General features: G+C 34.0%; 2 protein-coding genes and 2 long non-coding RNA genes across 12 annotated transcripts; 3 read left to right on the plus strand and 1 right to left on the minus strand.

Annotated features, from left to right (window-relative positions):
* Window positions 1-28,797: 28,797 nt before the first annotated feature.
* LOC147410637 (ABC transporter C family member 8-like) lies at window positions 28,798-36,443 on the plus strand. The gene is made up of 12 exons (XM_086437749.1): window positions 28,798-28,956; window positions 29,590-31,547; window positions 31,641-31,961; window positions 32,465-32,551; window positions 32,654-33,271; window positions 33,451-33,615; window positions 33,716-34,010; window positions 34,092-34,306; window positions 34,459-34,764; window positions 34,905-34,968; window positions 35,068-35,307; window positions 36,191-36,443. The coding sequence occupies exons 1-12, from the start codon at window positions 28,932-28,934 to the stop codon at window positions 36,316-36,318; spliced, it is 4,422 nt and encodes a 1,473-aa protein (XP_086293875.1). The 5' UTR covers window positions 28,798-28,931; the 3' UTR covers window positions 36,319-36,443.
* Window positions 34,628-51,116, minus strand: LOC147410638 (uncharacterized). Its single transcript, XR_015177228.1, has 3 exons — window positions 50,909-51,116; window positions 50,047-50,153; window positions 34,628-35,588 (listed from the first exon to the last, which is right to left on the minus strand). It is a non-coding gene; the product is annotated as an uncharacterized LOC147410638 (long non-coding RNA).
* LOC147410639 (putative galactinol--sucrose galactosyltransferase 2) lies at window positions 42,390-46,027 on the plus strand. 9 transcript variants are annotated; one of them, XM_086437723.1, is made up of 8 exons: window positions 42,392-42,479; window positions 43,162-43,282; window positions 43,374-43,432; window positions 43,775-44,286; window positions 44,382-44,473; window positions 44,712-44,831; window positions 44,988-45,110; window positions 45,592-46,027. In XM_086437723.1, the coding sequence occupies exons 4-8, from the start codon at window positions 44,254-44,256 to the stop codon at window positions 45,905-45,907; spliced, it is 684 nt and encodes a 227-aa protein (XP_086293849.1). In that variant the 5' UTR covers window positions 42,392-42,479; window positions 43,162-43,282; window positions 43,374-43,432; window positions 43,775-44,253; the 3' UTR covers window positions 45,908-46,027. The 9 variants fall into 9 exon arrangements, with proteins under 9 accessions (XP_086293842.1, XP_086293834.1, XP_086293857.1 ...); XM_086437716.1 differs by lacking the exon at window positions 43,162-43,282 and having other exon boundaries at window positions 42,390-42,479; window positions 43,331-43,432; window positions 43,766-44,286; XM_086437708.1 differs by lacking the exon at window positions 43,162-43,282 and having other exon boundaries at window positions 42,390-42,479; window positions 43,331-43,432.
* LOC147410640 (uncharacterized) lies at window positions 46,135-46,871 on the plus strand. The gene is made up of 2 exons (XR_015178947.1): window positions 46,135-46,280; window positions 46,397-46,871. It is a non-coding gene; the product is annotated as an uncharacterized LOC147410640 (long non-coding RNA).
* Window positions 51,117-72,089: the final 20,973 nt, after the last annotated feature.

Consider the following 72,089-nt stretch of genomic DNA (forward strand, 5'->3'; position numbering starts at 1 on the left):
TTATATGGGATGTGCAAGCGTGCAAAATAGTAAACGTGCATGTGGTGTGTGCAAAATAGGGTAGGTTGTGCCCGGGGCTTTTTCAAAACACATGGGTCCATGGGTCCAATTAAATCATCATAAAATTAATACCACGTGAATATTAATCAAGGTATACAAAACACATTATATCGCAATTAAGATTAAAACAGTCATGTCAAACACATCTATCAATCAATATTATGACACGTTAGACAAGCAATCATGAAAACTGGTAATCGGGTTCGTTTATTGAATCAAACATGCAATTAAATTCGGATATATTTTTTTATACAGTCCAATCAAGGGTTATTTTGGGTGACCCTAACCAAATTGATATTTCTGAGGATATTGGATTAAGAAGGAAGTGACAATCGTTGGGATGAGAGGTTATGATGATCTTTAAACAAATTGAAAGAGAGAAAAAGAAAATAAAATAACTATAAAAAAAATGAAACATTTTAGAAAACAAATCGACTTTTATCAAGCAATAAAAATCGGTTTTTTTTTTATTATTATAAAAAACTTAAAAGAACACATTTTTTTTTTTAACTATTAAAAAAAAATTAAAACAAAACCACCAATATTTGCCACACCAAACCGTTGGCCATTAAAGGAAAAATTTAGAATCTCGATGGTATATTGGTGTGACAACATAAAAAAACTAAAACACCCAAACTAGACAGAGACTTGCATGGAATCTCCTCAATCAGAATGATTCTCGAATTAGATTTTGGCCACATAGATTTTTTTTATTATTCTGATTTTTTTTATTTTTTTCGAACTTGTCCTCTATCCAGCACCAAGAACAGAGAACTCATATTCTTGATAACATTCATAATTCACACATCAAAAATTCAATTAATTCTGCTATTGCATCCTGATTGGATGATTCAAGTTTCTAAAATTGTTTTAAGGTTCAGAACCGTTCAACCAATGAAATACAAAAAAAAATATTTAAAAAAATGTATATAACAAAAAAAATCCAGCAAACTCAGTTTAAGGGAGAAAAATTCATCGAAAGCTCAAACTGAAACATCGATCACCGATTAAAATCGACGATCTTATGACTCGGTCGAACGAACCAGACATAAATGAACACAGTGGTTGGATCAATGTTCAAACTCCTCAATGGTACGAAAAGGGATCAATCTAGAACAACTTTTATATTCGATTTTCATTCTCTCTTCCTCTCTAACATAGAAATCGACGTTATTATTCTTAAAAACTAGGTTTAAACAAACCCAAATAGAAAATTTCAGTCAAAGATTCAAACTATTTCAAAAGAAATCAATAGGGATTTAATTTAAAAAAACAAATTCGACTCCGAACGAGATCTATTATTTCACTTTGAATCGAATGTTTCCTGTTGATCTGAACCAACAACTCTAAATTTATCTTTTACAGAAGGAAGAGAGATCGATCTTCTTACTAAATTTGAGCCAGTTTCGAAAGGAACTATTGGTTTTAAACTTTGAATCACGAGAAAACAGCGATTCCGATTAAGAATTATCACCAATTGGGCTGAGATTTTAGCCGATTGAATAGAGAGACGAATTCGACCTCTTGGTTAGGGACGATGGATAGGAGGGTAATGTGTTTTAAGAAGATGATGTGATAATAGAAAAAAATGCAATTTTGTTTATTACACACCAACTAAATGTTGCTGTAAACAGAACCTTTAAATTTTTTTTTTTTAAATCAAATAAAAAATGTTGTCGCACACCAGCCATCAAAAATAAAACGTTGCTGTTCCTAACAACAATTATTTTATGAAATTTTTTTTTAACAAAAACAAATTAAAAATGTTGTCACACACCCGCCATCAAGTAAAAAAATGTAGTTGTTCCTAAAAAAAAATTATTTTATGAATTTTTATTTTTTTTTAAGGAAAATTATCAAATGCCAGATCAAGCGCACACCTAAATTTTTAATCAAAATATACTTACAGGTATAAAAAAAATCATGGTCCAATAATAATTATCCCACCCTCAATAAGACTATTTTTTTGAAATCTCATATTATTTAGGGTCATTCCGAATGACTTTTGATTGAACCATAAAAAAGAAATTTGATAATATGCAAAAACAGAATATCCATAATCCAAATACACATGATCAATAATTGAACTAAAAAAAAATATAAAAATAAATGGATAAACAAATAACTAAAACTAAAAACATTCAAGGTCATTTTAGCAATACTCCCATACTTGGGATTTTTCAAGTTTGATCCTCAAAGTCCCCAGTAGAGTTGTCACTGAAAGTGCCCTCGATCCGCGGGGTGCGCGGATCCGCTTTTGACCTTTGAAATTTGGGAGTCACCACCTAGTTATTACGATCTAGGAATATAATATAGATTCGAAACAGATAAAAATGACTAATCTACTAAAAAATTACTGAGTCCGGGGATCACATTACGGAGTTGGAAGGTGTTATGCACCAACCCCGCCCGGCAAACGCCGGTCTCTACTAATTTCCAAGTAAACTACTTTGCGAAAAGACATAATAAAATAAAAAATAAGAAATTTATACCTTTCTAAAGACAACGGTCTTGTTCCATCAGATCTGATAGAGCAGCTCCTTGTACAGTATTCCTCGCTTCGTTTTGTCTCAAGATCTGATTTCTGATCTCCGAGGCAAAGTATCTCTTTCTTAAATCTGGATTTTTCGAATTTTTTTAATAAATTTCTATGTGTTTTTTAAAGATTTCTAGGTGTTTTTCGAGCTAAAATCGAAGCATGGGTATTAGGTAAGGAGTTGGGACTTCAAAATTAAGGTTTATGGGAGGCTAGGGAAGTTTTTTGACCTACTTCTCTTAGGGTTTATTTCTGGATACGAAAATAGGGTGTATTTATAGATTTTTTAAGTGTTTGTTTAGATAGAATTAGTGTTTAATTATAATTTTTTTAGTTAGAGTTATATTTTAATTAGAATTATTTTAAGTAGAGTTATATTTTAATTAGAATTCTATTAAATAGAGTTATTATTTATTTAGGATTGTTAAATAAAATTATTTTTTAATTAGAACTCTATTAGGGTTTTGACTTTTGGTCTTATTTGATTAACTTTAAGATTTTGACTTTAGTCTTACTTGATTGATTTTAATATCTTGACTTTAGTCTTACTTGAGTGACTTTAATTTTGACTTTAGTCTTACTTGATTGACTTTAATTTTTTGGAGAACCCCCCTCTATTATATCTTTAATTCTTTGGACCCCCAAAGGGAGGGTCCTTGAATAAATATCTTGACAACCATCAATAATTTTGCCTAAGAGCCTGATTGATCGATTTTTTTATTTAAAATTTAAAATTAATTTTATTAATATTTCACTTTAATTATTTAATATTTTATTTATTAATTTTAAAATTTTTAATTATAAAAATTGTAAAATTATCGTTTTGCCCTCGGAGAGGACTTTTTGCGTTTTAAATCAATTTTTGATGTTCTAAGATGTTTTGAAATCTATTTTTCGTAAGGAATTCAATAAGAATATTGGTTTGTATCTTTTATGAAATTTTTTGTGCGAAATGGTCGTGAACTTTATAAGGGGCATTTTCGTAATTTTGTTGAATTTTGTGAAAATTGACAAAATGATTTATTAGGTTTCGATTTGTTGTTTTATGTGTTTGAAAGAGTTTTCCTAAGTGTAATGTAGGCTCTAGGGATGTTTTGAGGTTAGGGGTAATTTGATAATTTGGTTATTTTTTGATGTAAAGCTTCTTTTTGTCTGCAAGATGATGATTTCTATGTTTCTGGGATCATATTTTTCTAGCGTAGTGTGGTTTCTACAGTTTTGTCAGTTCGAGATACCTCATCTGAATTTCTGAAACATATCTAGTAACAAAATAAAATATTAGAATAATCATCCATCATTGGGAACCGTTGCAGTTGACAAGTTGATTAATGAGGCGAGTGCAAAAATGGGGTGTCTACCCAAATGCACCTTAATGTATACAAACGGACCAGCAAAATTCAAAGAGTCAGTTGTTAGAGCCAAGAGAATCAAACCTGATAGTTCTAGCAATCCTGATGATCATTAAGATAAGGCCAAGCGTCCATGTAAAAAATAGTTTAAGTAAAAAAGATGTTACTTTGTCAACAATTTTCAATATGTCCAATAAAGCTATTTTTCTTTTGAATAAACATTTATTTTGAATGAACGTTGCATGAATGGACTATTTGATGGATTGGTGCACAACTTCAATAAAAAAGACTCATTAAAATGTTATTAGCAATAGAAGCCGGCATTGATAACAAAGATGAATAATGGATTGGATGGTTGGAAAGAATAATCTTTATCAAGGTCAGCTTACCCTCTTTAGATTTTTTAATATTCCACGAAGCAAAACATCTCTCAAATCTTTCAATGACTAGATTCCATATCTCTTTTCTTCTACATGAAGCTCTTAGCAGCAGTCCCAAGTAGAACGTAGGCATGCAACCAACAATATTATAGCCCAAATACTTGACAATAATAGATTTATTCTCTACTGCCCCCTACTCTAAACATCTCACTCTTGGTTAGGTTGATACAAAGATCATATACTATTTCGATGCATTTTTAATACACCCTAAGATGTCTACTTTGCATCACCAATGTCTTGAGGAAAAAAAAGAGTATCATCAATGAATTGAAGGTGTGACAGGAGAAGACTGCTTCTCACGAATGAAAAGCTTTCTATGATCCATCGTCTCAAAAGCCTCAAGGTAATCATATTGAATGCTTGTGCTATCAATAAGACTAAAGACAATGGGTCATTCTATCTAAGACCCTAGGGATCATGAAAAAACCCGTTAATTTTTCATTAACTAGAATAAATTATAAATAAGTGAAACTACATGTTAATCCATAAACATTTCTTGGCAGACCACATTCTTTTAATTATATACAAAAAAAAAAACACCAATTAACATTGTCATGGGCTTTCTTTGTCCACTTCTTAGTGCAGTGGCTCCCCCTGACCAACAAATTATCCTACATTCATTAGCAACCAACGCACTATCTAAAATTTGGCGTCCCTACACAAAGGCCCTCTAAAAAGGAGAGATGAACTCATTACTCTTTTAACCTATTCACTAAGACCTTTGGTTTAATTTAATAAGATTTCCCACTAGTTAGATAGATTTTAAATCAAGTGATATCACAAATTTTTTTTTTTTTGTTTTTTGGAATTTAAGTAATAAATATGCAATTCAAATCACATTCCTACGATCTCTCCTCCTGAAACTCCTTGACCATTTTCATGAATTAGCTTTTTATTGAATTTTTCCCTACACATCTGTCCATTCAATTTTTGACTTCCTTGGTAATGAATTGCTCAGGCATATCTTTTTGAGCCACACTGATACTATTGACATCCAACCCATTTAGCATTATTCTTGAATTGTTGGAGTCTTCGTATTTAAAACATAATATTATTGAACCACTTCATTTCAAATATTATCCTCTTTCTTAACTGTCAAAACTCCCACATGAAGCCTAGAAATGTTCTTACACCTCCTTTTGAAATGAGAAGTACGGTGAAAACTCATGTTCATATCCTCACAATTGAGTTAGGTAACCCTGGATTTTTATTTCTGACTGATCAACTCTATACAATTGAGCTGATTGTGCAAAGAATCATGCTTAGTTGATTTAGGGACCTCCAACTATTGGTTCTCTCTACTTTCCCTTATTAACCTTCCCCTCACATCCCTTTGCACTTTCCCATGGTTTTTTTTATGTATTCTCACGAAGTTTTCTAAGTTAATCTTCATGACATCCCAAAGATGTCCTCAAAAGTACTCAACTTACCTCTTATCTATGCATTGACTACTTACCTCTTATCCATGCATTGACTTCTTCAGGTTTGATTCTAGTACCTCAAACTATATTTTTGTATCTTAGCTCTCTAATTCGTTGTGTGTATCATTTTTTTAGCACGCTTCTTGGACTGACGCTAAAGATGCACTAGTTTGGAACTAATAGTTTTCGTCATTGTTCATGTTATAGGATGATCGCGATCACTAATCTGCGCAGTTTTAAAGCTGGAGGAAAGGATTTTCTTACCTTTTTCAACAACAGTATATGCGATAGCGTTGACGTTACAAGATGCCATTAATGTTTTTTTGTAGTTAATTGAAAAATGAGAGGTTGATATGGTCCCACTGGACGTGCCAAAAATTTGTTGACAATAAATTTTAAAGATCTACCTCGAGATTGGTAAAATAAGATCGCAAATGATTTTAGTTTTGGATAAAAATGAGATTACAAATCTTAGTGTTTTCCTTTAATTAACAGTCAAGTACAAAAAGATGATGTATGTAATTTTTCTTCTCTCCGGACTTCGTATTTTATTAACTAAGAAGATTACTTTGACAGTAGCTTTATTTGTTTTTGATCTTCTGTAGAGGTTTTTGTAGATTTCTTATCTCTGGACTTTGCGCTTTATCAGCTGAGAATAATTTCTTAACTTCTGGAGAAGGGTTTATACTTGATCTTCTCTTTAATCAGAGTTCGAATCTCTAAAAAACTTTTCTTTGTCTCTAGAGGAGGGCTTGATAACTTTTTTTTCTCTAGAGGGAGAGCTTCTGTCTTCTAAGAGAAAATGATCTAGATCCCCTCTCAATGAGGGAGACTTTGATATTTATAGGCTTAAAGATACTTTAACTTTTCAATTATGCCCCAACTTAAAGAGCTTTAATTGGTTAATCTAATTCTAAATTCGTTCAAATTCAATTTTATGAATTTTATGTATTGTTGATGGGCCATACTCATTTATTTGGGTGTAGGGCCCGATACTTAGGCGGATCACTTGGATTTATTAAATCATGGGTTTTATCTGAAATACCTAAAACCTAAATTATAAAAAAACTCATTCCTAATAAATCAATGAGCTTAATTTAGATGTGTGGCACATTTATAACTTCCAGGATCTTTCTTGTGATTTGTGAAAGATGTAGGGACCTTGTCAAAATTTCGATGCCTGCAACTCTTATTTTTTTTAATTCTACAACAAAACTCTTCCAGTCCACAATACAATGTTACATAGAAGAGGTCTTGAGTTCATATTGTCCCTTAGGCACTACCCTTAGGGATTAATCCTAGAAATTACCTAGTGCGAGTAAGGAGAGGGGACTGCACATGCCCAAGGATTAGTTGGTGCTCTAAGAGGCTCGGACATATCTGTCACAAAAACAAAAATATTGCATACATTAGATACATCACATAAAAAGACATTGGATTTTGTTTTTATGCATCGCATACACACTAAAATATGGTTTTGTGTCCTCGACAATTTGATGGTACTTGTAACTTATCTCACAATGCCAAACCAAGGCATTATGAAGTGACGCTTGTATGGCTTTCTACTCTCACTCTTCTCATCCAATCTCTATCTTTCTCCCTTGTAGTTATTGTGAGAAGTTAACCAAAACCAAGAGATTATTTTTGGAATCCGAGTCCACAACAGAACAGAGTCTAAAAGCTCAAACCATCGCCCAATTTCATCTTGGTCAGAAAAGAGAGACCGGTTAAGACTAATAGAATGGAGCATTGTAGAAAGGTCTACTATGATACACCGAGTCATATTTTATGATTAGAACAAATAATTATAGATTATCATGGTAGAGCCTTTGTTGATATCAATGATAGAGCCTAAGTTGAAGCCACATTGTGATCATCAAAGACCCAAAGAGGCAATGGCCAATGATTAAGCCCACAATAGAGCCTATGTTGACTCTCTTTTAAGGCCCAAATGATGTTATTCAATCATATCCGTTCCATTCTATTTGAGTTGATTTGTAGTTTTATTATTCTCTTCAAGTAACATTGTTGGGATGTCTTTTTCAGTAACATGCATTTGGCGATGAATGTTTCTTCATGATATATTACGTTCATAGAGGAGGTTATTTATTTTATCAAACTTGAATTAATCTTCAATTGCCTTGAGTTTGAGTATCAGAATGAGAGCATTGTGAAAAGATGTACTATGATACATCAATCACATTTTAGCATTAAATCAAATAATAATGAATTAGGATTAGATATGACTGTGCATATGAGAAGATTCTTTTATTTTCTATATAAATCCTATTGAAATTCTCTAGGAGAATCAATCTAATCTCAACATTTAAGATCCACTTGGACCAAATTTAATTAAGTGAGACTAATCTCACAATCAACTATTGGTCTAAAGATGTTCAACTCTAACTTGTTTTAGAGAGCCATTGATTCCTCCATGATCAAGATTTATAATTTTACAAAGACTCAAGGCTATCTTGGATGGGGTCGTTTTGGGTTCTTGTGAACACTTGGACATGCATATGGCCAGCATTGGTTTAGGCTATCTAAAATCTTAGTGATCAAATTCTGTACCTTTGAGATCAAGTTTTAATTAAAATAATTAAAACGGCCCATGTCTCTTTTAATGACCTATATTTTTTAGCTGAACACATTTTTTTGATTTGAATATTTTTCATCCCCTTTTTTTTATTTCTAAACTTCACTACTTTCTCAAATTTAGTTATACACCCCCTCTATTTTAGAATTCTAGGCAATGGGCCCATTTTTCATGTGTTTCTTCAAGGACAATTTTTATTTATTTATAGGCAGTCTTTGTAAATCAAAATGATTACATTAAGTGGGTTGACTAGAGAACTCATACTCGTGATCTGAGATGTGCCCCTATCGATGGAATGGGAGATTCGTTATTTTGATAAATCATTTCTTCTGTCGGAAGAGGATTATGAAAATACTTCATGTTCAATATTCGATCCATATACACAGGCTTGTTGTAGAGATATTGACACATCCAAGATATCGAAAATATCCTCCGAGTTGATAAAAGTTGACCAAGTCAACTAGGTTTTTTATTTTTTTATTATAAAATAATTAATTTTTTTAATAATTTAAATATTTATTGTCTCAATAGAAATATGATCTTGTGACTAGTCATTGTCTTATAAGACAGAATACCAGGCTTTAAAAATAAGGTCCAAATGGGCTCAATTGGTTCACACAAAGTGCTTGTACTGGTGGGCCCAAACTCATGATTGGGCCCCTATCCTATCAGTCTTATCTATGGGCCCAAACAACATAATAATTTGTGAGTGTGGTTCTGATATGTCTAAGGTACTGTGGACCCTATCCCATATGTCTAAATAAATAAAAATCAAGCAAGGAAGGTCTGGCCCATGCACATGATTGAATCTGCAAGACAATAATGGATGAATCCAATGGTTCCTATATGTGCATGGATTAAATCCGAACTAACCTCCCAAACATTGACTTGGGTTCAGTTTACGTCTGATCGAAATGCAATCCATTGGGTACGGTCCAAGTGGACCAAATCCGAAATAAATAAATAAATGACAAAATAAATTTATTCAGGACACCTACTGATATCCACTAGGTAAAATCGAATCAATTCGATTCCTTTAGACCTGACTCTAATTTCAGATCTTATCAAAATGGATTCGGAACCAGGATTTTCAGTTTCAGTTTCACTTAAATGGGTTCCCATAAGGGTATACCCTTATTGTCTCCACTACTAGGATAAGTTCAGGGTGACTATAAATTGATGTATGTCAACCATAACATATCTTTGTATTTTTATATGATGCAACACATAATAAATGAAAAGGCAAGACACTTCATTATTTAGATAAAGCCATAATAGATGAGAGGAATTTCTTTGTCCATATTTATTTATTTTGTTATCTTAGTCTTAAATTCTGAAAACGAACCATCGTCAATGTCAGGGAGATAAACGTAAGTGTAAACTCGAACCCATAAGCTTGCGTCCATTATTGTATATGATGAACGTGTCAGACAATTGAAAAGACCATAATTCCCTTATGTATTTCATTAAGGTCTTGTTCGTTTGAGCTTCAGGAGCCAGTTTTTTTTTTTTTTTTTTGCTTTTAAGTAAAAAAGCTAGATAATTAATGTTTGTTTGGATTTTTTTGGCTTCCACATATTGCAATTTAAGCCCAAAAATGGTTTCTAAAAGAAATCTTCCAAGAGTGGCTTCTTCAAATGATTTTTGCTGGAAGTAAAAAACGTAAAACAATTTTAAGCGTAGTTATCAAAATACCCATCATCTTTAATCAAAATATCTTTCATCTTCCAAAATACCCTTCATTTTTACTATAAAGATTAAAAGCAATTCATCATCATTACTTTATTATCAAAACACCCTTCATCTTTATGTGGATGTTGGATTGTATATTATACAAGTATTTTTTATTTATCATATATTCATTTTAAGAGGAGATGCTGCCAAAATTTTGGTAGAATTATAAAATTTCTAAATTATTTAAATTATAAAATTATTTTTATAATTTTATAATATATATATATATATATATATATATATATATATATATATATATATATTCTGTTGATTTTTTTATACATTATAGGTACATTATCAACATTAAGGGTATTCTAATCATTTTACTAGAATCCAGCAGCAAAAAATTGTCAAATGAACATCAATTTCTAGCTTATGTGCTTTTGTAATAATTAAGTTTCTAGTGGATGTAACTTTTCAAGCTCTGGGCTTCTGCTTCTTCTAGAAGCTAGCTTCTGGAGGTAGAGTTAGCTTTTGTAAATAACAGACCCTAAGCTTCTGAAATTAATTATTTAAGTTACTTTAAATAAATGTGAGAGATTTATTGGGCAGACCTATGTGTTATGATATTATTATTAAAAACTCTCTTACTTTATTAAGTTTGTTACCAAACAAACTGTACTTTTATGAATTAGGCTAGTATGACTACCTTAGTAAAATATTAAATCTTACTAAGGATCTTCAGACCCACATTGATCACCCCAGTGGCAATCCAACACCATAGAAAGAAAAACTAAGATTTAAAAGAAAAAAAAATTAAATCATTTTTAGAGCTTTTTCAAAGATGTTAAAAGCTCTCAAATTTAAAACTAAAATTCAACGATGAAAATTATTATTTTTTAAAATTATATTTTAAAAGTTCTTATAATTTTGTTTTTTATAAACCTATGGCATCAAATCATATTTTTGAATGCCACAAATTGATGTGGTTAGATCCACTCCAAGGTATGTTAAGTAACAAATTAACAGTAGCATTTCGAAGTTTATGACGTGGATCCCCACTCCAAGGTTTGCTGGGTAACAAACTTCATAAAATCACGTTTGAGGATAAAAAACTTCATAAGAGTCATGATTTTCTAGAGAATTTTATGATGTGGATCCCCACTCCAAGGTTAGATGGTATCTTTTTTTTTTTTTTCCGCTTAATTATTGATGGGTTTTTATTTCTAGTTTACCCATAAATTTTATTCGCTATATCTTGAAAAAAAATGTGTTTATGTATTTGCATGGGTGTATGTATTTTTAATTTACCTATGTCAAAGGTCTGTTTTCTTTATGCCTTTAAACAAGTCCTCAATATGGGACCTATAATATTATCTCCTTCAAGCAAGTATGATTCCTTAAAACTAATTTTCTTGGTGTTTTTGTTATGCTTCTTAGGTCCTCAGAATACTAAAAGGAAGAGATGCAATAGTTTTTCTCATTCTCGACTCAGACCCAGTTGGTAGAAGAAGTGGTTTGAGCTCAAACTCACAAATACAATCGAGGGAAGCCATTGTAGTAGCTTTTCCTATTAATTTGTTGCGATTTTGTTGGGTCTTTTATTGGATCTCACACATTACTTTTTTGATAAAAAAAAAATATTACATTGAAATGGAAAATAGAAAAGATGATACAACAAAAAAGTATAGTGAAAATTTATCTTCAGAAAGTTCAGATTATCTGAATTGGTCCCATTTTATTGAAAATCAATAATGTTTTTCTTTTTTCCAGATTAGAATATCAAACCTGATCATCATCATTTTCTTGAAGAATGGTGACATTGGATTCGTGAAGATGGTTCCAACCAAGCCCATTTTCTAAATCATCTCCTAGTATTACACACATGTGTTGCTTCAATTTGCACTTTTTACCTATTGAAAATATTTTTCTTTTTATATTTATAAATAATAAAAAAAGACAGTCATTGAGTGTCGTATATGGTGTGTACTTGTAAATAAACAGCTGTCAAAGACAGTCGTTTTTTTTTTTTTTCGATTGTCTTGTTCTATCGCAATTAAAAAATCACTCTTTTGAAAACGATTGCTTTTACAATGGTAAGAGCAATCTTTTTTGAAAAAAACAATTGAGAAGTTTTTCATAGAACCGACTTGGTTTTACATTCACATAAGTGACATCATATTAAGAGTACCCTATTGTAACTGACTTGTAAAAACAAAATATATGAATTATTAAAAACATAGTTTATCATAAACACTCGTTGCAGGCAACACTTAATGCATCATAGAAATGGGTACAAGAAAAATCTTCTAAGTGTTATCGATTAAATCTCTTACAACCAATTTTCTTATTGAATCTAGTCTATGGGATCTCCAGTCGTTAGATTAGGTTTTCATTGAAGTGACTCATAAATATAGGCTTTAATCTCATTTTCCTCGTTCAAGTGTGAATTGCTTAACATATTAATTTAAATAAGCTCAGGCTCGGCCTTATTACGGGGAATAATTTTTTTGAGGATACGTGTCACAATCTTAAGTAGGGACAAAAAATGATTACCACAATTTCCCATTTTGTTACCTCGGAATTTTTGAGGTAGCAAAAATAACTCCAATTCCCAATTTAAATGAGTAGCTATATGTATTTTGTCTAAGGCATAGTGAAAAAGTCATTTGAGGTTAGTAAGATCTGAGGTGTTTCAAAACGACCCTTATTTTAACATTTATGAAAAGTATGAGGTGTTTGTTAAAGTCTAAGATGTTTGAAACGACCATTATTTTGAAATCTATAAACATTCAAGGTGATTTAAAACTCTGAGGTTTTTAAAAACAACCCTCATGTTTGAAACTTTTTAAGCGTCCAAGGTGATTTAAAATTCCGAAGGTTTAGAAATGACCCTCATATAATTTTAATAAGTTATGAAAATGGAGTATATATAGCTAGCAATTTTCCCTCGAGTTTATATAGCTAGGGATTTCGCCCAAATATTTAGTTAGAGAATGGGATTGGTGGAATACTTAGGTTTGAGGCACTTATTGAGTGACCTTCGGGACTTAGGAGTATGGAACTTGCACGAATGATAGGGAGTGTCCTCGATGCAAGACCTATGTAACACCCCGGATTTTTCAACTCATATCTCGAGGAAATTAAATTGTGAGATTTGGAGGAAAATGTCGAATGAGAGATTTAGAGTAAAATACTCGAATATTGCTATGATTAATTTTAAGGAAAATCGACTTCGCCATTAGATTCAAAATGATCGAAATATATACATTAGCTTGTAAGGAAGTTCGAATTCGAGTTCAGAGGAAAAAATTATAAAATCCTCGACTTTCGCATTAAGTGGGACCCAAAACAGTGGAATTTTGTTAGAGCGAGAATCGAAAAGATTTGATGACACCATTAGGTCCGTAGCGAAGAATTATTCGAAATGGTATATTCGTTTGTCATTTTCCGAGTCCGAATAGTCAAGTTATGGTCGAAACTAGAAATGATGAAAAATTACAAGTATGCCCTCGGCTGTGTTATAAAAGAAAAATCTGATTTTTCTTTATTTCATTTTTCTCTCATTCTCTAAGAAACCCCAAACGGCAGCCACTTTCAATCCAAGGGTTTCGACCCATTGCCATCAAGTTTGTACGCAAACGAAGCCGAGTTGAACCTCGACGAAGAAGACAAAGTTGTCGGCCACGTCGAGAGTTACAACTTCACCATCCTTACTTACCCATTCTTGTTCGTTTTCTCCATCCTCCATCAAAACCAGCCAGGTAGCTCGAGTAAACCTCCACATCTTCCGTCCGAGGGCTTCATCGAGTTAGGAGCTAGGTCTATACTTCATTGTAGAAGCGAAGGAGAACGTCATTGTCGGATACCTTGCAAACCCTCGCTCATTTGGCATCCAAGTCAACCCAACCTCAACTCTTTCGCCACCAACTTTGATCCTTGTACGAGTTCATCACCTTTGGCGTCCACAACCAAGTAAGGGACTTCCAATTCTTATTGGTAGCTTTAGATTTCTCAATGTGCATTTAGGGTTTTGAAACAAAACTTATTGTTTGCATTTAAATCGTAGAAATTGGTGTTTGATTTCAAATTCATGGTAGAAGTAGGTGTTCTGTTTATGTTTTATCGAATTTTGATAACAAAATCGTGGGTGGGTCGAATGGTTCGAAGAATGGAAGAAGAAATCGAAAAAGGGATTGAAAAACCCAAAAATCGCGAGTGAGGTTCAGGCTGTAGGTGGGAAGGGTCGGTGCCACCGGCACCTACTGAAGGCATTCTGTCGGTCCCACCGACAGAATGTTGCTTCTGCGACCGACGAAATCAAATAACACGAGAAAACTTTGTTCTGTCGGCAGGACCGTCGGTCCCACCGACACCTGCCGATGTGTATTCTGTCGGTTCCACCGACAGAATGAAGCATCTGCCACCGAAAATTTTCTTCTGTCGGCAGGAACCATCGGTTCCACCGACAGAACAAGGTTCTGCTGCCGACAGCACTGTTCTGAGTCAGAAACAGACTCTGACTCTTGGCCTGACTTCCTCACACCTTATACACTATTTCTCACCCTTTATTTCATTAAAAACATTTAAGTAAATGTCCTATTTAATTTTTACTTTCCATTTACTTTAAGTTCTTTAATGAAATTAAGGTTTTACCCCCCATTTCGGAACAATGGGAATGGTTTTAAGATCCAAATCTCAAAGGATCAAAATCCGAATTTTGGTTTCAAGAACAAAACGTAATTTTCGATGTTTTCGGCAAGTTTTCAAAATGAAATAACTTTCGCGTTTCTTTGAATTAGATTACAAAAACTATATGGTGTCGAATCTCATGATGGAGACTTTCATTTCGAAAAACCCGTTTTCAATTTCGAGAACTTTGAAAAATTGAGTTTCTGACACTTAGCCAAATTTTCACCAGCTTTCTCTATTTTTAACAGCTTTGGTCCCGAGCATCGCTGGGACCTTGTTTTTGAATAAACTTTGATGAATTTCAATGGAAAGACCAAAAGAATGACTTTGAAAGATTGAAAATGAATGGTTGATTTGAAAGGATGAAAAATGAGAATGTTGAGAGAATGGGAAAAGAGAATGAACGGTAAAATGTCAGAATCACACCCGAGGGGTGATGTCTACATTTTACATTGTATGTTGTGTGTAGGTTGGTGAAAGGATATCCAGGTTATTAATGAAAGGGTTGCATGTTTATTTCCGATTATGTTAGCGCTTGCGCTGAGTACTGTTATTTATTTTAGGCCGATTGGCCACGGTTGCATGGTAGGAACTGGATATCCGTTCTCAACCCTGTTCTGTTAATTTCTCTTTTGTTTTAAATGAAAAATCATATATGTACGTAGCTATTTTGTGAGCTGTTAAAGGGTTTGTGAATGCCTGAAGGGATAGTGTGTCACATCATCCGGAGGGGTACACTATCCTGGGATGTACGGTAGGGACCACCAAACTCATACGTGGTATGGGACGCGTATGAAAGTGGAGTCACAACTGGAATCCGGGTCCATTCCTTTCTTATCTTTACCAGTGAACGTGTTTTGTAAAGGTGGTCGTATACGAGTGGAGTGTTTTTTGGGAATCACATGCACGCCTGATAGGCATAGACGAAGATGATTAGTCAGTGATCACTAACAATCTAGTAGTAGTCGAACGTTCTGACACATCGAAAAGAGACCCATTGCTTACGGTCACGTCAAACGGCCAGCCTGAGCCGGATAAATGGTCACCCGTGTGGTAAGTGCAGCAACCGGCCACAAAATCAGGAACTAAAAGCTAGATTTATGTTGTAACATCATGTCCTGACTGGGAGCGATCCAGTCGTGATCCCAACTCTTTAATTCCAATACTCCACCACTTGTATTATGTATCTGTTGTTATATTTCGAATTACAAACTGAGAAGCATGTCTATTATTTTAATGTTGTCAACATTATTTGCATAAAATGGAAAATGTATAATGAGTATGGACGATTGATGCTATGTGTAATTTTTAAACTGTTTAGTTGTTCATCCCTGGCTATATGTACCAGTTGATCGTACTTCATCTTATAAAACCTTGCATGTATTAAAATGTTCAGTATGCTTTATTCGATCATACTTAGGAAGGGTTATTAGTAGGAATTGGCTGTGGACTTACTGGGTAACCATTGTTACTCACCCTTTCCTTCCTATTTTTTTAGTTTCAGCATTTGCAGCTACCGAGGCAGGCGTAGAGTCAGTAATTGAGGAGTATCTGGTCGATCAGATCGACGATCAGAGTTTATTGCCTGGTGAGCACTAGGGCCACATCCCTTAGCGTTGTCAGTTTCATCCAGGATGTGTGTAGTTTTTGGATTGAGAGTTTAGGCTTATGTTAGAGTGAGAATATTTTGGTAAGCCTGTATATTGATAAACCTTCCGCACTCTGATCTACTTGCATGTTAGACGTAATTAGTCTTCCGCTGTTATTTTCCTGTATCTACATTTTTGTATACAGGTTTTATTATAAATTGGTTTTATCAGGTTTGAGTTCCATGAAACGCTAACATAAACAGAGGAGAGCATGCCGAAATTTCGAGGTGCCACCTAGTACCTTGGGATTTGGCCTTGGGATTTGTGTTAGCGTTTGGCGGGGCGTCACAACCTAGGTCCGAGGCGCCTTATGGAGCGACCCTAGAAGCATGAGAGTTTTGAATTTTCAAGAGTGTTGGGTAGTGCCCTCAATGTAAAGTTTAGTTATTCCTAACTTTCTCAACCACAACTTTTCCAGAATAAGGAATGCACGAAAGGTATCTCGTTGTAAAATATATTTGTATTAACTTTCCCAAATGAGCACAACTTGCCTAGAGTACCGATTGCACGACAACTACCTCGGTATGAGAGTTATATGTATTGACTTACTCAGATAGCGACTTACCCAGAGTATTAATTGTATGAAAGCTACCTTGTTACGAGACTTCTCTGTAATGACTTACTTAGATCATGAATTGCCCAGAGTATTGATTGCACGAAAGCTACCTCGATATGAGACTTAGGATAATGGCCCAAGATGCCTTAAGCGATCCTCGTCCCTAGGTGAATTGCTCGAGGTGGCATAAATGACCCTCGTCCCTAGACTTTCAATAATATCCCTCCAATTTTACTTTTTACCCTCTTTTTCAATAATACCACTCTAATTTTATTAAATTTTATCTTTTACCCTTTTTTTCAATAATATCCTTCTAATTTTATTTTCATCTTTTATACCCCTTCAACCCTAAAGATAATGTCCTTGCCTCTTTTTCCCCTTTCTTAATATTATCTCTTCAACTTTATTATTTTTTTCTCTTTTATGTCCTTAATCCCAAAGATTTTTTAATAATGCCCTTTTAACCTTATTATTTTTTAGTTTTACCCACCTTAAACCCAAAGAGGATACCCATGCTTGCCTACAATGAACTCTAGTATATTTATAAGAGTAATGATTTTCTGACTCCCTCACGTGGTATACTCAAAATACTCTCCACATGTGACATGTGCTAGAGCCATAGATCTTTTTTTCTCGGGATACACAAACACACATATTTATGGGGATGTGTATATGTGTATCGTGAGGCAAAATTAATGCCAGGTTTTAAAATCTTGGTCAAAATTAATTGGGTTCAATCATTTCATGTCTAGAAGAACAAAATACACCCGAAAGTTCTTGTGTTGGTGAGCCCATGTACTGTACTGATGACTAGTATGTACTCAAACAACTCAATAATTTGGCAGTCTGTGATTGTCATCAAAAATAAGCTTTTTAAGTGGACCCAATCTCACATGTCTAAATAAACGAGCCTGCAAGGCAGGTCTGACCGCATATGTGCACATGGATGAGCCCAACGGTTCCTTTATCTACATGGACCGAGCCCCTCTGCAATACGAAGGTACTGTGGACTCAATCCCACATGTCTATATAAACCAACCAGAAAGGTAGGTCTTTGCATGGTCCTATTGCAATCTATTTTGGTTTAGTCCACGTGGACCGAATCCGAAGAAAGCTAAACCGGACTATAGTTCAATTCGTTTATATAGAAACTTGAAGAATTTTATTATTCATATAATAAGATAGGAAAGCATCAATTGTCTACCAAATTAAAAAGAAAAAAAAAAAAAATGATTATGGAGACCACTTGATAAAATCAAATCAATTCTATTCCATCTAGACCCGACTCTAATCTAAGTATTGAGAAAGGATTCAGAGCCATGATTTTTAATTTTGGTTTCAATCTTTTAATTAAACATGTATCCTTCAGTAATCTTTTGCCGTAAAATAAATTTAACTGTGTTTTCATACACATACAAAAAAATGGGGAAAATGATTTGGCACACACATAAGATTTGTCGTTTGAGAAGGCAAATCATTCTCATCCCTCTCTCAAGAAAATGATTTGCAACTTGACACTAAAGTTTGATGTCATAAATAATCTCATTTTTAACCTTTAAACTTGATACAAATAAGGATATTTTGAAACAAATCAATAAAATTACAGTCAAAACTCATGATAAATGTGGTTAGTTTTCAAAATTATAAAATATCTATATTTATTATTTTTACCGATTCGAAAACTTTGGATAATAGATGTAAGAATAAGTTGAGATCCCATACGACATCTACACTGTTCCTATAGATATAAACGATGTCTCGTATCACAATTTGATTAGGAAATAAATATATTAAACTGATGAATGATTTAATTAGGTGACTAAGGTATTTTAAACACCAATTAAAATGTGACACGTCGACACTTAACTTATTTTATAGGAATAAGAGTCAATTTTAAAATATATTTTTATGAAAAAAATGAAAGCCAAGTGACTTTCTTACTTACTTGGAGATAAATTAAGACGTAATAGATGACAGAATGTTCTTTGTCCATATTTATTGATTTTGTTATCTTTGTCAAGATTCTGACACAAAAATAAAATAAAGAAGATATCGTTAAAGGTAGGAGAGAGACGTACATGCTTTGAGTTCATCCATGCCAGTAATGAGACCCAAAAGCCTGCGTCCACTGAAATACATGACCATTATGTCCTGGGATTGAAGAGTTGTGCGTACTTGTCTAAAGTTATGAAAATAATAATCAATGTGCTCGACTGTCACGCGGTAATCTTAAGACGACCCCCGACCACAAGTCAAATTAGTGGGGTCGGGTAAAATCTAACACAATTATTAAATGTATCGGTAGCCTGAACCAATAGCGTCACCCATTTAATTCATTTTGGCATGTTTAATTATTATGTTATTAATATGTCATTTTAAATCATGAAACTTATTAGATATCTTAAATATTAATAATTATTTTAAATTATTTAAAATTATTTATTTTTTATGCTAAATTTTATAAAACTTATTCATAATACATTTATTTTAATTTTATAAAATATAGATGATGTTTTAAGATATTTTTTAAATAATTAATAGGTAAGTTTTTAATTTGGGAAATAACAAACACTTTTTTTTTATTAAGTTGTTTATTTATTCATATTTAGATTAAGTAAGGGTAGTATGACTCATATAATAATGCAAAACATTTTTCTTAGTAAGTTAGTAAGGAAATGATGCATTTATTACTAATATTTTTTTTATATAACTAGAGATACGTAGTTTTTGCAAGAGGCTATAACACATTTTCTTTTTCTTCTTTTCTTGTCCCTTTAGTTGGTTGGAATGCATTTTGATGATGAAACTTAGTTTATGTTTTGTGATATTTAATTGATATTGGTAGATATTGATTTATGATTGTGCGATTTTATTTTTACTTATGGTATTTTATTTCTAGTGGTGGAAATGGAATTTATTTTTTTTCAATTAAGAATAAAATTTTATTAATCATGTTACATGGATTGGGCTAGGTTACCTATTTAATAAATGTGTTGGGTTTGGGTTTAAGTTTTTGACACGATTATTAAATGGGTTGGGTTTGTACCTTTTCAAATACCTTTATCTCAACATGACATGCTTCGACCCATTGCCACCCCAGATCACACCAAAATCTGAACCCATGATCCTAATGGTGTAATGTGAAAATCCTATTTTATTAATATTATAATGAAGCCCTCAAGTTTGATAAAATTGAAGGGAAAACACAAAGTCTCCATTCTTGATTTTAATAAAAATTAATAAAATATCAAATTTGAGGACAAATTATCATAATTATTGTGGAGACCATTTTTGTAATGCTTAGAGATGAGGACACTTGTCCCAAAAATTGGGTAAAGTCTAAAAACAAAATACCGAGCTAAAACTATCAATACTAGAAAAATACTATAAGCCAAAAATGTTCATCAAAGTTATATTTAAATAAGAATAGAAAAAATCATTAGGTAGAGTGTGGCCCCACCCCAATTAACCAAATTATTCAATAAGACGGTATAAACTAAGCAGGATGACGAAATCGAAAAATGGTGTGAAGGTTTCCACAATTAGTTAGCTTGAATGACAAACATAAACCAAGCTTAAAAAGACAAGTCACATTAGTTTGATAATATCTAAAAAAGCTTGTTGATTTAGAAGTTCGGTCAAGAATCCTAATTATAATAAAATAAAATTTAAAGCAATCTGAGCTTCCCTATGCACCAAAACCTCTTCTTTACGATGGAAAACATGAAATACTTATTAGGATAGGGATGAATATGACATGCTTTAACTCACCCACCCCCAAAATTCGAAGTTATCATCATAAGAAGAGCAAAGCCCGAGCTCATATCTGATCTCAACTTGAGTTCATATCTAAGTTGAACCCGAACTCGTATCTGACCTAAGCCCGAACTCATATCTAATCCCTAGCATGTATCTAAATTCAAGTATATCCTTTCATATTAATAAAATAAAGACAAGATCTTGTCATATTGATGGAACATCAGATGTCAGAAATCTTTGTTATTTTACATTAATCATATACAACACTTATACATCAAAATCAATTGCTTGAAACAAGTGGTGGACATATCTCTCAAAGCACTCAAGTGCATTTCAATTGCCCAACTTATCTGATACTCTGTGTAGTGACACATGTCTTTGGATTTTAGCTATAAAATTTCATCTCTAAAATTGAGAGAAGGGTTAATATTTGCATTCTCTTAAGCATTTACATATTGAATATTTCTCTGCAACCCTATTTTTTTATAATCTTTTCTATTTTACCTATTATCTATTTTCATTAATATATGACTTAAACTTTAGAGGATCTTTGAAAGGCATCACGATGAAGCCCTATCCTTTTCACCTTATATCATCTTAGAAGACACAAAGGAACTAAAAAGAGTCAAACCATCGTTGTAAAGAGGAAAAATCGGTAGACCAATACCAACCTTGACTTCAAGAGTCAGCTCACATCTCAAGGAGTGAAAGGCCTAAAAAACCTTCCACAGTTATGAATGAAGTTGGGCATTTCATTTGTATGGTTGACATATTGTTAGTATGTATTGATGATAAAATTATGTATATAGTGTAAATATCCCATTTTGTTTAGATCGAGCTTGAGAGCTTTGAACATCTTATAAAAAAAGAGTTTTGATTCAAGAATGTTTTCATAAGGGCTCAAAGGCCTATCAAGAAAAAAATTAAGGCCTCAACGTCCTTTCAATCTAATATTTCTTCAACTTGTCCATACATTAACCGAGGGTAGACCATTTTTGTTTTGTCCTCACCTAATCCACATACATGCATAATTTTAGTTAGGGATGTAACTTAGGTGGGTTGGAGGGTCAACCCAAGTTGTGGAACCCTCAACCCAAGCTCAATTCAACCTGACTATCGGATTAGAGCTCATTAACCCAAGTTCAACTCAAGATTGAGCTTCTAAAATCGGGTTCAACTTAGGTTAGGCCAAGTTAGATAATTTTGGGTGGGTTGGACATGTTTGGTTCATTGAGAAAGTCTAATTTCATTTTAATCAACACATAAATTTTATTTTATATTTTAAAAATTAAATACATTATAAAAAAACAAAATCACTAGTAAATAAATTTGCACACAACCTACAAATCCATCAATTTTTATATTATAATTTTTTTCTTTAATTTTAAAAATATATTTAGGAATATAAAACTAATATATATATATAGCATTGGTTTCGGATTGATTTGGGTTGCCCGGAGCCTCGACTCAAGCTTAACTTGAATGCAATTTATGTTGAGATTTCGTAGCTCAGGCTCAACTCATTTTCCATATAATCCAACCTAGGCTCGCCCATCAATTGGGTTGAGTTCGGGTTAGCTCGCTCAAGTTGCAACCCTAATTTTAGCTTGTCCCTACCTCACCTACGGACATGCATACTTTTTTTGTCCTCAACTCACCTGAAAATAGATAATTATGTGAGGCAACCTATGCACCCTAGTGCTTAAGGGAAATTTACCTTTAAACTCTCTTTAATCTCTCATTTTCGTAGGGATCATAAAGTTGTTTTATCTCTTTATCCCCCCATTAGTACATTATCATTGGTTTTCAGGTAATTGATTAATTCTTTCATTCATAACCCTTGGTCTCCACTAATTACATTTAATCATAACCTTTAAACGTTTTTTAATTTTAGTTTGTTGAGATTTATTTTTAAGGTAATTAACCACTAAGCTCATCACTCTTGCTCTTAATTCAAAGTATTTTTTTCTAAGTTCTAGGCAATTTGACTAAGATCAAGGGACCTTGGCTCTTTTATCCATCCATAATAACTCTCTAGAATCTAAAGAGGAATTAATATTTTACGCTCAAGTTATTAGGAAATTATCTAATGCAATTGACTAAAAAACCTCAATTTTTCTTTGTATTGTAATGGAAAAAATGCTAAGAAAAAAAAAATTCGAAGTAAAATTCTTTTTAACTTTATTGATTGTGTTGAAAGTGGATAACTACCGAACTACAAAATTTAAAACTAAAATTCAACATTGAAAATTAATTTTTTTTTTTTCGATTGTTTTTTTGAAAGTTCTTAGAATTTTGTCCTTTATTACCTAGTGATCAGTTACCCTCTCTCTCTCTCTCTCTCTCTCTCTCTCTCTCTCTCTATATATATATATATATATATATATATATATTGTTGTGCTACGCACGACAATTATGATAAATAATACGAAAAGAGAAAATCAAGAAAGAAATAAAAGCATACAGATTTAATGTGGTTCGACAGTATACTTACATCCACTAGAGGGAGGGGCTGAATTTTCACTATATGTCAAATTAGGGTTATATCATATGAATTTATAGTAAACCCTAACCATACAATAGGTATTAAATTTTTTTAATAATACCCTTGTACCGTACTGTGGGGGCGTTGCCCCCGCAATCCAACCTATTAATTGTCCTCAACAATCCCAAAAAACAGATGCCGCTATTCCGCTCCGTTCTGTTTGATACATTATGTGTTCCGTGTGAAGCTCGTAACACAACACTCCCCTTTTTCTACTCCGACATTTATCTACTTTCTCTATATACATGATCTACTCAATATGAGCAACATACTATAACATATATATATATATATATATATATATATATATATATATATATATATATATATATATATGGGGGCGGTTCGAGGGACGTGCTGAAAACCAGCTGAGAAACAGACGGACGAGAGACGTTAGATTTGAGGGAGTAGACGGCGCAGATGGTTCAACACGTCCGTTCCAACTAAAGAAACGGAGTTTCTTTTATTTAAAAATAACTCCCTCATATTTTCTGTTTTTTTGTTTGTTTTTTTTTTAAACTAACCATCTTTGTTTTTTCGTTTTCTCTCTCGACAGACGTTGGTGTTTCATAAGATTTTTCAACGAAGAAGACGAACTCAACCTTCGGTTGAAAACCCATTGTTGAACCTTTCATTAAACACCCTTCGTTTTCTCACTCAACGGACGACCCAACCTTCGTTTTCCTTCGATCCAACCCTTCGTCTCTTCTGTAAATCCAAATCTCTTCGTTTCCTTCGTCTCTTCTGTAAATCCAAATCTCTTCGTTTTTCAAATAATTTTTTTTTCTTTTTTGAGAGATAGAAAGAGGGAGAGGAGAGCAGGTAAAGTTTAAAAAAGAGGATTACAATTACATGATGTGTTGGTTTTTGTAAAGGTGGTTCTACGTCTGAATCTCAGCCAGAACTCTAACTCTCTCTCTTTAGACTAGAAATACAAGAGAATTAAACAAAACAAAAAAAAAAAAAATTTGGTGGGTTTTTACTAAGAAGAGTAGAACAAGAATGGGAAAATTTACATGATTGGAAGGTTTTTATAAATGTTTTGATAAGGAATAAGAATAAAGAATCAAACCAGTTTAATCACTCAATTATCCTTGAAAATTCCTTTAAAAGAGAAGATTTTTTATTTTTATTTTTCTTGGGATATAGAAAATGTGCTCAAGGGATATAAAAAATTGGGTGATTTAATTTCATAAAAAGATGTAAAACAAAGTGGGGATTTTAAGAGAATAAAAATCAGATACAGAGATTAGAAAATCACTCCTTGAATGAAGATATGAGTTGGAGAATTGAGAAAACCATGAAGGAGAAAAGGTGAATAAAAACCAAATACACACTGAGACAGTGAGAGAGAGAGAAGAGGGTTTAAAAAAAAGAATAATTAAAAAATAGAAGGAGGTATTTGAAATTCGTTATATTTGTTATAAAAGAAATGATTTGACGTCCCATGCAATCTGGACCATTGATTTCCTCATATCCAACGATTCTCAATCATCCGTTTCTCAGTTGGTTTATGGGACGTCCCACGAACTGCCCCCTATATATATATATATTCATCTTCTTTTGAGTTTTGTGATAAGTTGAATTAATGGAAATTAGATTTTAAGATTTCTTTTTCAAGTTATCTTATTTCTTTAAATTTTTTTTTTTTTTCATTTAATCATGAAGGAAGATTGAAAAATTACTAATAAAGCCTTTAAAATGATAATTTTAGATCGAATAATGAGGAGATTTTTGATAGGTTTGTTCAATATGATCAAACCGAACTTGCTTTAGAAAATTTGGTGAGATTTTTTGCAATCCCCTGGCCGATAATCACCACTTTTTTTTTTATGAATACTGATTAGTTTAATTTATGTATTAATATCACATTTTAGATGTTCTCATATATATATATATATATATATATATATATATATATATATATATGGGAAATGTTCAGCAACAAACATTTTGACAAACATTTTGGCAAAACATTTTTCAAAATATGGGTTAGAGGTTTTGGAATGGGCTGATTTTGGGTGAGGATGATCTCTACTGTGAGGAGATCATCATCACCAAAAATCAGCCCATTCCAAAACCTCTTACCCATCAAAAATGGCTTACAAAAAATGGACGGTCCACGATTTCCCAACTTGTAAACATGGGGTTAGAAGTTTTGGAATGGGCTGATTTTTGATGAGGATGATCTCCTCACCATAGAGATCATGCTCATCAAAAATCAGCCCATTCCAAAACCTCTAACCCATGTTTTGAAAAATGTTTTGCCAAAATGTTTGCCAAAATGTTTGTTGCTGAAAGGGACCCTATATATATATATATATATATATATATATATATGCATGATACACAATGAAATAAATCTAAAAAAGAGCACTAAAACATTGAAACATCATCAGAATTTTCTAATCTGATCTTTCCTCATCTGGGATTCCTATTGATCCAATTTCAATTGTTAATAAGACTCTCTTAAAATCGTTCTTTGGAGGGAAGCAAATAATTGTTTTGAAGCCTATGAAAATGATTTTGTTGTAAATGAGGACGTACCCCACATTTCTCATAAATTATTAAGACTTTTTTTTTTATAGACAAAGTGACCCTAGAATATCAATCAATTATTAAGAAAGGGAAAGGCCAACTCCATCTTATGAATTAATAATAAATAAATAAAAACCTCTTAAATAAGGACTGATACATATTAAAGCTCCACGTGGGGTTGTTATCCAACCGTACTTACTCTATACTCAAATCGGTAATTTTCTGATCCCATGCTGCTCAAACACATGATAAGATTCTTCACATATGATTTTATATTTTTATTTTAAATGGATAGAACATTTATTCCGAATAAATATATGTCTTAAACACTTAGAACATTTTAATTAAGTGATCAGTACTCGCTAGTCGTACTGGGGTGACACAAAGGGAGAAACAAGGGTGACAAAAACTCATAATGTCATACATATACTGTAAATGCTTTTCTACAAGATACGAGTAAAAAGTATTTACGATTATATGCACGCCACCACATCATTTTTGTCACCTTTGTGACTCCGTTTGTGTCATTCCAGCATTTTTCTTTGAGAGAGAGAGAGAGAGAGAGAAGTTGATCTTTCTAGACTTTTAAGTTGCTGAGTTGACTCAATGAATTTGGTTACATAAGTTTCAAAGTCAAGTCACTTCAAACTCCCATCTGGTCGAATATCCTGAACTGTGTTTTGAGTTGATTCATCTCGACTTGACAAGTTTACAAATTTTGTTGTCACCATTAGAGTGAGATGTGGTCATGTGTGGTATACTTAGATACATGCATATAAGACCAATAAAGAAAGGGAAATGTTCAATACTCTAAGCTTTACCCTACACTTTAACAAACGTGTTTTGTCCTATATGATTTAGAAGTTTTAGAATGGGCTGATTTTTGACGAGGATGATCTCTATGATTAGTAGATCATCCTTACCAAAAATCAGCCCATTCCGAAAGTTTTAACCCCATGTTTACAAGTTGAAAAATCATGGACCGTTCATTTTTTGTAAATAATTTTTTATGGGTTTAGAAGTTTTGGAATGGGCTGATTTTTGGTGAGGATGATCTCCTCACCATAGAGATCATCCTCACCAAAAATCTGCCTATTCCAAAACTTCTAACCCATATAGGATAAAACACGTTTGTTAAAGTGTAGGGTAAAATTTAGGATGCTGAACGGGACCGTAAAGAAAACCATATAAAAATATCTTTGACGTAATGGATGAGAATAATTTTTTTGTCGTAAATATATTATTTATTTGTTTTTTTTATTATTAAAAAGTCAAGAACACGGTGTTCTATTAATTTATTCAAAGAGATGGGAAGAATTCTTTTGTCTTATAATATTATTTATTTGTTTTCTTCTCAGATTCTAAAAACAAACACAAACGAATAGATCGAACTGTAAGACAGGCGTGTTATGGGTTAAGTTCATGTGCATGCTTTACCGCACAAGATCAATGTGATGTACTATTGAAAAGACTACAATGCCCCTGATATAATTATATAATGGGTTGGGATATGGTGACAATCCTTATTTGATAATTTGATTAGAAACTTTCTAACCCCTATCAAAAGTGATTTATAAGTTGAAAAATTATCAATCGATCGTTAATTTTTATCATTAAATTGTAAATAACTTTTGACGGGATTAGAAATTTCAGAATAGGTTGATATTTTGTGAAGATGATCTTCTTACCATACTGGCAAAGTTGTATGTGTCGTATTCGATGGTTATTTCATGAAAACAACAAATAAATATGTTTCTAAACTATAAAAATCTTTTAGGTATTAGTAATACTACTTGATTTTGAGTTTGATGTGCAATTCAAGGTAGTATATATCTGCATCATCCTCAAATCAAGCCGGTAACTCAATCAAGTTAACTCCAAAATATGTAGGATCAGATAGAAAGCCAACCTAATTATGTGGTCATCATTAAATTGATTCCTGAAAGTCAATTTGGGTGATTCAAATAAATATTTTTTTAGTAAGACTTATATTTAATTTGTTCTGATAACGGGCCAATCTCCTTGAATTATATCAAATAAAAAAATAAAAAAAAAAAGATAATGCTGATATTACATTGAAATATACATCGTGGGGGGACGTGGATGTGCATCAAAATCAAAGATGCTTTCATCGAGATCTCACTCGTTTCTCGATGAAAAGTATCTATAACACATCCACATCAAAAATGTCCCCCACGATGTATATTTCAATGTTAATCCAACACGACTCAAATCAAACAAAATGCTCAAACTATACGACTAGATCTTCCAAAGCGCGGACCACCAAACATTGACAAATCAATTCATTAGAAACAATATGTCGGGTGATATTTTCATTCCATGGGGATGACAGGATTAGAAATCTACGACACACATTTCATATACGAATCCTATTTATAAAATTTTGAAACACCCATAAGGTTTGATTGAGTATTACCCACATTAAGTCCAAATTTATTAGGACATTTATGCTGATTGAGAGAAATTGAGATAAGAGATGAGAAAATAAATGATTCTCTTATTTGGATTGTTAAGTGGAGAGAGAAGAGAAAATAATTGGAAAGAAAAAAAAGATGAGTTTTCTTTCTCTTCAAAAATAAAGAGAAGAGGAGAGAAACCCTTTTAAAATATTTTAATAATTTCAACTCTGCCCCTAAATCTCTTTTAAGATATTTCAAAATTTCAAAGTAGCCATACTTAGTGTAGGTTCATCACATAAAAAACTTCAAAGATTTAATTAATTTACACAGAAATGATAATTATTTAGTCACTAAGTAAATTGGTGGGATTGAATACTCCCTAGTGTGCCCCTCTTCTCATATCCACAACTTTCCCAATGACATATTCTTCAATTCCACTTGGTGTCAACTCAGCTAAATGAGTTAACTCGGGATCGGGCCACCGAGTTGATACTTAAAACATGACTATTATTAGCTAATTAAAACCATGTGTAAAGGGTAGTTATGAACTTGCATCATGCAAATCCTATCGCACACATGCAAAAAAAGGTCCCATCGTCTTCACAACCAGAAGAAAGGTAAATGCCGAAGTCTTATTTATAGTGCTTGTGCTGCTCACAAGTGAGAACCAAATTATTGGACAGAAGTATTGCAAAGATGACTTTCTTGGAGAGATCCCAAGGTAACCATTTCTTAATTTTCCAGATAATTCATTTTTGTTCATCTATTTTCATTTTTATTTTTAATACGACCACTATTAGTCTCAGTTGTACTATGATGGTTTTGGTTATGTTTTCTTTGATTTTGTGAGGAGTTTCATTAGTTCTTGTTCTTTTCCTGTTATTATAGATACTTCTGTATTAGTTTTCTTTTATTTTTTGTTCTTATTAGATCTTTTGTGTGAAGTTATTGTAGTTTCAGTCTTTTTTTTTTTTAATTGTTTCAGAGAGAGAGAGAATTACATAAACAAACAGATATCAGCTTTTCAAAAATTATGGAACGGGGTGTGGAAAAATTACAAGATGGGTATATTCCCATTTTTGTAAATAACTTTTTATTTTTATGAAAATAAGTAGTCGAAAATTCAATCCATAAAACACTTTTGCCACTTTACTCTTTTCCATAAAAAGAATTATTTCCAAAAAGGGGTATATACCGTTTCAGTAATTATTTTTTTTCACATAAGTACTGTGTTTTTGCATAGATTTGGCTCCTCCTGAAATAGTTGAAGCTCTCTTTTTTAATGGTATTTGTGATGGACTATGATGGTTCTAATTCTTATTCATTTTCTCTTATCTTTTGTATGTATTTGTAGGGATATCTGGGATTTGTGAAGGAGTTTTCGATTTGCAATCTTCATGCACTCAAAGAATTATAATTGATGGTTTAAATCTTCTGTTCGTTGTTGTTTTCTTTCTATTATTGCTCGTAGGTTCTGTTAGAAAACATTGTATTGGTGATAACAGAGGAAAGGATTGGGTTTTTATAGTTGTTTCAGTCTGTTGTGCTGCTACTGGCATTGCACATTTTATTATTTGTTTACTAGATTTATTCGCGAAGAATGGATTGAGACAGTTGAGTTGGGTTGTTTACTTTGTTCGAGGATTGATTTGGATTTCTTTATCAGTTTCTCTGATTTTTCAAAGGACCAAATGGGTGAGAATTTTGATATTGGTCTGGTGGGTCTCCTTCTCTTTAGTGGCTTCTGCACTAAATGTGGAAACCTTAGTGAAACAACATAAAATTGGAATTCTTGATGTGGTTTCATGGTTTTTAAACTTGTTGCTTCTCTTTTGTGCTTTCAAACTCTTCAGACACCTAAATTCTCAGAACCCCCGAGACCCAAATTTGTCTGAACCTCTGCTGACCGCGAAAGGTGCAAAAGGCCGATCAGAATTGGGCAATTCCAATTTCATTAGCCGATTAATATTTTCTTGGCTGAATCCCTTACTATGTTTAGGTTACTCGAAGCCATTAGACCTTGATGACATCCCTTCTCTAGTTCCCGAGGATGAAGCACTAAGTGCTTATCAGGCCTTTAATCATGCGTGGGATCTTCTCAAGACTAAGAAGAGCTCGGATAACACTGAAAACTATAACACCGAAAACTTAGTTATATGGGCATTAGCTAAAGTTTACTTGAAAGATATGATAGTAGTAGGAATCAATGCATTTCTTAGGACTATCTCCGTTGTAGTTGCTCCATTGTTACTCTATGCATTCGTTCGGTATTCAACTCGCGAGGAGAAAAAATTGTACGAGGGACTATTACTAGTTGGATTATTGGTTGTTGTAAAGGTCGTGGAGTCTTTTTCTCAGAGGCATTGTTTTTTCAACGCACGAAGGTCTGGCATGAAAATGAGATCAGCTCTGATGGTGGCCATCTATCAAAAACAGCTCAGGCTTTCTAGCCTTGGTAGAATCAGACACTCGACGGGGGAGATCGTGAATTACATTGCAGTTGATGCATATCGTATGGGAGAATTCCCATTTTGGTTTCATTTAGCGTGGAATTACGTAGTTCAGTTGTTCCTTGCCATTGCTGTACTAGTTGGGATTGTTGGTGTGGGGGCTCTTCCGGGTTTAGTCCCTCTGTTCATATGTGGGCTTTTAAATGTTCCTTTTGCAAAGATGCTTCAAAATTGTCAATCTGAATTCATGGGTGCCCAAGACAAAAGATTAAGAGCCACATCGGAGGTCTTAACCAACATGAAGATCATCAAATTACAGTCATGGGAAGAGAAATTTAAGAACTTGATTGATACGTTGCGAGATAACGAATTCAAATGGTTGGCCAAATCACAAATTATGAAGTCATATGGCACTGCATTATACTGGATGTCTCCTACATTGATCTCTTCAGTGGTCTTCTTAGGGTGCGTCCTTACGGGAAGTGCCCCTTTGGATGCTAGCACCATTTTTACAATCCTTGCAACCCTGCGGAGTATGTCAGAACCTGTGAGGATGATTCCCGAGGCTCTTGCGATCATGATTCAAGTTAAGGTCTCCTTGGACCGTCTCAATGGTTTTCTGTTGGACGATGAACTCAAGGATGAGAATGTGAGGATGAGCCCATCACAGGATTTAGGAATCAGTATTAGAATACATGCCGGTGCTTTCGGTTGGGGCAAGGTTGCAGCCGCCCCAACGTTGAGAGAAATTGATTTGGAAGTAAAATGGGGACAAAAAATTGCGGTTTGCGGGCCTGTCGGTGCTGGGAAATCATCGCTTTTGTACTCAATACTTGGAGAAATTCCAAAAATCTCAGGATCTGTGAGTCACAAAAGCTATCTACATTATAAAGCTTATATGGCGTATTTGTAATATAAGTGCAATTTACATCTATTCCTTGTTGATTCAATCCAGGTTGATGTGTTTGGGTCCATTGCTTATGTTTCCCAAACATCTTGGATTCAAAGTGGGACAATTCGTGATAACATACTCTTCGGAAAGCCAATGGACAAGATGAAATACGAGAAGGCAATAAAAGCATGCGCACTCGATAAGGATATTGATAGCTTCAACCATGGTGACCTCACAGAAATTGGACAGAGAGGGCTCAACATGAGTGGAGGACAGAAACAAAGGCTTCAACTTGCTCGAGCCGTCTACAATGATGTGGACATTTACCTCCTTGATGATCCTTTTAGTGCAGTTGATGCACATACAGCTGCTACCCTTTTCAATGTGAGTAAAGAAGATTAAATTTCATTAGAATGTTGATGCATACATATGTGTATACCTGTTGGTGGGTATCGGATCAAAACTGGAAAGAACTACTAGTGAGAAACATGAACATCATTTATCAAGTAATCACTTCAAGGCACAATGAGAATCAGTGTCTATAAGACAATGAAGACTGGTTGAACACTGCATATTCTCTGAATTAACATTTCTATAGAAGATTCGAAAAATGGATAAACAAATTGTCCCAAACTTGACACATCAAAATCTGGGTTCAATACATTAGTGCATGCTTGGAAAGCTTAGAAATTTTGTACTAAAGATTTCTTTTGTTTTTTTATATCCATCCCAAAGCCCGTTATTTATAAACTTCAGTGCATCATTTTTTGGGTTTAAGCAACCCAATCATCGGTTATCTAAGTTGCAATGGTTGTAATTTCCCTTTGACAGCCCAATCATCATTATTCTTTTTGGTAGTTATTGAATATTGCATGAAATAATTGCAGGATTGTGTCATGACTGCTCTAGAAAAGAAGACTGTCATTCTGGTGACTCATCAAGTCGAGTTTCTTGCTGCAGCTGATAGAATTCTGGTGATGAGTCTTACAAGGAAACATTTCAGATTTTTGTACTAGTGCATTCTAATGTGGATTCTTGATGACACATATGAAGATCATAGGTTCTTGCTTTTCCAGGTTATGGAAGGTGGACAAGTTACACAATCAGGAAGTTATGAAGAACTCTTGACGTCTGGGATGGCATTTGAAAAGCTAGTGAATGCTCATAAAAATGCAATGACAGTATTGGATCCCGAAAATAATGGACATAGGGGTGAGTCTCATAGAGTAGATGAAGATCGATCAAAGTCTAGGCATTCCTTCCCCACAAAACAGAACAGTGAGGGGGAGATTTCAATTAAGGATACTTCAGGGATCCAACTAACAGAAGACGAAGAGAAGGAGATTGGAGATGTCGGCTGGAAGCCATTCTACGATTATATCCTCGTCTCAAAGGGATCATTTTTTCTTGGATTGTCTGCATTAACTCATTCTGCTTTTGTCGCGCTTCAGATTGCTTCAACCTATTGGTTAGCAATAGCTATACAATTTCCTCACATCAGCAGTGGCGTCTTAATTGGAGTTTATGCAGGAATTTCAACTGCTAGTGCAATTTTTGTATATCTAAGGTCGTACTTTGCAGCCCTTCTAGGTTTGAAGGCTTCAAAAGCCTTCTTTTCTGGTTTCACCAATTCAGTATTCAAAGCTCCCATGCTCTTCTTCGACTCAACCCCCATCGGAAGGATTTTAACTCGGGTAAGATTATTGTTCTTTTTTTCATGTTTAGTTGTTTAGTTGCATCTTCTACAATTCTCTATGGATGTTCGATGGTGCATTGATGTCCCTCATCTCGATCTAGAATGTTTAGAAAATTCGGTCATACCTTAAAAACTTGTACCCAATGTATCCATATCTTTGAGATTTGTATGTTGTAGGCATCATCGGATTTGAGTGTGTTGGACTTCGATATACCTTACTCCATCGCCTTTGTAATAACCGCTACAATCGAGGTACTATCAACCATAGTTATCATGGCCTCAGTGACATGGGAGGTTCTCATTGTGGGCATTCTCGCTATCTTAGTTACAAAATACGTTCAGGTAAATCTCAACATCGAGCTTACCTCCTAACCTCCATTTTTCTTCTCTAAATCAATAGAAGTATGACCGCATTATCTTATTGTCTTTTTTTATTGAAAAGGGCTACTATCTAGCTTCTGCAAGGGAGTTAATAAGGATTAACGGAACGACCAAAGCTCCTGTTATGAACTATGCAGCTGAGACATCACTTGGGGTTGTAACCATAAGAGCTTTTGCCATGATGGACAGGTTTTTCCATAACTACCTAAAACTTGTCGACACGGACGCTAAGCTTTTCTTTCATTCTAATGCTGCCATCGAGTGGTTAGTCATAAGAGTCGAAGCACTTCAGAATCTGACATTATTCACAGCAGCCCTTCTCCTTGTTTTGCTTCCTCAGGGTACCATTGCTCCAGGTACTCGGGATAATATCAACCATTCATTTTTCTAAGACCTCAAATTTCTAAAATCTTAAAGAGATGTTAATTGGGTTGCAGGATTTGTGGGGCTTTCCCTATCTTATGCTCTCTCACTGACCGCTAGCCAAGTTTTTTTTACTCGTTGGTTTTGCAACTTGGCCAACTATGTTATTTCTGTTGAACGTATAAAACAATTCATGCATATCCCATCGGAGCCTCCAGCAATTATTGATGAGAAGAGGCCACCACCTTCATGGCCCTCCAAAGGGAGGATATATTTGCAGGATCTTAAGGTGAGGACATTATGACAATTCATCTTTCAAGTATACTTTGAGGCACCCATATTGATACTACATGATACAAGAAGGGTTCATGTCTATGAACATGTCTTGAGTCAACAGTAAATCCTGAACTCTCATTCTTTCTTAATCTCTGATGTTTTCAGATCAAATATCGCCCAAATGCTCCTCTAGTTCTTAAAGGAATCACTTGCATTTTCAAAGAAGGGACTAGAGTTGGAGTTGTCGGAAGAACGGGAAGTGGAAAGACTACACTGATAAGTGCTTTGTTCCGTCTTGTAGACCCCATGAGTGGGAGAATTCTTATCGATGAAATAGATATTTGCTCAATGGGTCTACGAGATTTGAGATTGAAGCTTAGCATCATTCCTCAAGAACCAACTCTTTTCAAGGGTACGGTTCGAACTAATTTGGATCCTTTAGGCCTCTATTCTGACCAACAAATATGGGAGGTAAGGCAAAACTGATTCTAATCTTCTAGTAATCGTCATGTCATGTTCTTTAGAAATATTGAAGAACCATTCAATTCAGATTAATTAAATAGAACAATTAGAAATCCAAATACTGAGGGCCAATCGATTGTTCATTGCAGGCTATAGAGAAATGCCAGCTAAAGACTACCATTAGTAAACTTCCAAACCTTCTTGACTCCTCAGGTGAATTGAATTTTATTAAGCTAGAAAGACAAGTATTTGATCAATCTAAGTATTGTAGGCAGTGTAGACCTCTCATTCTCATTTTGGTTTGTCCAACAGTAAGTGATGAAGGGGACAATTGGAGTGCTGGGCAGCGCCAATTATTTTGCCTTGGAAGAGTACTACTTAAAAGAAATAGAATTCTTGTTCTAGATGAAGCAACGGCATCAATTGACTCGGCAACAGATGCAATTCTACAGAGAGTTATCAGGCAGGAATTCTCAAATTGCACTGTGATAACCGTAGCTCACAGAGTTCCAACTGTCATAGATAGCGATATGGTCATGGTACTCTCATATGGTATGATACCTCTCATGACTAATTTTCATTTAAGAATTAATACAATATTATTGCATAAGTATTGGTGTATCAATATACCTCTGTTAATCATAATTATGTCAGAATGGATTCAGATTTTGTGAGGATGGTCTCCAAAGTACGAACAATTCATAAGGAAATCTAAGAGGATATTCGTGTGAACGTTATAAGTGGGAGTAGAACATACATAAAGTAACCCACCGTGAGTTGGTCTAGATGTATTACTCATTCTAACATTGTGCTAGTACACCTACCGCAGCCACCTGTTCCAGAAGAAAATGCCGACAAAACAACCAATTTTAGCTATACAGACAGGTTTCAGAACATATCCAATGGAGGTCGCCAGAACCAAAAAAATTTCATTTTAAACTTGTGTAGATAGAAGGGTTTTCAAATTAAGAACACTTTTGAAGGGTATTCTCAAAAGAAAAATAATTGTGGAGGATACTAACCTCCCAATGAAAGCATGGATCCTAGCATTCCCCTATTTATAGTGGATTTACATAGATTTCTACAATAGAAAAAACAAAGAAACAAAAACAAAAACAAAAAGAGAAACTCAAACATTGTTGTTAATGTCACGTTGACTCGTGCATGATGGATAATGCTTTCTAGGGCAGTGCACATTTAATCATATCCAGAATACGCATCTATGAACAATTGTGTTTTGTATCCTATCATGGCATCCACCAAGCCATCTATAGTCCGAGCAATCTTACAGGTTTACACCAACATTAAACCTATACATTTTATTGTTTTGGGCTCAAACAGTGACGGTCCAGAGTCAGATCAGGCAACCCCTAAACCATGATTTTTTATATGCTATATGTACTGCTGACTATTTATATGGGTGGTCATTTTGCAGGGAAGCTGGTGGAATATGATGAGCCTTCAAAACTTATGGAAACAAATTCCTTCTTCTCTAAGCTTGTGGTTGAGTATTGGTCAAGCTGCAGGAAAAATTCCCTGCAAAATCTCAAAAGCTACCAATGAAAGAAAAAGTGGAAGAATTAATATTTCCTACATGTATATTTGCTTTGAATATTGAAGACATGATTTTGGAGGTCAAATTAAAAAACCATGAATAATGAATAATAAGACATTTGTTAGTGAATAAATTCACGGGGAAAATGCTTAAAGAACTACTCGTCAATGAATTGAGATATGCTTTCAAGGATCTTAAAACCCTAAATGAAAAATGAAAACGATGACCAATGGAATTATGAATTATTTACGTCAGCACGGAAAACCCTGAAGTGCATGACATTGAGGATTTGGAATACATATTGTAATATTGTTAAGCTACTTTAGTGCAGCTAGACATATTTATCTCTTCCATACCATGATTTCAGACTCAATTTTTGGTCTTACCTTAAAACCCACCAAGACTGAGTTGTCTCAGAAGAATCAATCAGTCTTGGATGATGAGTGAAAGCCTTCAAAACATAGTTATGAGTTATAAAATATGGGTTGGGTTTCCTATTATGGTTTGAGATCCAATGTTTCCATAGAATCAAGATAAAGAGTTGATTATGACCAATAGCTGATGGCCATTGGTCACTACTCCTAACAAAAAGATCCAATTCAAATTCATATTCACATGGATGAGTGTGCATCTTTACATTGGGTGTTCTTCTGTCAAGCAACCCGGTGACTTATGTGCTCAAAATGATCTTCAAGTTACAAGGATGTTGCGCTTATACAGTCAGGATCATGTATATTTCTTGAATCAAAGGTAAACAACCCTAAAACCATTACAGTAATAGGATGCATTAGAATAAGATGTATTATGATATACTAAATTAATCAACTTCTATCAGAATAGATTACAACTAGACTAGGTTTCCATATATTCGATTTTGTTATTATTTAGGATTGCACTCAATGTTCTATATAAACCCTATTAGGGTTTAGTGTAATTCAATCTAGAGAGTCAATCTGATTCAATTTTATTTTTATGTAAATCTAATTAGGATTTCATGCACTCAATGTTCTATATAAATCCTATTAGTGTTCAGTGTAATTCCATTTAGTGAATCAATCCAATTCTATTTTTTTACATAAATATATGTATGTATATATATATATATATATGTAGGGTCAGGTTCAAGGGCCATATGAGAAAACATATAAGAAAACTTTCGACGGTAAATAAAATTTTAAAATATGGGTTAGAAATTTTGGATTGAGCTGATTTTTTGTGAGGATGATCTCTATGATGGGAAGATCATCCAAAAAAAACAATCAGCCCAATCTGAAACTTCTAACCCCATTAAAAGTGATTTAGAATGTGGACCGTCGATTTTTTACCAATTTTTATCACTAATTTGTAAATCACTTTTGATGGATTTAGAGGTTTCTGATTGAGCTGATTTTTTGTGAGGATGATCTTCTCATCATAGTGACCATCCTTGCAAAAAAAAAGCTCAATCCAAAACCTCTAACCCTTATTTTGAAAAACGAAAGTTTTCTTATATGTTTTCTCATATGGCCCTTGAACCTGACCCATATATATATATATAATTTAAATATTATTATTTTTATGTTATAAACAGAATTAATAGATTCTCAATCACAAAACCACATTTGATATAGATAATTAAGATTTAAACTCCTAAAATGAATTATATCTAAATGAAGAAAACACCAAAACCAAATGATTAAGCCATGTTTTTGAAAATCCAGCCAAGATGACTTATATTTTGGATGAATTAATAAGACAGACTATTCATAGTGCAAATTTTGCTTGGATGCCTCCGTGATGGGAATGACTCTCCATGTCATCTCATTGTCGGCCTAGTTTTAAAATCGTGTTCTTCTCGACATATGTAGACTACATGATCATGGGAACACAAGATTATCATCTAGAGTCCAAAGTCGGGGAATGATGAGAATTCAATGATAATGGCTTTCTTACCTATTTCAACCCTTGGACAACAGTTTGGTTAACCAATCATTTCCCATTTAGAGTTCTTGAAACCAAATCTCCTTTTGCGAAATTATTTAATAAACCACTTGACTAAAGATCACTAAAGGTGCTTGCTTATAAGTGCTTCCTATATCTATTGTGTAGATATGTGGTTTTCACTAATGAAAACTTCAACGCAACGTGGTTTGGAGTCACCACCATTCTTTTTTAGAAATGGGCGTGAATGGGCACCCGATATGGTTTTTTGAAAAATCAGTTTTTATGACACTTTTAGTAACTCTTGTTCATGGAAAAGGGGGCACGGTCTACCTAGATCTAGGTAAGGGGATTCAATTAGAGAATGAGGAAGGTGTTGGGCACCCCATTCTCTCCACCCTATGGTGGTTACCTTTTCACTTGGTCATTTTTTAAAGATAGTGACGAGAAAGAACAATAACAAACGAGATGCATGAGGGGGTAGATGTGTGCAATAAGTGAACAATGTACCTCTCTAGGAGAGGGATTTAATATTGGTGAGAGACATAAAGGGTTGTCCTATGGACGAGGACACCCCTATTCAAGTCTTCCCTTCAAGAACATGATGAAGTTGGAATGTTGTCTTTGGTGTTTTGGGAATGTTTCATAATTGAAATTTCCCTCATTCCTTGGCCTTAAATGCATGCTTGCCATGGCTAGAAACTTTTTATTTCAACCTCAAGATAGGGAGTTACATGTCTTCATCATTGTCACCTATGTGTGAGTGTGTGAATTGTGTACATTATGATGCATAATAGTAGAGTTTATAGGACTTCAACTCTCATCATTTCGATCAAACCACCTCAAGCATTTCATGCCCAAGGTTGAGGTTCAACCTACTTGGGATGAATGAGGGTTTTTCATTACATCCTAAGGTTTCTTAAAAGAAAAGCAAAGAGAGGGGGTAGACACTACATCATATTGCATTATTTGTGACGTCACAATTGCTCTAAAAATGATTGCTAAAGGCTGTCGTTCATTGCGACAGTTTTTAGCAGTCGTGTAAACGTCGTTTCTACCGTTATAAGTAAACGTTGGGGTGCCAATAGCCATTCTCTAAAAAAAAAATCCCTTTCGTCCCCATCTAACAGAGAAAAATGAATTGCGCTCTCTCTCTCTCTTCGATCAGGTTTGATTCTCGGATTCGTCTGTATTCATCTCTCCTTAAAGCTCTCTCTCTCTCTCTCTCCGATCAGGTTTGATTATCGGATTCCTCTGTATTCATCTCTCTTTACATAAACAAACTCGTGTTCTCTCTCGACTCGATCTATTCAAGTTGGATCCATAGCGCTCTTCATCAGGTTTGTTTGTTTTTTTCCGCTCTTGAACTTTTCTAGGGTTTGAGCTCTCAATCTCACTCAATGATTTTGGTTTTTTTATTTTCTATTTCTTCAGATTGAACTCTCAGTCTCTCTCTATATAATCTTCAGCAACTTTGGTTCTAAGTTTTCGATATGATATCGAAACTTTAATTAGGTTCGATAGTATAGTTTTGGTTTTATTTTTTGGTTCAATTTAAATCAAAACCCTAGTTCTATAGTGTTGATTCAATTTTACAGTGTAGTAATTGATCCATAAACCATATATTTCTTTTTCTAGGTTTTTAATATCGAGATGGGATTGACTAAGTTGAGCTTCCGCAACAATAGGTAGGTTTTTAGGATTTTGCTAGCATGAAATTTCAATCTAGAATTTCTAATCAATAGCCAACCCCAAATAGTTGGGATATGGATCTTCATGTCCATTGTTGGATGATTTAACCTTTGTATTACTTCTTTCTTGCACAATTGATCTCTCTTTTAATTTTTTATGTTTCCAGGTTATGTTTTACACTTTGGCAGTGGTGACATTTGGAACGGTTGTTCCAACTGGTCAATTTGTGCCTGGAATAATGATAGGATCAACCAATGGGCGACTTGTTGGCATGTTTGTGGTTAACTTTTACAAGAAGCTCAAAATTGACGAGGGAACGTAAGTGCCTAATTTCTTTTCATTCTATTGAACAACTTGTGATATATAGTGCTTTGATGTCCTAGTTCCTTAAGTTTTCAGACATACCCCTTGGAACCTTGTTCTGTTTATGCTGATATAGGTTTTGAATCAGTGAATTTTAAATGTCTTTTCTTGGTTCTAGAGTTCTTCCAATTTACTGATTTGGATATGTGGGAATGTGGGTACATCTTCAACATTTAGCAGGAGATACTGTCTCCTATCTGAGTTCTCAACTGCTGATGGTGTTAGCTATGATTTTCATAAATAAATAAATTCCTGAAAAAGATTATCCAATTTATTTTTGGTGCATTATGGACCATGTTGCCTTCGTTTATTATATGAAACGTGCTAACTGTTGCAGTTGCTTGTTTCAATCGTACCAGCTTAGGATCTGGACCATGTTGCCTTCGTTTATTATATGAAACGTACAAGTATGTTGTATTTCAGTTTCACTAAGCATTACAAATAGTTTAGAGTGATGTATTGTGTTTCTTTGCATATCAAAGTGTATCGCTATTCCTCCAGTGTGTCATTCAGCTGTCTTGTTCAAGACATCTTGCTGTATCAGCTTACCAAGTATCAACGTGTACTGTTTTTCCTCTAGTGTGTCGTTCTGTCTCATTCAAGGTGGTCAATTTAGTGCAGTCTCATGGACTGTATAAGTTATGTTAGAAATTCAAAATTAAAGGAAAAGAGAGCATCATAATCATCATCATATACCTTACCTCAAATATTGGGGTCGGCAACGTGAATTCCATTTTTTCCATATCAAATATTGGGTTTTCCATTCATAAACTCCTTTTGCTACTTGAGATGAGAGGATGAGAAAATTGATGATTGAAATAGTAGGAAAGACAACTAACAATGAAAGCATTCGGGAAAATGTAAGCAGTAACCCTAATAGGTGATGAACTAATCCAAGTGAAATGAGATGGTTCGATCATGTGCAACAAAGACAGATTACAGATTCAATTAATAGGAATGATGTGCAAGTGGAAGGTCTGAAAAAGAGGAAAACCAAGAAAACATGAATTGACAAGGTGAGAGCCTATGTGAACACACTTGAACCAATAGATGACATGAATCTATACAGAAACGAATAGAGGAACTAATGAGCAACAAAAGAATCACATAATTTGGATATGCTCGGAGCCATTTGTATTAGTTGATGCCGCAGTTGCAATCCTCCTATTAATTCCCTGATATAGGCGTGTTTGTTATGGTGTTTATATTCATCGTCTCGTATTGCAATAGTTATAGACTTTGAGGTCGTGGGTCCAAGCCCAGCTTACCACTAAAAATAAAATAAAAACAGAAACGCTGTGATGGTAAAAGTTCACCAGTTTATGAAGCTAGTGATAATACTGCATTGTTTCATTTTCTAAGCGTAGCTGTAATCACTGGTGGTTTTCATGAGGACATTATTGGTGAATTTTTCGCTCCAAGGTTTATGTGTAAAGGAGGTTTTACACACCATGACAACAAGGTGGCACTTATATTAGGGGTGAGGTTGTGCACTAACATTTTATAGCTATTATTTAACTTTCTTGTCTACATTTATTATTACATGAAGCTTAAGCATATATGTACCTACTCTCATAAGCATATATTATTTTAAATTGATACTGTTTCTACTAAAATATTTTTTTGACAAGTTGACGGATGAGTCCCACTTTTTCACTTGCTTTTAAATTCATATTTAGTTACTATATTAATTAGTGGAAATGGATACAAACACACTTGAATTAATAGAAAACATACTTCAAACAGAATTGAATGGAGTAATATGATTTATTTCTTATCCACTTTTTCACTTGCAACAAATCATTGTCACAATTACCAGGGAAAGTATATCACAATGTTAGTATGTTGGCTTCTAGGAAATGGATGCCTCTTTGCTCGGAACAGTGTGTTAGTGATTGAAGATTACTATGTTAGCTTGTTCCCGGTATGTGTTCCTAATCTGAAATTTTTTTTTTTTGCTACAACTTTTGATAATCTATTTCCATATTTTTATAGTGTGTGGCTGTACAATGGCATCATCTTGGATTGAAATTGTACTTTCAAGGTGACCGTTTGTGCCAAACTATGATCCATGTTGCTTACTTGACAGAATTATAAATCTTTTTTCTTTTTGTGAACCTGCAGTCTTTCTTGGCTGGTTTGGCTGCATCAGGGGCTATAACCTCTGCCTTGAGATTAATTACAAAAGCAGCAGGTAATCATGGCACTTCATAGATTTCTTCTTCTATTGAGAGATCCATTGTATTTCATTGTTTAAAAATCTGAAAATTTTCCGGTGAATCTAAAATTTATATAATTTTCGGATGAATCTGAAATTTTTTTTTTGTTGAATTTCTTCATAAGTTCGTGTTCGTCAAAATTTCTGAATTTTTTTGGTATCTACGTAGTGTAGTAGAACATAAGCTAGGTTATGTTTTAAGTTTTCAATTTTTTTTTTTCATTTGGATTTGGAAGACATAGTGAAGAAGAATTTCAGTGTAAATTTGTTTTGTAATTTTTCGCAAATTGATCGGATTCTTGTTGAAGCTTTGTTGATTTTATTGCTCATTGTGTGTATTGATTCGTCTTTATTCGGTGTTAGCTTTGCTGATTCGATGTTTGAAGCTTCATTTTTCTCTTCTTCGATAATCTTCTCTCTAACAAGAACTAATCTGAATCTGGATTCTATCGTTGGAGAAGGATTATGAAAATAAAGAAAAATGTTTTTTTTTTTGGCTGAAAACTAGAACTTCGATTCTTACAGATGTTCTGATGTTTAATACTTCAAAATCTTCATTTAAAGTGTTCATATTTTTTGTGAGTTTTCGCAAACTTCGTTTGTAGAATGTTTTTGTTCTATAAGGATGTGGCCATGGGTTTGGCTGTAAGTTCTGCAGTTGGTAAAGGTTGGACGACTGTTTCTGGAATGGAAGGCCCCTCCATTCCTGTCGACACCGAAACCGAAAAGATATCAACCTTAACGTAACATGTTTGGCTCTATACATCACTTCCTATGAGGTACTACCATTTTAAACTATTCCCAAAAAAATTTCTTGTTCTTCTCAGGAACATATGGAATCTGGCCGTATTCAGACACCTAATTTTTCAGATTATGCATCCATGATGGGGATCCTTTACAGTATGTTGAAGAAGGACTACATAATGCAGGTAAAAAGATTCCCATTCTTCTTCTCATATCATGTCACGACCATCATCATCATTGTGACCATCACCACATCAACAATTGAAATGTAGATAGTGTAGATGATTTCATCAATTGAATAGTCCAAATTCCCTCACAAGCTCCATTTGAAAAGTAGTAGTGATAGATACGTCTACTGTTTTGTTATTACAGTTTTCTAGTTTTTTATTGTTTAAGTTATGTTCGTATGTTGTTAGCTATTGGTTGTGTTCATCTAAGGTTATATAAATATATAAACAGAACAAAAGATCTTTAGCTTATGTAACTAACATATCTCTCGGACCTTCTATTTGGGTTAGAATCTAAAGTTCCATCAAGGTATTCCTGACGATTGCTCCAACAACCTTTGTGAAGATACATTGCCCCATTTGCATCCCAGAAAGGTCTGTGATTTCATATGTCAGCTACAAAAATGGATTAAGAAAATGAATAATCGGTGCTCCACATAATATTTACTTTTGCAAGCTAAATATTTTGCTTGTGTTGACCAATACATTACATAATAATGAAACTTTGGATTATACAGCCGATGGACTGTTGTCCATCCAAGATGCTGCCCAAGATTTAATGGTCTGGATTTATTCATAGGTGAACCTTTTGGGTGAAGTACTGTTATGTGCAATACTGTATGCATGATCACCTATATGATTCTATCCAGACTGTTCAATTTGCAGCTTACCTCTTGTAAGCGCTAAGTTGAAAATCCTGCAGAAAAACTAATATTTTGTTCTTGAATGAATCATATTTCACTAAAACTTGCTGGTTAAACAGGGCTGTAGAAAAACACATGCAAACTTTTCTCCACCGAGAGAAGAAAAATGTTAGTTAGAAGTCTCTCACGATTTAAAAAAAAAACCATTCCTTCTCTTTTTGAATCCACATTTGGTGAATCCTATAATTCATATGTAATTGCAGTTGCCTTCATTTATTGATTGGTTTGGTTGGTGCACTTGGGATGCTTTCTACACTGATGTCATAGCTGAGGGTGTCCAAGAAGGCCTCAAGAGGTAAGAAAATAAGGACTCTCTCTGTACCTGTATGGTGGGTAGTTAGAAGTTCCTTTCAGGGGTCATGGCTCAAAACACAAGTGGGTGAAAATTTTCCAGGGTTTGAACTTTTTTTTATTATTTTTATACTTCAGACCAAAGTAAATTGTTATGATAGAACAATAGATCGCAACCAAAGTTTTTTCACATATTGTGAATATGAGAAAGTAAATTTTACTAAGCTAGAGTTTTTGATTAGATTGTTGGACAGTTTATTGGAGGGAGCTACTCCACATTTCTTGATCATTGATGATGGGTGGCAACAAATTGGTAATGAAGTCAAAGATTCCAAGGACTGTGTCGTTCAAAAAGGAGCACAGTATGATCTTTCTCTTACGAATGGCAAAGAAATGCTAGCAATAAATTAATGCTTTAGATTGAACTGTGGTGGCATTCAATTTCTTTTTCTTTTCTTTTCTTTCTGTTTAATTTGATCCTAAATTGTGTGGTTTATTCTTTTGTTGGTCTTATACAGATTTGCCAGCAGACTTGTAGGAATAAAAGAAAATGAAAAGTTCCAAAAGAATGACAAGAACAATGACCAGGAACGAGGTCTTAAGCACGTCGTGGATGAAGCCAAGCAACATCACAACGTCAAGTAAGTATCAGCGATTCCCTCCAAATCCAACATACTCTTCCGTTCTTTTTCAGTAAAACCTTCTACAATTGAGCAAAGCTTCCTTTCTTGATGGTCCTTGGGTACATAATTTTGACCTTAACTGCACAATAGGTCTTTCAAAATTTTGGGCTGAATGCAGTGATGTTCACCTCTAGATTTCTTTAGGACCATCTATTATATTCTTGAATCTGGTAGATTAATGAAAGAAATTATATACCAAGACCCAACCAGATCCCACCATTAAACTGGGTCAAAAAACAAAGATCCACAACACTTGTAGCTCAATCCCATAGCAATTGTGATGCTGTACCACTAAATAAAGGAGGATTATAAGATTTAATAGTGCATATATGATAGTGTCATTTGCATTTAGATTCTATTGAAAGATTGACATTTGTTAACTGCTGGTGTGTGTTTAATTCTTATTTTCCATTTACACGTTTTTCATCGCACTGCATAGGTTTGTGTTTGCTTGGCATGCCATGGTTGGTTACTGGGGTGGGGTAAATCCCGCAGCTACTGGTATGGAACACTATGACAGTACATTGGCATACCCGGTCCAATCACCGGGTGTAAAGGGCAACCAACCAGATATTGTTATGGATAGTCTTGCCGTCCATGGCCTTGGGCTGGTGCACCCAAAAAAGGTCTTCAACTTCTACAACGAACTCCATGCCCATACTGATGTCCTCGTACTCTATGAAAAGAAAAGTAGGTGCAATTTTGGTAGACAACTTGGAAATCTCCAACATCAACGACACTCTTACTGGGAGTGATGAAGATATTGCAATGCAGGCTGAATTCAAGCCATCTTTGAATGTTTATCTAAGAGAGAAGGTTGCCTCTCCAATGAGATCGTTATTGGATGTAATAGCCTTCAACGATAAATACTCTGCTAAGGTATGTATTGTCCTATCTTGGACCCCTAAGACTACATAATACATACATTCCAAACTTATTAGATGATCAATCAATTGCAGGAAAAGATAGCTGAAATGGTCAGGGTACCTTTCTGAATGCTTTGTTGAATTTGAAGAGACTATCGAGCGATGGGTTCGAGAAGTTGATGTGCATGCATGCCCATGTTTAAACTAAGTCGTAAATACCTTGTTGTCTGAGAAAAAATGGCTCTATGATCCTTAACATTAGGTTGTGCTACCAAGACTGTAAATATAGATGAATTTGTCCAACAATGCCACCATGTATGTGTGAATGCTTGTATGTTGGGGCTGAGCTTTTATTTTGAACAATTCTTTATTTTTCAGGTGCACCACTGGCTCTTCTTCAGAGCTGCCTTACCTTTGGAGCTTTCTCTTTTGTTATCGAAGGGCTTAACAAGCAGCAGCCAGCACTGGCACACCTGTTCTCAATGAGGAGCAACAGTACTGGACCATTCACCATCGTTCCTCCCCTTACAATCCCTCTTCCTAGTAACCTCAAAGAAGGCTTCCATTCATTTTGCCAATCCCTTGCCAAAGCCCAGGAAGGGCTCTCATCCCACCTCTCATTGACATTCGGAGGGCGCAAGAAGTTTTTTCCCCCCTCAAACCTTATTGAGAGAGTAGTGTTGCTTGGACTTGTTATAGCTTTGGAGCAATGGTTTTTGTAAATTTATTGGTAGAGGCAACAAATATGAAATTTTATTGCAAATTTAGTTCGTGAAACGGCTATCATTAATGTAATCATGTCACCTGATTTTTTTTTCGTTCTCTCCATCAATGGTAATGATGTTCTTTGCTCCCTGTTTAACTGGTTGGTGGAGTCCCTTAATGGCTTACACAACCAATTATGGGTTCTAATTGTGTAATTTGTTAAGACCTAAAGAGTAAGCTCTTGGATCTTTTCCTGCTATGTAGAAGCAATATACTCCACTCTCTAAAGAAAAGTGAAAAATTAGTCAATGTCCATTAAAGTTGCTTCTCAATTTATTTGTTATTGATGGCAGTGGTTTTGTATTTCAGAAAAATAATTAAAAATGACCCATTTTTTTCATTTATAAATTTAGGAAAAAAAATATTTTTTTATATTACAAAATCAAGAAAAAACGATTGTCTATGGCAGTCGTTTTTACCGATTGTCAAAGACTGTCGTTTTTTTCGACTATTACTGTGGTTTTTTTTAGACTGTCAAAGACCGTCGTTTTTTCTGACTATCGAAGACAGTCATTTTTTCCGACTGTTTTAGACAATCGTAGTTTAAAAACCACTCCTTTTACAAACGATCCCTATTCCGACTGCAGGGGCAGTCGTTTATTTAAAAAACGATTGTCATGGACAGTCGTTTTTTGCGCAATATGACGTACTGAGAGGAAGAGGGATCATAGAAGTAATTAAAGATTTTCATTAGAATGACACATGGGATTTGACCCCTTGAACACCCAACATGAACATTGTACGGGTGCAAGTTGGTATTTAAAAATAGGCTTTACTCAAAAGTATTTCTTGAAATACCTAAGGCCCGACTAGTTGCAAAAAGGTTTACTCAAGTCCTTGGAGTTGACTTCTATTAAACATTTTCTCTTGTAATAAAATCAGCCATCATACGGAATTTTCTTATGGTGGCTCTAGCGAAAAATTGGGACATTTGTCAATCAGATGTAAAAAACAATTTTCTACAAGGACGTCTTGATGAACTTGTATGTATGGATCAACCACCCAACTTTAAGGACACAAACTGACCAAATCATTTATGTAAGCTTAAGCAAGCCTTATATGGATTTAGAAAAAGCTCCACATGCTTGATTTGATAGGTTAAGCTCATTTCTTCTTATTATGGGTTTTTTGCAGTTTGGCTGATTCATCTCTTTTATCTGTCATCATTTTTAGGGAACCATGTTATTATTACTTTATGTTAATGTTGTTATGTTGATTGGTGATGATTGCTCATTTCTTCAATGATCATTTATCAACTCCATCAAGAATTCATTATTGAATATCTTGGGTTCTTGCATTACTTTTTGTATATTGAAGTTCATCAAATTTTCGAAGTTTTATTCTTAAGCCAAAGTACATATGCTTTTATGATCTCTTTGAATGGACTCACAAGAAAGATTGCAATCCCATATTCATGCCCATGGAATCCAATATCCATCCAATAGCCAATGGTGATGATCTTTTTGTTGATCCTCAATTTTATAGAAGAATTGTTGAAGGTCTGTGCATACATTCAACCAATTGTCTTACAGTGTGATTATGTTTCCCTTTATGCAAAATCTAACCTATGGCTATTTTCAAAAATTTCGAAAGAATCCTATGTTACATTCATGATACTATCCATCATGTCATTTGTCACTTACCACCTAATCTTTTGTTCAATATGGGTTTTCTTATGTAAACTTGGCTGGCTGCCCAATCATGATGGGAATATCTTGTGGAGTACCAAAAAAACAACAAGCATTAGCCCAATCCACCATAGAGACCCAATTTCAAAATTTTGCCTCAACAACTGCTGAAATTATTTGGATGTCTTTCATATTGTGTAACATTGACATTTACCCATCACAACCTCCCACCTTGCTTTGTGATAACATCTCAGCATTGCATATAGAGATTGGCTATCATTTTGTATGGGAAACGCTAGCACTTGGTTCTTTTGTTACATATTATGTTTCTTCCACCAATCAAGTTGTTGGCATACTTACAAAAGATTGCCAGTAAGAACTTTTATGGACTTACGGACCAAATTGGGTGCTTGGTCCTATTCCAACCCAGCTTGAGGGAGTGTGCAGAAGATTCAACTCAAGATCCCACCCAAGATCTAGAAGATTCACAAGAGGGCCCACATGCAAGACATGTATGGAAGGTCCCCATAACTAAATAAGAAACTACTCTCAATGAGTTTAATATAGTAACACATTTGTTTTTAATAAAGAGAGAAGTCTGGATCTCTATCACCTTACCTTGAGAGAAAGAGAGACCTTAACATTCCTCACAAACTCTCAACAGTTCTAAAAGTCAGCAAAATCCAGCAATTGTTCAACCACAAGATGATGCATTTCCTCTTCTTTGATCTATCTGAATATTTGAGCCCAAATGATAAATTCTTACTATGATATATAAAAATATCAAATCAATCCAACATTCGGATGTAAGTTTCTTATTGAACCCCAATTTATTAATTGTACTTGATTGAAAATTCAGTGAAGCCATCATTTTCTTCTTGTTATTCCTCTTTTCAGATTGAAGACTATCCTTTTGCAATGTTTTTGTATTAATCCTTTCTCCTTAGAAAGATCTTCCCATTGAGTTTATCCTGTTATAAACCTCAAATGACTTTGGATACATCATTGGCAACTCCTCATGATCACCATGTTCCATCTTTTCTTCGTCGTCATTACCAATAAATCAAGTACTCCAATGTAAAATGATTTCTAACATCAATCATCTGCTTGGTGAGAACTAAGAACTTTCATACTCATCAACACCTCAATGATAGTGATAAAAATTTGAAATGATGAAGGTAAATCAATTTCCATATGGTCTGGCAAGTCAATTTGTAGGCATTATCATTAATCTTTAAAATCTTTTGAAGTCCAACTGTCCTCTTGTTGAGCTTTGAGTATGTACTACCTAAAAAAAAATTGATGCAAATAAGCCATGATCATATCCTCTTCCCTAAAAGATTGGAATCGTTTACTCATACCTCCATGATTGTATCCACATGAACATTAGGTTCAATTGATTCAATCTTCCCTAAAAGATTGGAATCGTTTACTCATTCCAAAGCTGAAATGTTCGATAGATTGAACATGACACGCAAAATCAATCGCATATCCTAGATAGGGATTTATACATATATAATTGTTTTAAGTAAAAAAATGGCTTTTGAGATCAAGTAATTTAGACAGTTGTCAAGCATAAAATAAAAGCGAATATATAAATTTTTTAAATATAAAATCAGAAATCACATTAAGTACTTTTACGAGTGCACCAATATCATCCAAGTTGGTAAGCCTCCAATACTCAAACGGTCCTGTCTTGCTTATCGTATTTAGGAAAAGGTACAGATATAAAGGTATACGAGCTGCAACAATATAATGGAAAATTCTCAATTACCAATTTCCTTACAATGATCAACCACAAATAATACCAAATGCATTTTCATGGAAGAGATACTTACTCATAGAATTACTTGATAACAAGCTAAGAAAACAGATGAGGTTTTGGAAATAGAAGGTCCATTATTTGTTGAACTTCTCACAATCATACATGTGAAAAGAAGAAACACATTTCTACAATAATTTTATAAATATACAGCTATTTAGAATGTATAGACTCGGAAAGGTACAAATTATAAATCTGATCAACTAAAAACATCTATAGACAACTCTTGTCGATGGAAATAGAAGCAACACATGAGTAAAAAATCATTTGAACTTATATTTATTGGTCAAACTGCATTTAGATTAAATTGAACACTTGGAAAAAAGCATGATCCTCCTACAAAATGCCTTGTCAAAAATTGGAATCTTGTATCAATCAGAGTTATAAATATATTACGTCAACACTAAACAATAATTTTTGCAGATATAATCTTTTTTTTTTTTTGATAGCCAAAATTTTATTAGAGGAGGACAAGAAGTCCTTAAAAGAGAATAAAGCAAAGAAAGGAGAACACAAACAAGAGCAAGAGAAGGAATAAAAAAAAAACAAACAAACACCACCCCACTCCAAACCGGAGTCACCCGCTACTAACAAGCTCCCACCTAAACTTGAAATCCTCAAAACGATATCCCCAAACTCATAAAACTACTTACACCAGTAAAACAGTAAACCCACAATGCTAAGGATGATCTCCTACAAAGAATGCTCCGTCCCTACAAAGATTCGCTCATTCTTTTCTTTCCACAAACCCCAACAGATAGTTAGAGGTATAAAATTCCAAAGAATCCTCCACCCACCAACAAAGTCTGTGGACCTCCAACAATCAAGAAAAAAATGGATCGAAAAAGGGGCACACGAAGAGTTATTGAACAAAGAAAGAAAATAAAATTAGACTTGATAAGCCACCCCATAGTGAAGGAGAAGATGGTTGACAGACTCATCATTCTTCTTGAAAAGAAAGCAAAACTCCGCAAGAACCACACTCCTCGTAATGTATATGCAAGTAAATATAGAGTACACCTATTAATTTTTCCTAAATATAATGACTTCATCAAGATAAAAGATGTACTATTTGTAGGAAGGCCTTTCACATAGCCTACATAAATGTGAAAGAGTAAACTCTTTCAAAGAACCATGGCAGCTAAAAATCAATTAAGAAGGTAATCACCTAGCAAATAAGCTAAGCTTAAAGGAAAGTGATGGAGAAAAATTCAAAATACTGTAATTTGTCTTCGGAGTTTCCTTTGGATGTAAGAAAATTGTCCCCAATGATTGATGTAAATTCCATATTTTTTTAATTAAATTATTTTGCTTGCATAGCAAAAAAAATCTGAACTATCATCATCAAAAAAATGTATCTCAAAATGCAGATAAAAATCTAAATTTTTTTAAGAAAATAGTAGATTGCAAATAAACAACAACATACAAGAAGCAAAGAATGGGCTGATGAGCAAGGGCCTAATTCTATAGTTCATTTTGCTTAGAATAGTAAGAGCATCAAGAATTGACATATTGAGTATACCGATGGATTCCCACATCCAACACCACAGCCTTCTATATTTCATGGTATTGATCAGATTTAAAAAAAAAAGAAAAGAAAATGGAGCTTTATATAATATCTCTTATTTGCTATTTAGGCCCTGCTTGGTATGTTGCAAATCATTTGCAAAATGCAAATAATTTTCTGGTGCCTAGTTACAATGTGCAAATGATTTGTGTTTCAGAAAATTTGCATAGATCACCCAAACTCTTAAGAAATTTCAGCAAATGATTTGTAGCACAAAAAGTACCTCAAATCATTTGCAAAAGGGTAATGATTTTCTAACGCCTCCCTCTGACACACGCCCCCCTACGCCCTCATCATAGAACCATACATCATTTGCATCGGGATACCAATAACCATAAATCTTCTTCTTGTGTATCACAAGGCAAATGATCTATGGTTCTGTGATGGGAGTGTGTCCAAGGGGGGTGTCATATTATCACGAATCTTTGCGAAATTATTCGACTCCAACCTATGCAACTAAAATTACTAAAATACCCCTTTCAACGAAATTAATGAAATTACAAGCATACCCTCAGTACTTGTTACAGTAATATGCACTCAAATTTACAAAAATACTCATGATCAAAGTTATATTAAATTGCATTTTGAAATTACAAAATAATCATAATCAAAAGAAAAATTAAACTATAAAAGTAGCCCTCTAGTACCTGTTACAATATAAAAATACATCTCATCAAAGATACATTTACTTGCATATGAAAATTACAAAAATACTTCTCATCAATGTTATTACAAAATCTCCTTCATCATGAGGGTATTTTTATAAATTTATGTGCATGTTATTATAACAAGTATTTAAGGTATTTTTGTAATTTGAATAGTTTGTTTGATGATGGGTACTTATATAATTTTAATATGTAGGGTATTATACCTTTGATAAGGGTATTTTTTTTTTTTTTTTAAATTCATGTATAATAAATTTTTGATGAGGTCAAATAAGTTAAAACTGTTTAACCTTTTATTTTAACAAGAAATCACTGCAAAAAATAAAATAAAATAAAATTGCAAATATGAACCAAAAACAAAAATGATCTTGCAAGAGATTTTCCAATGGCTACCAAGCAATAGTAAATAGTAAAATTTCTATTGCAAATGTAAATGATTTATAGTGTACCAAGCAAGGCCTTAGTCTCAGTTTGTCGACAATCGAACTCTCATCTTCTCATCTCTATAGAATTCAAGAAGTATACAAAGATGAAAACCCTATGTACCACCATCATCTGTCTTGAATATTATTATGGCAATATGTAGCATTCTGTTTTACTCTCTCCAACAAATTGATCTCTTTAAAAATATAAAAAATAAAACATTACAAGCTTAGTAAAGACCTTTGGGTTTGGGATAGAAACCCTTGTTTCAAACAATAAGGCAAAGTTGGACTTGTTTCTCCGTTTTGGCAATTGTTGAAGCTGCATCAATAAAAAAAATTAAATATTTAAAAAAAAAATTATAAAAAAAATCTTTCAAGAAAGAGAGATGTATCAGAACACAAACCCTAATGAATCGATCTAATGCATACCAAATTCGATCAAACAACACTAATGATCAAAAAACAAAAACAAAATCTCCGGGAATGATAAAACACAATTGATATATAAACCCTGATAAAACTTACGTTCGACCTCTAAAGCTTTCCTTTCAAGTACTTTCTCCTTCTTAGAAATCAAGAACAGAAAGTAGAGATTAATGAAAATGCAAAGAGAGAGAGAAAGAGACGAATTACAATCGAAAGGATTTTTGCATTAAGCTCAGCTGCTAAGGATTTTTGCGTTAAGCTCAGCTACTGAGGAATGAGGTCCAAATTTATAGTTTTTGAGATGGCTTAAAAAAAAAAAAGGAAAATTAAATAAAGCCTACCCTTTTTTGCACACACTACTAGCACGTTTATCACTTTGCACGCTTGCATGACCCTTATAGCCAACGTGGTACTAGTGCGTGGTCTGGTCTCTTCGAAGATGCGACGTCATTCATGAAAATCACAACTCCGGTCACGTACCTTAGGGTATATCAAACTAGTGCATCAGTATCGTCTGATCAGGTGACTCTGAAAGGTATATCGATGCATCCAGGCTGGAGCTACCTGATCTTTTGACCTATTGTAAGCCGCACAGTCACATGTCCCGTTTGCTAACGTAGTACTAGTACGTGGTCGGTCCCCCTTGTGAGATGCCAAACCATTAATGAAAGCTACAACTCTTGACTCGTACCCATAGGTATATCAAAGATAATATAAGTACATCAATTGCACTTCTTGGTCAAAACCAGTGCCTAAGTAAGATCTTGCTCCGATGTACTACATACTAGAAGGATAGACTACGTCTATTCTAGAAAAGAAGTGATTGAAGAGTGCCTTTGCACAAACATCACGCGCCACTTTTTGGCTTTAGAGAAGTAAGTTGAAACTTTAGATTATCACCTATACGGTATATCAAACCAACTCACCACGTACCGTCTGATTGAGTACGCTCGAGAGGTATATAGGTGTACTTGGACAAGGGTGGCCAGATAAAAATGCATTGCACGTAGTAAGTTTAGAATCTAGAAACCTCCCCTATAGGTCACGACTCGAACTTATCGTGGGTGTTCTCAGGTTGTTTATTGAATGAGACCTTGTGAATGATAAATATATGTGAATGACGATATCAGAATGTATGGTTATCCTCAAGGATTAAAGTTTTTTATTTTACCTGATTAAAATGGGTGCACCGACCTAATAAAGAATCCATTTTTTGCAATGACCCAGTCCATCTCGATTCAACAATCACAATCATGATGGGCCGAACCATTTAAATCAAAATGAAATTCAAATTCTTTGCTAATTCAGGTTTCGATCCATTTTAAAAGAAGAAAAATATTTTTCGGAAGAAGAATATGTTCTAGAAAAAATATTTTCCAAAAAAAAAACAAAAAAAATTTTCAGAAAAAAAAATAATTTACAAAAGATCTATATTTGCATTGAAATATGTTTGTTGGAAGTTGTTATTCAATAAAAACATTATTTGTCAATATTTTTCAAGAATGAAATAAAATTATTTTCCTTCTGAATAATTATTACATTAATGAATTGTTTAATGGATTGGTGCACAGAATTCAATAAAATCTCAAGGTTCATTTAAAATGTTATTAAGGGAGTAACACTAAAGTTGATTAAATCCACATTCAATTAGTTTCAAGGTTATCATTGCACCTAAGCTCAATCGTCTATCGCCTAGTTAGGGTTGGAAGTCCGATCAGTTAGAATAAATATACTGTGTCAATAGTTAAAATGGCTTTAAAATTTCTCAACATCGCTCAATTGTTCCCTAAAGATCATAGTGCCTCAGTCTTACCGATTGTAAGCAATATCTCGAGTCCGTAGTCCGTAATTAAGTCCGTTGTGGGTACTTATCTTGAGTTTTCATGAGTCATGTGGGTTAGTCTGAATTCAATTTTTTTTTATCAATCCATCAATGTCATGTTTTCTTTAGATCGAGTCTACTCTTTTCTGTTGAGTCAAGTTAGTTTGTCGAGTCATAGAGGTGTCTGTCACCCCTTCTAAATTTGATTGGATAAATGAAATTTTTGAATACTTCGAGCGCATTAACGAATTAATTAATAATCTGACTTCAATGATGGATTTTTCTTCTAAACAAGAAGATAAGAGTTAGGTTCAACCTTTAATCGAAAAAGCAAAGGTCATTGACCTCGGAACAGAAAATAATTCCTAAAGAAATTCAGATAGAAACCATCATATCCCCCAAAGGAACACGAAGGGATAATGAATTTACTCAAAAATTTCAAAAGACTTGCTCACGTGCTTTGATGAGTATATATTAGGTACAAGCTTGGGTGTTGTCCGACATGGAATAGATACTCGCTCGATGAAATGGAAATACCAATGAGATCAAAAAAGATGTTACAAAATGTATTAGTATTATCCTTAATACACCTCGAGTTGAAAAGTTCAATCAAACACATATTATCAGTCAATATGGGATACCTTTGGAGCTGATATCTGATAATGGATCATATTTCAAAGTCAAGGTTATCATTTTGTGTTTAAAGTTCAAGATCCGGCATCACAAATCATCTTCCTACCATCCTTAGACCAATGGAACAGTTAAAACAGTCAATAAGAATCTCAAAATGACCATCATGAAAATGTGTCAATCAAATCGGGATTGGTTAAAAAAGTTATCGATCGCACTATGGGTATATAGTACTTCAATACAGTCTTTCACTGGAACTACTTTCTACCGTCTAGTGTATGATACAAAAATAGTCCTACCAGTTAAAAGGGAAATCCCGTATCTTAAGGTCTTGATGGAAAGTCAATTTCTAAAAACATACTAGGCTCGTCATTGGGTACAAAGAACTAAACTTGATTGAAGAAAAACAACTTAGAGTTTTGTACCACGTGCAAACTTATCAAAGAAGAATTGCTCGCACATTTGACAAGAAGGTTAAAGTTCGTTACTTATAAGTCAAGGATTTAACCATCAGACTTCAAAGAAAATTAAGTACTCTTCCTCGATTATAGGAAGAAGTCTGAACCCAATTGGAGAGATTAATTTATTAAGGAAATACTATCTAGAAAAGCCATCAGGCTTCAAGATCATGATAGAATTGAACTACCAGAACCAACCAACCTTGACCAGATCAAGCGGTACTACATTTAAGGAAGTCATCTTTGGCAGAATCAATTTTCCTACTACCCAGTTCAATATCTCATTTCTCAACCCTTTGTAACTTTTTTTTAAAAATACTAATAATAATAATAATAAATACATTTTTCTTTCTTAGCCCGATCACCCAACCCAAGGGAGGGAAATTTCGAACTACGTTTCAGTTTTATCGTAAAATGTTGGATACGTAGGCAACCTGAGAAGTTACTTCAGGCCCAACCACATAAAAAAGTATATTTTCCCACACAAAAAAAAATCCAAAAAGAAAAAAATTCAAAAGAAAAAAAGAAATATCTTCAAAATGGGGAAGAAAATTCATAGCAAAATAAAGGAAATGCCACACAAGGGGCATTTGGGTTCTTGAGCCTCAAAATTCTTTTTTTTATGCCCAGTCCTAAGCTTACCTATGAAAGTCCTCCTAAGTACCGTGTGAAAAAGTCAAGGAAGGTAGCAAATCATGATCAGGTAGTAACTCTAAAAGTTCAAAAGGGAAGAAAAAGAAATGGGGACTGCTAGGTTGAAAATCTGAAAAGGCGACTTAGGCAAAAATTAAGGTAGCTTGCAAGGTTGAAAATCCGAAAGGACGATCTTGGCAACAATTAGAGTAAAGAAAAAAAAAGTCTGCTAAGTTGAAAACCTGAAAGGGTGACTTAGGCAAAAATTAAGGCAAACTCGCAAGATTTAAAATCTGAAAGGACAATCTTGGCAAAAAAAAAAAACTCGCTAAATCAAAAACCTAAAAAAACGATCTAGGAAAAAGCTAGAGCATGCTCGTTAGTTCGAAAACTTGAAAAGACAATCTAGGCAAAAGTTAGAGTAACAAAGAAAAATAGAAAAAATCTCTGGGGAGTTTAAAAATTAAGAGCGGTCCGAGCTAAAACATCAGAAGTTCGAATAATCAAGTTCAATACTTAGCTTAAATCAGAAACAAACTCAGAAGCCACAAGTATTTTGTCTACAATCGATCTGAAAATTTTTTACTTCCCCAAGTGAACCAAGGGAGAAGATGGTGAATTCTATGATGAGTTTTAAAAGGAAATATTTTGTTGAGCTTGACTCAAAATCTTCAATAAAATTAATCAAAATTAAAAGTTGAATCTTTATTGCGCTTGTGCTAATCAAATATTTCAAACCTTCATAAATATGTAGCTTTCCTCTTATACTAGGGGCATTTTTTTTAATTTTTACATGATGTGTTCAATTATCTCCAATGCCATGTTTCTTGTCAAACTAGGGACATTTTATTTTTAAGATTGAGCAATGTTAATCCTAAAAGATAAAAGGAATCCCAAACTCAAGGTTACCCTCTAGATAATAATTTTTGAAAAACCCTTAAGGTTCAAAGAAATTAAAATTCCAATTTTTTAAATTTATAAAATTTTTGAAAAAAACCGTTAAGTTCAAACAAAAGTGTTGCTGATCTCATATTTTGGTTAGAGAATAACTCATGTACCTAGAGCAGGAAATAGGCCATTCCCTCTTTCCCAAATCATTAATGTCTTTCCCATACTTATTCATTCTTTTCCAGAGTTATTTATTCTTCCTCAGATTCATTCTTTCTTTCCCAGATTTATTCATTCCTTTTCAGATTCATTGATTCACTCCCAGATTCAATCATTCTTTTCCAGATTCATTTTCAATTATTCTTTCCCAGATTCATTCATTCCTTTCCAATTTTGCTCAGTTGCCACTAAGGGTTATCTTGGATTTTGCTCAGATGTCGCCAAGGGTTATCTTGGATTTTGCTCAGTTGCCGTCAAGGATTAACTTGGATTTTGCTTAGTTGCCGCCAAGGGTTATCTTGGATTTTGCTCAATTGCCGCTAAGGGTTAACTTAGATTTTGCCCACATGCCGCCAAGGGTTATCTTGGATTTTGCTCAATTGTCGTCAAAGGTTAACTTGGATTTTACTCAGATGCCACCAAGGGTTATCTTGGATTTTGCTCAGATGCCGCCAAGGGTTAACTTGGATTTTGCTTAGATGCCACCGAGGGCTTTCTCAGAATTATTCTCAGTTTATGCCCAGATTATGTTCAATTTTTACTCAGTTTCACACAGTACACACACTCACACTTGCACTTTTTAGTCAAGGAGAATTCTCTAAAATTCAAGGATCTGACGCCGTCAGTGAGAGCTTGCGCTTGAGGACCTAACAATTTTTAGTTCGGGGAGAGTTTTATACTCAAGGATCTGAATATCCTGACGAATTACTAAATCAGACTGCAAAATGAACTGTCACTACCTTTGGCATTCGGATATCGTACTATCTATCAAAATAGATTTGCTATCTAGTTTGCTTCAATCCTCTGCTAAGGAGGGACATCTATAGACACCCCATTTTTGCATTTACCTGATTAATCAACTCGTCATCCCGATTGCAACGGTTCTTAATGAAGGATGATTATTCCATTGCTATATTTTGTTACTAAATGTGTTTCAGAAATTCAGATGAAGTATCTCAAATTAATAAAATTATAAAAACCACATTACGCTAGGAAAATATGACCCAAAAAACTTAGAAATCATCATTTTTCAGATAAAAAGAAGTTTCACGATAAAAATCACTAAAAATAATCAAATTTCCAAAATACCCCTAACCTCAAAACATCCTTAGAGCCTACATTACGCTTAGAAAAACCCTTTCAAACACATAAAATAACAAATCGAAACCAAATAAACCATTTCGTCAATTTTCACAAAATTTTACAAAATTATGAAAATGCCCCTCATAAAGTTCATTACCATTTTACACAAAAAATTTCATAAATGAGACAAACCAATATTCCCATTGAATTTCTTATGAAAAGTCGATTCCAAAACATCATGCAACATTGAAAAACGACTTAAAATCCAAAAAGTCGTCTTCGAGGGTAAAACGATAATTTTACAATTTTAATAATTAAAAATTTTAAAATTAATAATTAAAACATTAATTAATATAAAGTGAAATCCTAATTAAAATTAAATTCAATCAACTAAGACTTAAGTCAAAATTCTAAAATTAAAGTCAATCAAGTGAGACTTAAGTCAAAACCCTAATCAATCTAATAAGACCAAAGTTAAAATTATTTAAAAGAGTTCTAATTAAACTCTAAAACTATCTAAAAGAGTTCTAATTAAACTCTAAAATTATTTAAAATAAATCTAATTAAACTCTAAAATTATCTAATAGAATCCTAATTAAACTATAAAACTATTTAATGGAATTATAATTAAATACTAACTCTATTTAAAAATAATTCTAATTAAACACTAACTCTATTTAAAATAATTCTAATTAAATACTAACTCTATTTAAAAATAATTCTAATTAAACACTAACTCTATTTAAAATAATTCTAATTAAACACTAACTCTATCTAAAAAACACATTAAAAAATCTATAAATAAGGGTCCTTACAACCTATTTTCGTATATAAAAAAAATCCTAGGAAAAGTAGATCAAAGAGCCTTCCTAATCTCCTATAAATCCTAATTTTGAAGTCCTAACTCCTTACTTAACACCTATACCTGATCTTTAGTTAAAAAATACCTAAAAGCCCTTTAAAAACGCCTAGAAACCCTTCAAAAACACTCAGAAATCCATAAACAAATCAAAAAAATTCAGATCTAAGAAGGAGGTACTTCACTTTGGAGGTCTGAAGCGAATCCAATGATAGAATGAAGCGAGGAGCACTGTACAAGGAGCTGTTCTATCAGATCTGAGGGAACAAAATCATTGCATTTGAAAAATGTGACTATTTTTATTTTTTTTGTTATTATTTAGGTCTTTTTAGCAATGTAGTTTATTTGGAAATTAGTAAAGACTGGTATTTGTTGGGTAGGGTTGGTGCCTAACACCTTCCAACCCCGTAACATGATCCCCGGACCCGTATTTTTCTTTCGTATTTTTGTATTATTTACCTTTTAAAGTTAGTGTTTAATTCTTAAACTGTAATAACTAGGTGGTGACTCCCAAACCTCAAAGGTCAAAAACGGATCCACGCACCCCACGGATAGAGGGCACTTTCAGATGGGAAGATTATCTAAAAAAAAAATCAGTTCAATTTGAAACTTCTAACCCCATTAGAAGTGATTTAAAATGTGGACTGTCGATTTTTTGTCAATTTTTGCCAATAATTTGTAAATCACTTTTGATGGATTTAGAAGTTTCAGATTGTGCTGATGTTTTCTGAGGGTGATCTTCTCATCATAGTGATCATCCTTACAAAAAATCAGCTCAATCCAAAACCTCTAACCCATATTTTGAAAAACCATTGTTTTTACATATGTTTTTATATATGTCCCATGAACTGCCCCTATATATATATATATTGATGATTTATAATGAAAATCAAGAAAGAAGTTGAGATTCTAAAATTTTAATAATGTATCAAGCTCATCATTTTTTATTTATTGTCGAATTCACAACTTTTTATTGTCCACTTTGACATTTTAAAAAAATGTCAAACTCGACAACAGAAAGTGGTGACCTCAACAACATTGGTAAAACCTGCCCATTTTATTTTTTGACTAACATACATGGAACAATCGACTAAAAATTTGACATAATGACCAATATAGATGATTTCAAACCAAAATAATCCTCCTTGATCTATTTTCATCGAAAAATGAAAGTGAAAAATTAGTTTTTTTACATTCATCCTCGAAATGCTTGAAAAACCCCAATAGAGGACTAGGAAATGATTACCAATCTTATGTTACTAGATTGTTGCGACTTCGACGTTATCTTAGGGATGGATTGGTTAGTTTAAAATCATGCCCATGTCGATTGATTTGCGAGATCAGTTATTTTTAGGAGATCGGGGTATCCAAGGGTTAAAGTTCGGGGATTCAGGTATAGAAAAGTTTGTTTTTCGTACAAACAATTAGGAAATCTGATAGTGTTAGAGGTAGAGACGTCGATGGATATGGTAGAGGTTGTCAGGGAATTTGATAATATTTTTCCAAAAGAATTACCAGGTTTGCTGTCATGTCGGGAGATAGAATTCTCGATTGACTTGGTGCTAGGCACGGGGCCTATTTCTATTAAACCTTACCGAATGGCCTCGGTAGAAACCCAAGAGTTGAAAATGCAGATTGATGAGTTTACAAGCTTGTGATTTATTTGACCGAGTTTCTCACCCTAGGCATATGGCCTATTTCTATTACACCATACCGAATGGCACCGATAAAAACTCAAGAGTTGAAAGTGCAGATTGATGAGCTTACAAGTTTGTGATTTATTCGACCGAGTTCTTCACCCTAGGGAGCACCGATTTTGTTTGTCAAGAAGAATGATGGGTCACTCCAATAATGCATTGACAATCGAAAACTGAATCAAGTATCCATAAAAAATAAGTACCTCCTTGCGCGCATCAATGACCTATTTGACCAACTGCAAGGTGCCTAGTATTTTTCTAAGATCGATTTGTGATCTAGGTACCGCTAGTTGAGAATTCGGGAGGCAGATATTTCAAAGACTGCATTTTGGACCAGACTATAACATTTTGAGTATCTAGTGATGCCTTTTGGTCTGACGAATGCACCGACAACATTTGGGAACACTTCGACAAATTTATCATTATATTCATAGATGACATCTTGATCTATTCTAAGTCGAGAGAGGATCACGATAGACACCTCAGAATCATACTATAGATTTTACGAGAGCACAAGCTATACTCCAAGCTCAGTAAGTATGAGTTCTGATTTCGAAAGGTGAAATTCTTAGGGTACATAGTGTCTAGTAAAGAGATAGCGTAGACCTTTCTAAAGTTGAAGTTCTACTATCTTGGAAACAACCAAGGATAGTGATAGACATCAGAAATATCCTTGAGATTGCAAACTATTATAGAAGATTTATTAAGTGATTATCCACTCTTACAACACCGTTGATGAGACTAACTCAGAAAAATGTCAAGTTTGAGTGGGATGACAATTGCAAGATTGTCTTTCAGGAATTGAAGAAAAGATTGACAACCGTTTCGATTTTAGCATCTCCAATTTCGGATGAGGGTTTGGAGATATTTACTAATGCTTATAGGATTGGTTTGGGGGCTATAGTGATATAGTTTGAGAAGGCAGTAGCGTATGTGTAGACACCCCATTTTTGCATCCGCCTGATTAATCAACTCGTCAACCTGATTGCAATGATTCCCAATGATGGATGTGTATTCCATTGCTTTATTTTGTTACCAGATGTGTTTCAGAAATCCGGATGAGGTATCTCGAACTAACAAAACCTTAGAAACCACGCTATGCTAGGAAAATACGATCCCAGAAACATAGAAATCATCATCTTGCAGACCAAAAAGAAGTTTCACGATAAAAATTACTAAAAATGACCAAATTATTAAAATACCCCTAACATCAAAACAACCCTAGAGCCTACATTACACTTAGGAAAACTCTTTCGAACACATAAAACAACATATCGGAACCAAATAAATCATTTCACCAATTTTCACAGAATTTGACAAAATTACGAAAATGCCCCTCATAAAGTTCATGACCATTTCACACAGAAACTATCATAAATGACACAAACTATCATAAATGACACAAACTAATATTTTCATTGAATTCCTTAAGAAAAATCGATTTTAAAACATCATAGAACATTAAAAATCGACTTAAAACGTAAAAAATCCTCTCTGGGGGTAAAATGGTAATTTTAAAATTTTCATAATTAAAACTTTTGAAATTAATAAATAAAACATTAAATAATTAAAGTGAAACATTAATGAAATTAATTTAAAAGTTTGAATTAAAAAATCGATCAATCGGGCTCTCATGAAAAATTGTTGAGGGTTCGTGAGATATTTCTTTAAGGACCCCTCCATTTGAGGGTCCAAAGAATTACAAATATAATAGAGGGGGGGTCTCCAAAAATTAAAGTCAATCAAGCAAGACTAAGGTCAAGGTATTAAAGTCAATCAAGTAAGACTGAAGTCAAAATTAAAAGTTAATTAAGCAAGACTGAAGTCAAGATATTAAAAGTCAATCAATTAAGATTAAAGTCAAAATATTAAAAGTCAATCAAATAAGACCAAAAGTCATAATAGAGTTCTAATTAAATAATAACTCAATCTAATAGAGTTCTAACTAAAAAACAATTCTACCTAAAATAATTCTAATTAAAACACAATTCTACCTAAAACAAGTCTAACTAAAACACAACTCTAATTAAAAGAACTCTAATTAAACACTAACTCTATCAAAATCAACCCCTAAAAAAATCTATAAATAGAGGTGCTCACACCCTATTTTCGTATGAAATGATAAATTCTAAGAGAAGTAGGTCTAAAAGTCCCCCTAGCCTCCCATAAACCCTAGTTTTGGAGTCCCAACTCCTTACCTAACATCCCTTATTCGATTTTAGCCTAAAAAACATCTAAAAGCCCTCCAAAAACATCCTAAAATCCACAACAAACTTGAAGAATTCAGATCCAAGAAAGAAGAGATACCTTGCCTTGGAGATCGAAAATCAAATCCGGAGACAGAACGATGCAAAGGAGTACAGTACAAGGAGCAACTTTTGTCGGATCTGAGGGAACAAAGTCTTTGCTATCGGAAAGGTATAACTTTTTATTTTTTTATTTATTTTATTATCTAGGTTTTTTTTAGCAATGCAACTTATTTGGAAAAATTAGTAGAGACCGGTTTTGACCGGGTGGGGTTGGTGCCTAACACCTTCGAACCCCGTAACATGATCCCCGAATTCAATTTTTTTTGTTCTAAATTATTCCTTTATCTGCTTAGAGTCATTGATCGGTTCCTAGACTGTAATAACTAGGTGGCGACTCCCAAACCTCAAGGGTCAAAAGCGGATCTGCGCACCCCGCGGATCGAGGGCGCTTTCAGTGACGACTCTGCTGGGGATTATTGAGGATCAGACTTGAAAAATCCCAAGTATGGGAAGCATTGCCAGTGGGACCTAGTTTTGATTTTGCTTTATTTTTAGTTATGTGTTTATTATTATTTTTATCATTCTTTTGGCTCTATGGTTGATCATTGATTGGGATGTTGAATATTTTTGTTGGACACACCTTTGGTACGGTTCAATTTGAGTTCATTCATAATGACCCTAGATAATGCAAGATATCGAAGGATAATGACATGGGGAATGACCCATTTATATTATTTGGATTATTGGGTCTGTATTATCTTTTATTAACATCATTCAATTTGATTTTGAATGCCGTGATTTGGCATATGATTTCCTATGGTTCAACCAAGGATTATTCGAAAAGACCCCAAATAATATGAGATTTCAAGATGGTTTTATTAAGGAAGGGGTAGTGATTATTGGACCATATATTTTATTACGTGTGTAGATTATTTTGATTTATTTATTTTTATTTTTATTTTTTAGGTATGATTGATATGTTGTTTGACAATTAAAAAATAAAACAGAAAAAAAATAATAAATAAAAAAAATAAATTTTTATTTGTTTATTTTAGGCGAATTTTGTTATGTTCGTCAATAACAAATAATAAAAAAAAAAACAAACAAAAACATAAAACCAAAAAAAAAAAAAAAACAGTTTAGGTTCTGTTAACAGCAAAGTCTAGTTGGGGCAAGAATAAAAGTTTTTTTATTAGTTTTTTTAATTTTCTTCACGCCCCGTTAACAGCAGCAACGTGCTGATGTAATTGGTGTGTCATGAATAAAATGGTCTTTTTTCTCTCCCCACGTCATCTTCTTAAAAGGCTATGCACCTGGTTTCAGCGTTTTATCTCGATAGAGACTAAACCGGTCTTCTCTGTCGATCAAACCAAATCAGTCCGTTTGATTTGAAAATCCACACAAAATCGCTGATTTCTTTCAATTTAGAGTGGAAATCTAGTAGCTCTTCTTGAAACCGATTAGAATCCAAACGAGTTAATCAAGAGAAAAATTGATCTTTCTCTCGTTGTCGAAGAAAGAGTTCTAGGTTGCTATTTTGATTGGCGTTGGACTCATGATTCAGCGTAGAAGAGTAGGATCTCAATCTCTTTTCTTGAAAAAATAAGAGAACACAAGATTTATGGATTTTCCGTTGAAAATCTGATTTGTAAGTTTCGAATCTGAACCAAGAACGTTGCTGTGTTTTGATCAAACATGGAAATTTTGTAATCGGTAATAGAGGTGAACGAAAACCGTGGCCAATGGATTGGGTTCCATGAATGCTTCTGCGTCAATATCAAGCTCTAACAGAGCGTTAATGGTAGCTGTTTTTTTTTTGTTTCTTTTATCTGCGTGGAAAGGAGGCAGCAGAGAGACATTTTCGTTTCTGTTCACCTGTGTGGAAGAGAGGTAGCAAAGAGAGATACCTCTCTCTCTCTCTCCCTATCTCTGTGTATGTGTGTTTGGAGCGATTCCTTGAATTGAGATCGATTAGGAATTTAGGCTGTAAGTATTTTGTTTAATCTGTCTCAATTATTTGAATCTCTTAAAGATTGTGATTTCTTCATGATAGTGGTGAGAAGTGATGGAGTTTCATGTTATGATCATCGTGATCATTAAGGTTCTGTTTTGAGAAACTTGAAGAACAAAGGAGTAAAAAAGTTTAGATTCATCTATGTGGAGAAACAAAGCCAACTTGTTGGTTTAGTTGAAAACCTTTAATCAGGCTATTCGGAACCCCGGATGAACAATAAGAAATCTGATTTGAACCTTTTGAAATTAAAAAGGGATTTTTTTTTTATTCAGCAAGTTTAAAAAAAAAGAAGAAAAAACTGATTTTATTTTTTTTTTCCAATTTGAACCAACGATTTCAAACTCGCGGTTTCGAATTTCCATTTGGAACGTTGAACTCGACAGATTTTGGTGTTTGTTTTAAAAAACAAAAAAAAAAATAATAATAAATAAGCAAAGAAAGGGGGCTAGTCTTACTAATTTAGTAAGGTCTCTTCCTTACTAAGGGTTATCAATTTCGCCATGTGGGATCCAAAAGGATGATCTAATACCACGTGTTTGTGGCAAACAAAATTCCATGAACTTTTAAAAGAAATTTTCAATATTTTTTTATGTCATCTTAAACTTTGATTTGAGATTTCATAATCACTCATTTTCAAAACCTTGGACTTAATTTCTCATTTTTAAAATTGATTTTTTCCCCTTTTTAGATCCAAATCTTTTCCAATCAAAATTGTAAAAGCCGTGAAATTAGATTATCAATGAGGGAACCACGTGGCCTAATGACCCTTAGTAATTTTGAAATCTTAATGTGTTAGTCGAGATAACCCAAGTTCTCATTGAGAAATTTGTTGAGTCCTAAATTCAAAATTGCAAAAAAAATTCCTAAATTTTTTTTTTTGCGTATATTTCAATATTGGATCTGATCGATTATTCTATGTTATGTTCATTGATTGATTATCTGAAATGCCATGATCTTAATGGATATATACATGCTTTGATTTCGAATTGGATATTTTGGATATTTCTATATTTTTTATCAATATTTATTCGATATCCATATGTTGATGGTTTGATTGGTTTGATCTGGCCCATGGGCCCATTTATTCTAGAAAAGGCCCCGGGCACACCCCACCCTGCTTTGCACACACCACATGCACGTTTATTGTTTTACTCACTTACACGTCCCATATATCTAACGTGGCACTAGTGCGTGGCCCGGTCTTTTCGAAGATGCGACGTCATTCATGAAAACCACAACTCCAGTCACGTACCTTAGGGTATATCAAACTGGGGGTATCAATACCGTCTGATCAGGTGATTCTAATAAGTATATTGATGCACCCAGGCTGGAGTGACCTGAGCCTTTGACCTATTGTAAGCCATACAGTCACATATCCCGATTCCCAACGTAGTACTAGTACGTGGTCGGTCCCCTCGTGGGATGCCAAACCATTTATGAAAGCTACAACTCTTGACTTGTACCCGCAGGTATAAAAGATAATCTAAGTATATCAATTGCACTTCTTGATCAAAACCGGTGCCTAAACAAGATCTTGCCCCGCTGTACCCTACTGTACGAGGGGGATAGACTACATCTATTCTAGAAGAGAGGTATTTAAGTGGGCCCTTGCTCAGCATTGTGCGCCACCTCTCAACTGGAGATCAAACTGGCTGTTTTTGACTTCAGAGAAGTGAATTGAGGTTTTAGATTATCACCTATACGGTATATCAAACCAAGTCACCACATATCGAGAGGTATATAGGTGTGCTTGGGCAAGGGTGGCCAGATAAAAATGCATTACACATAGTAAGCTTAAAGTCTAGAAACCTTCCCAGTAGGTCACGACTCGAACTTATCATGGGTGTTCCCGAGTTGTTTATTGAATGTATGTGAGTGATGTGAATGGTGAGATCAGAGTGTATGGTTGTCCTCAAGGATAAAAAATTTTATTTTGAAAATTAAAATGAGTCCACCGACCCAATAAAGAATCCATTTTGGCAATAATTCGTAATGACCCAGTCCATCTCAATCCAACAATCATGATGGGCCGAGTCATTTAAATCAAAATGAAAATCAAATTCTTTGCTAAATTCGGGTTTCAACCCATTTTCAAAGAAGGAAAATGATTTACAAAAGGAAAATATTTTTCCGGGAAAAATGTTTTCCAAAAGAAATGAAAAAGAAGGAAAAATGATTTACAAAAGATCTATTTTTGCATGGAAAATTTTTGAAATATGTTTTTTACCAAAAATTTATTTTTTGCATGGACCTTATAAAATTATCAAAATATGTTTTTCTAAAAAGAAAATTATTGCAAAAAATAATCAGAATTGTGAAAATTATTATTCAATAAAAATATTATTTTCAAGAGTGCAATAAAATTATTTTCCTTCTAAATAATCATTGAATGGATGAATTGTTTAATGGATTGGTGCATAGAATTCAATAAAATCGCAAGGTTCATTTAAAATGTTATCAATGGGGTGACACTGAAATTGGTTAAATTCACCTTCAAAGAGGTTTAAGGGTTATCATTGTATCTAAGCTCAATCGTCCATTGTCTAGCTAGGGTTGTAAATCCGACCAGTTAGAGTAAATATCAATATCAAGTCAACAGTCAGAAATAACCTTAAAATTTCTCAACGTCGTCCAGTTGTTCTTTGAAGATCATAGTGCTTCAATCCTATCGATTGTAAGCAATATCTTAGTCCTTAGTCCTAATCAAACTCGTGTGGGTACTTGTCTTGAGTTTTCATGAGTCATTTGGGTTAGCTCGAGTCATTTTTTCCAGCAAGGTCATGTCTTCCTTAGATTGAGTTTACTTTTTCCTATTGAGTCAAGTTAGTTCGTCGAGTCTATAGAGGTGTCTATTGCCCCTTCTGAATTTAATTGAATAAAGAAAATTTTTGAATACCTTGAGCGCATTAACGAGTTAACTAATAATTGGCTTCAAAGAGAAATTCCTCTAATAAGGAATCTCCTCTTGAATGAGAAGATAAATGTCTTACTCGAGGAACTAAAGGTCATTGACCTCGGAACAAAAATAATTCCCAAGAAATTTATATTGGAACTAACTTATCCCTAGAGGAGCACAAAGAGATGATGAATTTATTCAGAAAATTCAAAAGACTTGCTTACATGGTCCTATGAGAATATGTCGGTTAAATTTGGAGTGTTGTTCAACATGAAATATATACTCATCCTGTGAGAACACCAACCAGAATAGACTGACATAGTCAGAGGAGGGATTATAAGATGTATTAGTGCTGGAATTTTAAAATCGATGGAATAGTTGAAGCAGCTAGTAAAAGTCTCAAGACAATCATCGTGAAAATGTGTCAATCATACATCACACCGAGATTGGCCAGAGAAGTTACCATTCACATTATGGACATATTATACTTCAATACAGTTTTCTACTAGAGTCACTCTAGTATGATATGGAAGCAATCTTACCGGTTAAAAGGGAAAATCCTGTATCTCAAGGTCTTGATGGAAGTTAATTGTTAGAAACAGATTGGGTCTGTCAATGGAGATGAATCATTCTCATGTTTGACAAGAAAGTCAAAGTTCATCACTTATAAGTCAAGGATCTAAGCATCAGACTACCCAAAAAAAAAATAATAATAATTTTGAGTACTCTTCCTCGATCCTAGAAAGTTTGAACCCAATTGGAGAGATTCAATCATTAAGGAAATATTATCTGGAAAAACTGTTAGACTTCAAGATCATGATGGAATATAATTACCAGAACCGACCAACCTTGACCGAATCAAACGGTACTACATTTAAGGAGGCCATCTTTGGCCGAATCAATTCTCCTTTTACCCAGTTCAATATATCCTTTCTCAACCCCTTTGCAACCTTTTTCAAAAAGAAAAATTATGCCTTTTTCTTTCTTAGCCTGATCACCTAACCTAGGGGAGGGAAGTTTCAAACTACGTTTTGGTCTGATCCCAAAATTTGTGGTACGTAGGCAACCTAAGAAGTTACTTCAGGCCCGACCACATCAAAATAAAAAAAATAAAAATAGATTCCTCGACAAAGAAAAAATCTAAAAAGAAAAATAAATATCTTCAAAATGGGAAAGAAAATTCAAAACAAAATAAAAGAAATGCCACACAAGGGGCATTTTGGTTTTTGAGCCTCAAAATCCCTTTCTTTTTATACCCAGTCCTAAGCTTACCCATGAAAGTCCTCTTAAGTACCGTGCGAGAAGTCAAGGAAGATTGCAAAGCATGATCAGACAGCAACTCCAGAAGTTCAGAAGGGAAGAAGAAGAAAAAAAGCCTGCTAAGTTGAAAACCTGAAAATGACAACCTAGGCAAAAATTAAGGCAAGCTCGCGAGGTTAAAAACCTGAAAGGATGACCTTGGCAACAATCAGAGCAAAGAAAAAAGAAAAAATTGTAAGCTCGCTAGATCGAAAACCTAAAAAGGCGATCTAGGCAAAAGCTAGAACATGCTCGCTAGATTGAAAACTTGAATAGGCAATCTAGGCAAAACTTAGAGCTATCAAAAAATAAAAGAAAATCTCCGTTGAGTTGAGAAGCTAAAAAGGTAGCCCGTGCCGAAATATCAGATGTCCGAATGATCAAGTTTCAATACCCAGTTTGAACCAAATATAGACTCAGTGGATACAAGTATCTCGTCTATGATTGATCTAAAGAGTTTCATGTCCCTAAGCGAACCGATGGGGAGAAAGAAAAAATTCTATGATGAATTTCAGAAAGAAATATTTTGTCTCAATTTCTTTGAGCCTGACTCAAAATCTTCAATATAAAAAGTCAAAATTAAAAGTTAAACCTTTATTGCGCTTACGGTAATCAAGGATTTCAAACTTTCATAACAAAGGCACTTCTTTTTTCTAAAGAGTACAGTTTTCCCCCTTATACTAAGGGCATTTATTTTCAAATTATATTCAATTATCCCTTGTGCAATGTTCCTTGTCAAACTAGGGGCATTTTTGTTCTGATGCCTGGTTAATCTCCTGTTCGTTCCCCCAAAAATTAGTTCATTACTCTTTCACTCCGAGTAGGTAGAGTAGAACTTCCCAAAATAATTAGTTCATTACTCTTTCACCTTGGGCAGGTAGAGTAGGACTCCCAAAATAATTAGTTCATTACTCTTTCACTCCGAGTAGGTAGAGTAGGACTCCCAAAACAATTAGTTCATTACTCTTTCACTTCGAGTAGGTAGAATAGAACTTCCCAAAATAATTAGTTCATTACTCTTTCACCCTGGGCAGGTAGAGTAGGACTCCCAAAACAATTAGTTCATTACTCTTTTACTCCGAGTAGGTAGAGTAGAACTTCCCAAAATAATTACTTCATTACTCTTTCACTCCGAGTAGGTAGAGTAGGACTCCCAAAATAATTAGTTCATTACTCTTTCACTTCGAGTAGGTAGAGTAGAACTTCCCAAAATAATTTGTTCATTACTCTTTCACCCTGGGTAGGTAGAGTAGAACTTCTAAAAAAGAAAATTAGTTCATTACTCTTTCACTCCGAGTAGGTAGAGTAGAACTTCCCAAAAAAATTAGTTCATTACTCTTTCACCCTGGGTAGGTAGAGTAGGACTCCCAAAAAGCTTAGTTCATTACTCTTTCACTCCGAGTAGGTAGAGTAGAACTTCCCAACAAAAATTAGTTCATTATTCTTTCACACCGAGTAGGTAGAGTAGAACTTCCCAAAAAAAATTAGTTCATTACTCTTTCACCCTGGGCAGGTAGAGTAGGACTCCCGAAAAGCTTAGTTCATTACTCTTTCACTCCGAGTAGGTAGAGTAGAACTTCATAAAAAAAAATTAGTTTATTACTCTTTCACCCTGGGCAGGTAGAGTAGGACTTCAAAAAAAAAATTAGTTCATTATTCTTTCACTCCGAGTAGGTAGAGTAGAATTTTTCAAAAAATAAGCTCATTACTCTTTCACCCAGGGTAGGTAAAGTATAACATTCAACTTTTTCTTAACTTTTGTTCAGGTTTGTCTCAAATCTCATTAAAATTTTCTCGAGTTTTGTTTTACTCAGATTTTACTCAATTTCACACAGTGCACACACTTGCACATTTGTTCTTTTAGTCAGGGAGAATTCTCTAAAATTCAAGGATCTGATACTGTCAGTGAGAGCTCATGCTCAAGGACCTGACAACTTTTTAGTTAGGGGAGAGTTTTACGCTCAAGGATCCGAACATCCTGACGAATTGCTAAATCAGGCTGCAAAATGAACTGTCACTAGCTTTG

The sequence above is a fragment of the Akebia trifoliata genome, chromosome 1 (assembly GCF_017979445.1).
Source record: "Akebia trifoliata isolate Shusen 1 chromosome 1, ASM1797944v1, whole genome shotgun sequence".
NCBI classification, from domain to species: domain Eukaryota; kingdom Viridiplantae; phylum Streptophyta; class Magnoliopsida; order Ranunculales; family Lardizabalaceae; genus Akebia; species Akebia trifoliata.

Coding starts and splice junctions, on each gene's coding strand:
- LOC147410637 (XM_086437749.1), top strand. CDS start 28,932: ATGACTTTCTTGGAGAGATCCCAAG. Junction 34,307..34,458: donor TATATTTGCAGGATCTTAAG/GTGAGGACATTA, acceptor TGATGTTTTCAG/ATCAAATATCGCCCAAATGC. Junction 34,765..34,904: donor CTGACCAACAAATATGGGAG/GTAAGGCAAAAC, acceptor TGTTCATTGCAG/GCTATAGAGAAATGCCAGCT.
- LOC147410639 (XM_086437716.1), top strand. CDS start 44,254: ATGCAAACTTTTCTCCACCGAGAGAAGAAAAAT. Junction 44,832..44,987: donor GTCGTTCAAAAAGGAGCACA/GTATGATCTTTC, acceptor GGTCTTATACAG/ATTTGCCAGCAGACTTGTAG. Junction 45,111..45,591: donor AAGCAACATCACAACGTCAA/GTAAGTATCAGC, acceptor CGCACTGCATAG/GTTTGTGTTTGCTTGGCATG.